Source organism: Osmia bicornis, chromosome 2 (assembly GCF_907164935.1).
Source record: "Osmia bicornis bicornis chromosome 2, iOsmBic2.1, whole genome shotgun sequence".
Lineage (NCBI taxonomy): Eukaryota > Metazoa > Arthropoda > Insecta > Hymenoptera > Megachilidae > Osmia > Osmia bicornis.
Genome location: NC_060217.1, coordinates 4,970,442 through 5,031,389, shown reverse-complemented (window position 1 = coordinate 5,031,389; position 60,948 = coordinate 4,970,442). Strand labels below are relative to the sequence as shown.

At 45.5% G+C, this 60,948-nt stretch overlaps 2 protein-coding genes across 5 annotated transcripts; both read right to left on the bottom strand.

Moving 5' to 3' along the window:
* Window positions 1-768: 768 nt before the first annotated feature.
* On the bottom strand, window positions 769-29,755 carry LOC114878849 (homeotic protein Sex combs reduced). Of its 3 annotated transcripts, XR_003789806.2 has the most exons (4): window positions 26,628-29,755; window positions 4,490-6,468; window positions 1,959-3,192; window positions 769-927 (listed from the first exon to the last, which is right to left on the bottom strand). XR_003789806.2 is itself a non-coding variant. In XM_029193114.2 (2 exons), exons 1-2 carry the CDS (start codon window positions 27,442-27,444, stop codon window positions 6,164-6,166), a joined length of 1,122 nt encoding a protein of 373 aa, XP_029048947.1. In that variant the 5' UTR covers window positions 27,445-29,755; the 3' UTR covers window positions 3,258-6,163. The 3 variants fall into 3 exon arrangements, 1 of the variants encoding a protein (XP_029048947.1); XR_003789805.2 differs by lacking the exon at window positions 769-927 and having other exon boundaries at window positions 1,890-3,192; XM_029193114.2 differs by lacking the exons at window positions 769-927; window positions 1,959-3,192 and having other exon boundaries at window positions 3,258-6,468.
* Window positions 29,756-33,307: 3,552 nt separating this feature from the next.
* Window positions 33,308-36,033, bottom strand: LOC114878843 (homeobox protein Hox-A5). Of its 2 annotated transcripts, XR_006830286.1 has the most exons (3): window positions 35,132-36,033; window positions 33,828-35,058; window positions 33,308-33,763 (listed from the first exon to the last, which is right to left on the bottom strand). XR_006830286.1 is itself a non-coding variant. In XM_029193103.2 (2 exons), the coding sequence occupies exons 1-2, from the start codon at window positions 35,766-35,768 to the stop codon at window positions 34,556-34,558; spliced, it is 1,140 nt and encodes a 379-aa protein (XP_029048936.1). In that variant the 5' UTR covers window positions 35,769-36,033; the 3' UTR covers window positions 33,308-34,555. The 2 variants fall into 2 exon arrangements, 1 of the variants encoding a protein (XP_029048936.1); XM_029193103.2 differs by having other exon boundaries at window positions 33,308-35,058.
* Window positions 36,034-60,948: the final 24,915 nt, after the last annotated feature.

Genomic DNA, 60,948 nt, shown 5'->3' with positions numbered 1-60,948 from the left:
ACCTTGCATATATGAATCCAAACAGCAAAGTGAAGTCGAACCTTCGCATACGATTCGATTCGATATCAGACATTCAGTTTCAAGGCTGCACGCGTGAAAGCTCGTTTTCACCTTAGCGATTTTTTCCACCGACGGAAGCGTACGATCGAGAGACAGCGATCGCGGGGCGTCAAGACAAGGATCTCGACGTTATGGCCGGACAGCCGGATCAAAAGGTGGCCGTTGGGCAAAACGCGCAAAACGATAGGGTCCGTCGTATCGGGTGTTCCCATAGCGTGATACACCATGGGTCGGAGCCGTTTCGTGGCCACGAATGCCGGGTGTTCGTCCGTCCCGTCCGTTCGTCGCCGACCGTTCGGCTTGCCTATACCCACGGATGGAATGGAATGGACTCCGGCGGAATGGGACGAGGACGGAGTCGGCATTAATAAAACATTAAGGTTTTGTAGACGATGTATCGATGTAGTGTTTATATTATCTTCTTTGATGTCGACATGTGAATTGGACAGATTTGTTATTCAGACTCCGTACATAAAAGTGGTGAAGTCTTGCTCCGCTCCGTTTGTGGACAGGACGGCCAGCCACGACCACGAGATATCCACGACGGTCATGGACAAACGGAACGAACAAACGCGACGTGGACGAACGGACAGACGGACGGACGGACGGGCAGCTTCCAAGTCTCTTCTGGTTCCTGCGTCGCCTGTCACTCACTCGATCGACCACTGATGGAAGGAGAAAGGACCGCGGACGGTAGCTTCCATCGCGCGGTGCCCTTTCTGACTCGGCCGCGGAAAAACTGACACCGACGATCGAGTTATAGAACTTTTCCAAACGCGGACCATTCCAACCTCTTAGCGACTGCCTGTTAATGCCTTTCCACGCGCGACCGTCCGTTCTTCGAGGAACCAGTCATGTTTTTCTTGTCTATGAAGTTATGAAAACACACAGGAATTAGAGTGTAAATTTTCTTCGACTATTATTTGAACTGTCCTCTCTGGTATTTTGCTGGTATCTTCTAATACGAGAGGATGTTTAGAGGGTTATGGTGAATTCGGGGTTAGAGAACTGGTTGAGGATTTTGAACGTGGAAGGCACAGTTTCCGTAGAGTCTATGCTTGTGTTGTGAGAAAATTGATTTTGGAAGCTGGTAGGGTTGTGTGAATTGAATAGCAGTCGCAGTGGTTCTCCGTGTAGTAGATAGTTATACAGAAGATTGCACAAAAATATTTAACCCTTTCGATACATGATGTTCAATAGAAAGATCAAACGATTAATTGAAACATCACCGATCGACCTTCTCTGAGGACAAACCTTAAATCCATCTCGATCCCTCATTTAATGGATCCTTCCTGAACCTCCTTCGTTCAGATTCGAACAAAAACTCTGCATCAAGAGATCCAACAGCGTGAACGCAAAAAGGAGACGCGTCTGTTTATATTCTCGTAAGAAGAAGAATTTTTATTCGATCAGCTAGCAATGATTTTCCTCTCGATTCGTTCGTCGGGAATCGTTGGAAAACTGGTGGTGGAAAGCGTGAAGAGCGTTTCGCGCTTATCCCGTAGGTATATAATACCTCTCGGTTGGCGTCAGTCACTCAGTCAGTCATTGATACCGCGTGGTGATTAATGAAGAGTCAAGGTTCAGGATCACGGTGCCGAGTTCAGAGGAGGGGACACGACGGGAGAGCTCTCGACGTCGAGAGACGAGTATTCGATACAGCGCGTTCCTCAGGAATGAAGCGGAGACGTCGCACGTGGAGGGACCATGTCACGAGGAACGTACAATGTTTACTCGATACAATTGATAAAACCGTGAAAAGATTTTGAGAAACTGTTAAGAATTTGTTGAATAATTAAAAAATAAAAACGGTGATTTAAAAATGAGACCCTGTAGTTTTTAATTTTCCCTCGATCGATGAATCCGAATTCAAGAATATTCGAATTTTGAAAGCTTACCAACGAGTTCGTCGTACGACTGGCAATCACCGATTCACCAGCAGTGAATCCAGCGAAACGGAAAGAATCGATAATTCGACGGCGCCGTAGTTGCTTCATCCTTGGTTCCGTGAGGTCTATCATGACGATCTACAAGGAAAGTCATGGTCGTTGAAGAGGAACCAAGCCGATGTTGATCGTGATCGAATCAGCGCCGTCATCGTCGGTAGCATGCTCGTACCTTAACACACGAGGAGAGTACACATAACTTGCTCGCACGAATCATGACTTGCGTTCGATCCTCTTGTCTTCTCTCGTCTCCTTGTTACACGACTCCTGTCCGTTTCGGTAGTTTTCGAGGGTGTGAGGCCTCTTTATCACGCGCGACCTCCCGCTGTTGTCACGCGATCTTATCGTCCCTCTCAAGGCGGATCTTCGACTCTGTTACTCACGGATCTCTCTGATCGTAGTCTTCCACTTTCGATCGACGTCGATTTTCTTTTAATTATAAGCAGGTAAGTATGTACATTCGAAAGAGAATACCACTTGATGACCATCGGATCGACAGAAAGGTTGAATGCAAATTTTAATTTATAAGACTAAAAAATAACTCGCCCTCAATAAATATCTCAAACACCACGCACAATTGGATGATTAAAGATACCTGAAGATGAAGTAGCTGATAATCAAGGAAATCTCCTGTTAACTCTCCTCTTAAGGGATGCAATCATTGCTCGTGGCCTTATCTTTCAATGAAGAATTATTATTTTCTTGCTTGGCAAATCGGCCATTCTGCTTATCGATAATTGCGGATAATTTGCGATTTTCGTTGGTTGGACAGCGAGATCGGCATACATAGAACGTGTCCAATTAAAGAGCGATCGAATCGAACGTATTACAGGCAAAGAAAACGACCCTGGCGTGCGACCAGATAACCTCCGGCTGGGCATCGTTCGATCTTTCGACTCGAATGTTATCGCGGCTTGGAATTTCAGCAACTACATAGCTCGTTATCGGTGCCATTGTAAACATAACAATTATTGTTTTACGAGCTGGCCATAATTAACACGATTTTTATGCGTTACCCGCTGATCGTTGGCTCCTGTTGTTCCACCGATTAACGAGCAATTCATAAACCCTTATCGTTCGATGAGCTGCTCGTCGTATCTTGTAATGCGCAACATTTATTGCACTTGAAGCGAAAGTTTTTTCTTGTTCGATGATATTCTGCTCGACGGCAACTCGTTCGCTGATTCTGGAATGATATGGTATATTAGGTGAAATTCAAGGTACGATTCGCGAGGGAATGACAGCCACGTGTTTCTGTACGTCATACCATTTAATAATTACAATTTAAATTATATAATTATACGACCTTACACGTACGGTGCTCTAGGTTACGTAGATGTAATAAGTAGGTATTTTAGTTAGACTATTACGTATATTACATGGAATGAAGTAACATTTCAGTTGACGCTACACGAACGTAATACTTGAGCTTAATTTAAAAGTTGAGAACGCATCCTTCGCACCTGACGAGTAAATAGGCTTCGTTTACGTTTTAAACCTCGTTTCCATCATCTTCGATTTTTTTCGATAACTACATGTGTGTACGGACGAACGATGCATTTGATACGAAAAAAAAAAAAAAAATTAATAATGAACGAGACAAGAAGTCTGTCCGTGAATATCTGAAAGATTGAGAAAGGACACGCGTATCGCGACTTTCCTTCCATCACGGATTATTTCTCCTTAAAGAGCGCGAAAAACCGAACTCTGCATTCATAGGTACGGAACGTGTTTGTACGACACGCGGCGTGAACAACAAAAAAAAAAAAAAAATAATAATAATAACGAAACAAATAAAATACAATATTAACACTGGACCAAGTCATTAGCAACAGGCTCACTCTCAATAGAATAATAGCGATAATATCAATAATTTCAATAATCATCGTAATAATATTAATAATAATAATAAACCTCACTATTCGTTTATTTAAATATCCCTATAAGGTACCAGGCGATAACGAAAGATACAATAACGTAGAGATTCGTTTAATTGCGTCTTATGTCAGATATCACAAGTAACCATTTTCCGCGAAGCTTGGATACCTTTTTCTTTTTCTTATCGACTGCAAAAAAGAATTCGAGGAATCGACTCGTTCGTTAACGCCTCGTACGATAATAACGTCGTTCAATATCGTGTTGCAATATATTCAATAGTTATGTACAATTCAACATTAGCCTATTCTTACATCTCTCTTTCCTTTCCTTGTTCGTTTGCACCTTATACATTTTAGTGACCTTTTGTTCTCGCTCTCTCACTCTGAATATCGTTAATATACTTTAGATCCCTGTATTCTTCCGAATTTGCCTCGCGTATACGCGTAATTCACGACAATCTTACTAAGCATAGAGCGACCGCTAGCTTTCATTTTTTTTTTTTTTTTTATTATTCTCTTACGTATCACAAGATAGACCAATTAACGCGCGCGCGCGCGTGCACGCGACTCGTCCGCGAACACACTATCTAAAATTCATTTACACACCTGCCGTTTCGTTCGATTAGGTCGCTGAGAGGTCTTCTATTCCTCCTCTTCCTCCTCCTCCTCGAAACAACTGCTCGTTTTTCTTTTATTTCTCGTTGGTACAGTATATCGACGCGCAGAGATCGTTCAATTCGCTCGTGTTGCGCGTGGTACTGCGTTAAGATGCGCAGTTGCGAATGCGCAGAGGTGAGAGGGCGCATGCGCGGTCGCAAACGCGTTTCTTCCATGGAGGATTGGGACCTGGCTAAACGTTCACGTTTCATAAGCAAAATAAGCTATGCATTCTTCAGTTTGAGCCCAATTTGGATCGAAATGGAAATCTTAGAATTAATGAACATTGACTAAAATTAAACGCGACGTAAAATTCATGTGAGTTTACAAAGCGATACTTTCCCGGCCAATTTGATTTAACGCGTCCACGGAGTAGCAAACGAGCTTCAAAATTGCGCGACGATTCGAATTCACAGTCATCGCCACTACTTTTTTCGCCTTATTTGCTAAAGAGTATTATGCGTATCGTCGGTTCGGTTTTCAAGGAGCGTCGTTCGAACGGACGTTTAATAGATTCAGCAGCCTCTATCGAAAAACGGCAGAGAATAGAGACTCGAGTATTAATAGGCACCTTACGTACTATGAAGTAGAGACTTTAACGTGCACATAGAAACTGCGCTTCGTCGGGGAGAGAGCGGATTGCTCGCGAGTTCCACCGTCTCTCCCTGGCGAACGCGCACGGACAGATAGATCGAACGAGCGAAAGAAGAGAAAGAGAAAGAGGAAGTGGAAGAAGAAACGAGAAGTAAGTACATCAGCGCATCTTGTCTGCTTTCTTTCGTTTTCGGGACATAGGGAAACGGCGTGTGGGCAGGATTAAGATGCTGAGGAAGTGGGTACAGGAGAGGTGGACAAAGGTAATTCAGAGATGCGGAACGGTGCGCAGCCAGACATGATAATTAATTAATTAGTCGCTCAATTAATTAATTATTTAGACCGCTAATTTCTACGCCTTAAACTACTGATTCGGTTTCATCTCACCCGCTGAGGTAGCCTCTCGTCCGCGTTCAAATATCCAATACTCTTGCAATCTAGTCGCGACGAGAGCCCCTCGGAGCGCGTCCAGTCCATTTGATCGGGCGCACGGCGTGTTTTGCAGAAAATTTTTTGGCTTCTCTTCAACTTCGAATAGTCCTATGTGACGGAGTATATTTGTGTACACAGGCCGATGCTGACAGGCTTGTGGGTCGTCGTTTCTATCTGATATAAAACCTTCGTAAACAAGTGCTATGACGTCAATGTGAAAATGAGTAGTTAGTTATTGACGCGAGGGTTAACCCTAACATCATACTTGCTGTGTGAAGCCCTACGATAAAAAGCTCTGAACAACATATTTCCCTGTCTGAGAATAAGAAGAAAAAGGAAGAGAAGGGAAGAAGAAATTCTGCTTGACGAGTGACAATCCGTCTAGGCATCGGTGGCCTGTGTCAGACCTCGTTGGGTCTCACCACGTGTCCTACTGGAAGTGAAGTGTGTCCCAGCCCGGCGCGGCGGGTCACGCGGGACGAGCCGGTGACGCGGCCAGGCTGAAAGCGGAGAAAAAGCCTTTTAGAAGTTCTGCTCGCCGTACATCCCGGGGAACCGGACAGCGTGTGCTCCGAGCTCGGCGGGCGAGAACTCGTCCTATGTGGCCAAGTGAGCGAACTGGCCTGGGTGGGGCGCGAACTGGTAAGGGTGTCCGTACGGCGACATGTGGTACGGTACAATGTTCATGCTCGCCATCTTGTGCTCCTTTTTCCACTTCATCCGCCGATTCTGGAACCAGATCTTTATCTGACGTTCCGTCAGACAGAGGGCATGGGCGATCTCGATGCGACGCCGCCTCGTCAGGTAGCGATTGAAATGAAACTCCTTTTCCAACTCCAGTGTTTGGTACCTGGTATACGACGTCCTCTGTCGTTTTGTTTCGCCATTCGCGTTCACCGTGCCTGCAAAGAAAAGTTCTCTATTAATTAAATGAGATACGCAGTATGGGTGTAAAAGTAAATTGCAAGCAATTCCATTGGCTATGAGTATGTTTCCTGCGTTCAGAAGCGGAACGACCGCGAGTGGGTCGGCAATAACCAAAGCATAGCTCGGTTTCAACAGTTTAGTCACCTTTTACGCAGGCACACCTAAGTATAATTCCACGTTCCTCGGCAAGTTTCCTAAAAGACTCGAGTTAGAATCAGCGTCCCTTTAAAACTCCAAATCGACCAACACGCAACCGGAAGTACATCGAATTAAGTTTCCTTCGAAGTGGATCCGAACCGATTGGATCTATTAGCAAATTGATTGGACGCGCATAGGAACGATCAACAAGGGGCTAGAAAAAAATGGGCAAGAGTATGAACCGTTGAACATGGCGGACGGTATCGGAGATACGTTAGGAAAGGAGGGTAGTTAAAGGGAGCGAGGGCGATCAAAGGCATACGGTCCATAATAGCAGGGGCTCAGCGTGTAACGCTTCACGAGTTCGTTAATTATTTCAACGAGTCCGTGTGGTTAAATGCATCGGCCGTTGCTACTGGATCGCGAAACTGTTCAGTTGGCAGCTGTTTTACCTATTTGCTCAGCACGCTCGAGCCATAAATAATTTTGCAACGCTGTTATTACGATACTCCGCCTGTTACACCTATCTCCTCCGCGTTGCAAAAGCCGTGACTATCTGGTAAATGAATAGCGTCGGCCAACGAGCATCGAGAGAAATCTCGAGGCCGCCTTTAAATACCAATAACCTGTTACTTATGCATTTCCAGCTGTGCGATAGCTACTCTGTACTAAAACACTCTGATTTACTCGTAACGCCTTAATATTCCAATTACCTCTCCACTGCGGTATACACTTTCGTTTTATTCCCAAATCGCGGATCAATTTTACAACCTGATATTATTAATTTAACAAATTACCGTCATTCAACCTGCGTGTATTTCCATGGCAACGATGATAATTCAAAAATTGCTACCTGACACTTCGACCATGTAACATTAATTACGGACAGATCACGAGTAAAATTGTAATTGATAAGATAAGAATTTTGCTTACAAGTTGTCAAGATATACAAACAGATAGTAATTCTTTTTTTTTTCCTTTGCGGGTAAGAAGTCGAACGTGGGGTATCGAACGTTTTCGATCGATTAATCGAGCAGGTGCGAGGTGAGCAGGGGTCGGGACTTCGGCGTGATCATAGATCCATGTCAATGCGGATATTAAAGAGTCCGGCTCATTTACAGCAATAATGAAGGTGCTATTAATAGCACTTGAAGAGGGAGAGTCGTGTGTGAATCGCTCAGGGACAGCATTGCGAGTGCAACAGTCATGTGTGCGAAAAATTTAGTTTAAAAAAAAAGGTTCTTTCGCACTTTTAGCATCAAAGAGGTCTGAAGGAAAGGGTTAAAAATGATCAAGTAGGAAGAAAAATGTCAGGTTCAGAGAGCAAAAGTTGGAGCTTTCGAGGTGTCCAAGCGAAGCTTAATGACCAGACAGTTGGAGGTACGCGTTATCACTTTCCTCCCGATGTAGCACGTCGTTGGTCTGACTTTTTAATAAATAGTGGCCCGGCTGTCTGGCTGGTCCAGGCCCGCATATCGTTTATCCGGCACACCTAGCCGTTTTGTAACGGCCGAACGGAATTCCTTTTTCTGGCTGGCTCATTATTATACGACAGTCGAACGCGCGAACTAAGCCGGCACGCGTACCGAACGTTGCCCAAGGGATCGAGCGTGCTCGATCGTCCTCCCGTATCCTCTTTGTGGATCCTTTCCGGTGATTAATTGCTATCCGTGTCCCGCTGACGTCGATACAACCTATGCCACGGCATGGGAACAATCCTGGATCGAGCTGCCTCCTTCGTGACGATGGACGTCTCGATCCTTTTTTTCTCAGATTTCTTACCAATTTTGTTGCGCAAAGTATTATATTTCGTCTGTGAATTTACGAAGAGGACGTACGAGAAATTGTCAGATGACACGATCATTCGCGATCATTGAAAGAGACGAGGACTTCGAACGAACGAGGAAAAGTTAAACGGAAGCATAATAAATATAACAGATAATTTCTGGATATGTTTTCAAGCTTTCATCGTTAATCTTAAACCTCGCACTGTTTGGAACGCGTTAAAAATGAAATTGGCAACGTTACAAATGTCATGTTACAATTGTACCTCCTAGACGTTTGATTTATTAATTTCACCGTGCGCCGTTAAACTAACAAAGATTTTAAAAAGGATCTCGCTACTGTCCACAAAAGTTCTTTGAAGATTGAAAGAATTTTGATATTTTGAAACCTCTTGCAATATTTCGTCTGATCAAAACAACCAAGTACCTACCCAAAAGATTCACAAATGGAGTGTCAATCGAAAAAGGAATCGCACTTCATCGTAGTCGAGCGTCGTGAACATGGATCAAACTATTAGTAGAAGACCATGCGGCCGCTATATACGGACTGTCATCGAAAAGGACGCAAATGCTTTTTCTAAATCCTCCAACCGATGATTAATGAGTATTCGCGGTGTTTCGTCGACGTCGCATCGGAGCAACGTTGAAAGAATGCCACGAGCATGGATTCGCAACAACAAAACCCGGTCCGTAGAACGCAACGGTGCCGGTGTGCGAGGGCTACCTTTTGAATAATCCGTGAATGCGTTCATGGATTCGCATTTTCGACCCGGTTTGTTCCAGCCCGCGAACAAAAGGACGGCTCGGATAATGATCCATTATCAGGCCGGTGATAAAGATACGCGGTCGAACTGGCGGCCACTCGTGACTCGAATACACGGGGTCCACAGCCGAAACTTTCTTTCTTTCCTGGCTGACGCGATGATTAATCGCTGTCCGTGTCTTGTCAACGTCGATGCACCACCGGGCTGCACGGCAAGAATGCTGTGCCCAGTGAAAGTCGAGGCGAGTTTCGTTGTTTCGGCCTCGCGATCGGCGTTCTTCCTTTTGGAACGCGGAAAACGGATGTCGTTCTCCTTTTTCTGCCGCATCGCTGCCACAGGAGAGCGTTGATCCTGAGGCAGACGGTTCCCTCGATCGTCAATTAAATTTTTTAAGTTTCAAATTTTAACTCACGCAAATTTCAAGTTCCCGTTGTCATCTCGAAACTCTTGCTCGTTTAAAATAGATACCACCCCTTTCCTCCTTCTATCGCGTCTCCATCAGGTCAACACGTAAAACATTTTATTCCACGAACATCGTCCAAAAACACTCGGGAGTAAGTTTTCCTCAGAAATAACCGAGAAGATTAAGTAGCCCGTTGGAATGGCAACGATAGTTGAACAGGTGCGAAGGAAACGTGTGACAACTAATCGACTCGAGGACAATCAGGATAATCAAACGTTTTGTACGTTCAGCAATTAGCAGCACGCGTTCCCTTATTTTACTTTTTTCCAGAGTGAAAAAGGGAAGTATTACGGTAATTAGAGAAAAGCTGGCCGGTGAAACAACGTTTTATTAACCGTTTGCTCCGAGCCACTGTGTTATTAACAGTCGAGCAAGATCTTACGATTAAAACGCAATAAAATTAACTGCAACAACGTGTAATTTGTTTTTTCCTGCAATTACTTCAATTCAGGAGGTTGCGTTAAAGTGTTTTGGTCGAGACTTTAGAATCCTTCGGAATTGCAACTGGTATTTGATCAAGTTTAACATATAACGAGTCTACATTTCTCAAAGCAATTGAAAGGAGAAGATGGTATCATTCTTGCAACAAAATATACGAACCGTCAACGGTGGGTTTCTTACGAGTAATAACAGCTGCGAACGTTCCTCTTATGTTTCGTTAGGTGTCCAGATAGTTTACCATAAAGAAAAGAGAAGGGGAGGAAACGATATCGATACGTTCACGAAATGATAATTTACACATTAATATTATCTAAAATTGCCTCCTCTAACACGTATCTACCAAATTTTGTCGCCGTTTCTAAAAACCACCATTACAGATCTTTGTGATCCTGAACCGAGGATGCCAAGGAATTCACTGAAGCAAAGATGATGACAGGCGGTTCTGGAAAGAAATCCGGTGCCTAATAATAATTTCCCATGCGGCATATCGAGGCTTTATTTTCCGTCGGCTAGCAGGGGATCGTGGTCGTGTAAAAAATGTTTGACATCCCTGGCACGGAGGCAGAAAGGAGGTGGAGGAAAGAGAAACGACAGGGTCAGCGAGTCGCATAGCTGTCGGTGCTGTTAAGACACCGAGGGCGAGCGTTGTAGAATGAAAGAGTGCGCTAAGCGCAGGCCCGTGTCGTGTCAGGCATCTCGGTGTCACCTCGTGTCGTCTAGCGTTTTCGTGGCTGGCTCTTAATAGAATGGCCCGTTTCTCGAAGCAACCGTGTGTGTATTCGCACCGTTCACAGCCTGTGTACCGAACGTGTCACCGACTGCCACTCTCCGAGGCTGTTTCTGACCCGGCTGACTGACAGACCGGCTGGCTCGGCCTGACTAACGCGTGACCGGGATAACCTCGAGCTACCCTGCGCTCTCGATCGTTCTTCGTGCTTTCTCTCTTGCTATCGTGATCCGAGTGGGATTCAACGGTTGATGGTTGATATTTACTTAAGGAATACAATTGATTGGCTGTTGCAGAGCTTGGTTCGCTCGAGCGATTCGGTGCGCTGAGAAAGCGGAACGGAGGTGGGTCGAAGGTGCATTTAAGTTACTTTTGGGGTTGATGACCTTTGATTACCGTTGATCCGGATGTCGAGATCCTTTAATTACTTTAACTACTAAGCCTGTCCAATTTTGACCCGACAACCGCTGCTACCTCGACTTAGGTACCTACTCTCAAAGGCGAAACAATGCGAATCCTCGTTCATCGCGACCGAGATGTTCGCACAAAGCACAGCGGAATTATCTCGACAGACGTGGAATTAATCGCTTTCGTGGCAGGGATATCGGCAAAGAGGCGAGCAACTGGTGAACGCGCGAACGGAATCGCTCGATTAAGCTAGCCAGACGGAGAATCGGAATCTGTCGCTCTGAAATGACTGCGTGTCGCGTTCCAACAGCTACAAAGAACACTGTGTGCGCGATTGCGTGGCCTATGTAGTTCCAGTCGACAGCGTATCCTACAAACGTATATTTAGAATCTCACAACCGCCAACCCCCGCCACGGATCCAAGTGTTTATCTGATAGTAGCACGAGGGGCTGGAGATATCAAACGTTTCCATCTGCCCGATCGATCGAGGAATTCCAAAGAAAATAATGCAACATCCGGTGATTCGCGACTTAATCGCAAGGAAAAATTAAACGTCTTTAGAGACGTCGGCAAACATTTTTTTTTTCCCCAACATTAATGTATGCTTGATTAATAAGTATTTAATGGTATAATAAAATTCGCGACACAACGATAAGCGAGAATTAAACGTCATTAAAGTCGCTGGAGTTCAAAGAGGTTGCGACTCAATATCATAAAGCGCGAGGTCAGAAGCCATTTTTCTGTTCGCGTTGAAGCTAAGACAAACCTTCTCTTTCTTATTTTCTTGAATCATGAACGGTTGAAAGCGGGACCATACCGAGAAATACTGCGCATTCCTAAAGCGTACACCAAAAAAAAAAAAAGATTCTGAACCTGCGAGATTGCGCGATGCAAGAGATGCTTTGCATTTCATTAAACGAAGACCTCCGCGTGGAATGTACGGAAAGAATGTCGTGGAACTCGGCCTTTAGTCGGAGAATCAGCTTTCAGCTTAAAAAAAAGTGCAATTGGGCAGAAGGTAGAGACGATAAGGTGAGAATACAGGTTCCATGGATCAGGATCGACCCATTATTATTATGTGACCGAATAGATGAAAATCGTCTTTTTCGACGAAATATGTAAAAATCCAAAACAAAGTTAAGTTAATGCCTCCCGTTAGGGTATAATAAATCGTTCATCGAATAGCCTACCGCTTGTTTATCAACGAAAATCAAGCCTCAACACGGCGATGCCAGGGCAACAAGTATTTATAACTCTGAACAGGAATCTCAGTCCGTAGAAATTATAAATCATCAATCCTCGCTGGGGAGATTAAGCAAAGAAGAAGAAGACGAGGACGAAGAAGAAGAGGAGTCTGAAGTACCGCGTGGCACGACGACAAAGACGATGTAAATCTAAAATCTACTCGCTCTCGACATCGTGGACCGATCCACTGAAACACATCCAGCACCGTTCAAATCCCAGCTCCCCATTGACACGGCCGACAAAAGAAGAAGAGGAGGTTCATAAATAACCCGGCCAGTTTATCGTGCCTATTATGCAATTACGATTGCATCTTTGAAGCCTAGGTGGTCCACGGCCTCAAGATCTTAGTCCAGGCCAACGAGATAATGCCTGTTAAAAAGTTGTCGTTGTTTCTTCGACTCTACGACGCTTGGCACGACGATTTCGCTCCAACTTTCACCATTTCTTTCTTTCTACTTTTCGGAAGATAAATTCTAATTTTATGTTTATCTTCGAAATGAAGCAACCCTTGGATACGGAAAACGTTTTAGTGAAAAAGATCCTATTCTGAATTTCGGTCCCCTGTTTTTTCTTTTCTTTTTTTTTTGTACGTTGTCTCTGGTTCCGCCATTACTTATTTAAGAGCAAAGAACGCTGTCGCGATGTAATCGTTCGCTGAACGAATATGTAGTCACGAATGCTTCGTTACGAAAGCGCGGGTTATTTCGTCCCCGATAAGGAAACGTTGCGTAATTGATAATTGGAAATCGTGGTTCAGAACTGTTCGGCCAGATGGTTCGCTATGGACGTGAATGTTATAGAAAAAAGGGAATCTGTGTTGGTAGATTGTCGTTTGGAATCTCTCCTTAGGAACAAGAAGGCTACTTAGATTAATATCTCTTATGATATTTTAAGAGTTATAAACTAACGGTGTCTGTTCCTGTAGAGAACGATAGGAATCTTGACCCTAATGAAGCTACCGATTCTGACACTAATCGTGTGTTAATACGAAAAACGTTAAACGTTCTGATTAAATAAAAGCACAAGTGGTCTGTCACGAAAATAACGAGACTGATTTTCTTTTAATGCTGGTCTCCTTTGAATAAGCTCCTTTCTAAACCAACACACTCGTTCCATTAGTGGAAGTTAGAAATTACTTTTGTGACAGGTCATTGCATTGTTTCTTAAAGCACTAAATGATAGCGTCAAATTTCCTAAATCATCGTCAACTTTTTAACAAGAAGAAAGTGGAGTGTAAATGACGTGGATCTACGTCAACAGCTGCGAATGTGTTAATTGATAATGATACTCTCTTCCAATCTTGAATATTGAATGATAACGTCAAAGTTCATAGATATCGCGTATCATCATTCTATGAGATCATCCATCAGGATATAAATATATTGCATAGTCCATGTATGTTTCAACATCATGTGAGTTCCCCTATCAATGAACTGGTGATGACAGGGATTCGGATCGACATTAAAATCAACTGTACACCTACCTGAAGGCAGTTCTGGAGAGAGCAGGGCGCAAAGAGGTTGGATCTGGTTTATATTTCCTCAAGAGGGTGGATATGATTCATTCTATTACGGATTTTTCAGGGTAAATGCATACGATTTCCTCGAGTCCTTCGTTCGATAACGTTCGATGAAAGAAGCAACGGTGAGGATGGGCATCGGAGCGGGACGGGTCGGCGACTGGCTGTTGGCCAGTGGCGCCCACGGTGTATCGCGAAAACGCGAGAAGATTCGAGCAGGTTAGTGGTTACTAGGACCGGGTCGGTGCGCAATTTAAATTTATCTAGGCATGTTTTGCGTCATTCAGCCACCATCCCGGCTGATTTGTGACCTTTCGGTGCTTTCGCAGCTGGCGGCCGATCGCGGGCCAAAGATCGCCAGTCGGCCGGCAAAATCAACGACCTGTCGACATTCCACGACGAAGACGACGCCGCGTCGCGCCGTGTCCCGCTCGACGATCGGCCTGGCCGATTCGCTCTGTCGCTACGCCGCGATCCACCTGTTACCGCACGTCCTAGCCGACTCGGACCTGTCCGCCGTTAAGCCCGTGCAGGAAAGCCGTCCACCGGGTTCTATTTTGACTGATAAACAGCTGACGCGTTCGACCCGCGGCGTGCTAACTCGTTCGTTATAAATTCCGACGGACTAATCATTTTCACGGGGACCTGCTATTTATGAGCCGTGACGAGCGGCTGAAACCGACTCGTCGCTTCAGGGAAACTCTGCAAGTTGGAAGAAGATTTAAGGGAGCCTCGATACTGTTTTAACTTTCCGATGGTGGAACCAGGTTAATCGAGGTCCTATTATTGTTACAAGCCTGCGTACTTGGTTCTTTCGAAAGAAAATGGCAAACTTGATGGGAAGGGTAGCGCGCAGGGAGCGCAGAGAGTTCAATACGTGGCGTTAGAGTCGAACTAGGGAGACTGCGTCCTGCAGCCTCATCCGATAGAAAATGAACGTCACTTGCCTTTCGCTCCTACTACCTAGGTACTTTATCTCTGAATTTATTTCTATGACGTTTCATGAATTAAAAAAGCGACGCTCCTTATTTTTTCCCCCGAGAACAATAAATTTTCTTAGCACAGCAGAACGCGGTTCGCGCTACCTGTCATAGCATCTCAGCCGAGGAATTTCTTTCATAGAAAGACCGCTATAGTCAAATCAGATCGCTGCCGTTGCCGGCGCTGGCCGCGTGGAACGGACAGTTATAAATAGATTCAAAAACTATTGCTTTTCAATCCGCGTACCGTGGCGAGAGGTTCGCCGAGAGGAGCGAGGCGGGTTAAAACGAACGAAAGAACGAGCGAGGGGTTGAAGAAGGAAACGAAGCGATCCCGTGTGAACAGCAAGAGAGAGAGAAACGACTATGGGTTCTCTCCGGTGAAGCTTTTATGCCGAAGTTTGCGAGCCGACCGCCTCGTGGATCATTTGTTATCTTCCACGAGAAAGCTCCCCGACGCAAATAGGTTTGTTTCTGGCCGCTTTAAACGCTTCACAATAATCCACACGAACCCAAATTCAATTAACGCCTCGTCGTTCCCGTTCTACCCCCGCCCCCCTTCAAACACCAACGTCCTCTACACCTCCCCCCGCCATTTCTGCACTTTGTACCCGTTGACAGGCAACGAAAGTAGCGTACTTCTTCTTTCGTCTCTGTTTTATGCGCGGCCATGGACCACGTTGGAATATTGACGTACGTGCTTGGAACACAGGATGACCTTGAACATTTGCATCTCCCTAGCGGTAGGATGCTTCAGGATCACCCTTCTTCCGTGTAAGTTTACGTAATTTGCAGGGTTCGAAACTACCTCGATAATTTTCTTATTACACTACGCGCCGCGTTTTTATAATAAAAGGGGAGTTCAACGGAATACAACACGTGACAGGAGTAAGATGACCACGGTTAGAGAGAGGAAAAGGGTATTGATACGTGGGGAGGGACGGAACAGGATTGAGGAAGAATGGGGAATAGTGGGTACGCGTCTCCATCCATCAGGCAACGGTCCGATCGGTCGACACACGCGACTCGAACCTACGGACAACCTCCGAATGCATTATCTCCCGTTGCCGGTACCCGGCCATCCTCCGAGTCGATGCCTTTTCGATAATCAGAGCGTTTAGGGCTGTTTATGCATTCGTCGGATAACGTATGGCTTGCCGCGAGACCGATACTGATGTCACTGTTCTTGCCTTTCAATGCTCCGTTCCCTGACCGTCTGACATTATACGCAGTGGACGCTTCGGATGTCCTCGGTGTTCCCGATGGATCATGAGTGAAAGTAAATAGTCTACGTCTACTCGTTGGACTATTTAACCGTGACGTTTCAAGAGAACTATCTCCTATGCGATTTATAATTATAATTAAATTAAATCTTAATCCATTGGTGAATCGCGTGGTACCCAGAAGAAACGGAACAATTTAAACGCCGTCAGAGGCGAAGCAACGGTACACGAGATCAATAACAAATTTTCAACAATTAATCGACAATAATCTCTCGAACGGTCAGATTGGTCGACTCCTCGAGAACGATACCGACATCCTATAAATGCACTGGTGCACTCGTGTGCGTGTACCCATACACGTGAACGCGTGCACACGATTTCAGACAGTGTTCCTGCCGCGAGAAAATTAATGACTTGCCTTCAACGGGAACAATACAGTCAGCTGCGACTCTTTACGTGTCTGGCGAGTACGCGGCGATGCTTAGGCCGTCTAAGGTCGAACAAAAACACACAAACGAACGGGCGACGCGTGTGCGTTGGATCGATTTATGTCCGACGGTCCTCTAGCTGGCTCTCAAGAATGCGAACGTATAATTTTCATACGGTTTTTCCCCCGACAAGCCGTTAGAACGCTTTAATCCGCTCGACGGTGTGTCCGTTTGCCGCGAACGGCGACCAAGCCGCTCGCAATTTGCCACAGTTTCGCTGGATTATCGTGCCTCGTGCGTCCTCCTCTTCGCTGTTACATTGTTGGCCGTTCGCGGCACGCTTCCGGCCTTCTGATTCACCGAAACCCGGCGACTGTATTTTCGGTTGCGTTTTGCACCTTAGCCGAAGCAAATCTCTCTTTTAACGATGATCGCGAATTGGAATCAAAAAGGTGAGACAGAGATTCCGAGGAAATTTCATTCCCTCCGCTTCGAATATCCGTGCGATACCGTTCGGTTCAGAACGAGCTCGGTGAAGCATTAATAACGAGGAAACTTTTATCGGAAATAACGTAGAGCAATCTCGGGAGCAATATTTCCGGGGCACTTGCCAGAATCCGTTAGGAGGCTTGGATCGCGAAATGCCATCTGCTTCTTATTCTCCGTGCCAGCCATACGCGTTGCAGATAAATATCATTGGAAACGCATCCCTCTTTCTAGCAGACCCCGTTGCGGTCCCGTCCTCTATGAATCATGTAGTACCTATGTTTTAGGTCAGCTTGTTCCTCTTAGGAGGCTGTCGGATTTGATCGGCCATGGCGTTCCTCCTGGTTACCCTGTTCTCGGGTGGTGGCTCGGGTAAGATCTCGTGGTGCTACGTAAGCCTCGCACCAGCATTTATTTATGGTCCAGGATCGCTAGGGTGTACGTGAAACCGCCTCTCTATACAACCATCCTGTTATTCGCACTGAGAGCCCATCGAATGAAGCTGTTTCCTGTTTAATTTCAATAATCTACGTTTTATATTGTAATTATTCCCTTTTTTTGTACCAAATATTCTAAATAAATAGCGAAGTTTTAACAAATTGAAAATGCTTGAAATTTTTAAATTATCCCAATTTCTCATAATGCTTTGAATACTCGATGATTTGTTACCTGAATGAATTCTATACAACCCTGCGAGTATCAAAAAGGAAAGAAATGTTTTCGAACCATTTCTCAGCTTAATCGCTGACGATTTCCCGAGGGCAACGTTTGGAAATCTTATCCGAATGGTAAGAGCCCTCGGAAGAATTCACAGTAGTATGTAAACCTCACGCAAGCATTTATTTATGGTCTCGGGTCACCGGCTGCGAGCGAGGGCCGCCTCTACAACACACTTTACAGAACATATTTTACACAGTCGGGGAATAAAGCTGTTTCCTACTTAATTCCGCCTTCTACTCTGTTACTCTATGTACGTGGCTGTTAATTGACGATGCACGCGATAATTGGCGAACATCAGCTATCTGACATCATTCATCCCCGTTTCCCGCGATCAACGATCTTCCCTATCTCTCTATCGTGTTTCTAATACAGAACATTTAAATTACGAGTATAATAACTCTTCTTGCTTATTACATTAACCCGTACCTATATTGAAGGGTCAAAAATTTGGTCTTTAATACCATTGTTTATTTACAATAATTATTTTAAGAGAAGATTCAGAACCATATTGGTTTAGTACTTCCCCCTTAGAGCAGTAGTGTCGATGGTACACGGTAACAGACGGGACGAAAATAGTCGGTAAGGGTGTAAAAAGGGGACGATGCAAGCTGAGCGTGATTCCGCGCGGATACATGGCGTGAAACTTACTCCTACCCTCGCAGATTGAAATATCCAACGGGGTAATTAACCCATTCGAACTATATTAAATTCGTATTTGAAAATTATTAACAATGGTCACTAAAAAATAATTTTCGTAAATCTAAGGCACGGTTGACTCACGCACGAGAAAAGAATGTCTTACCGACTTGCCTTTTCCACGAATCTAAAATGTAGATGTAGTTTATCCTGAGTAATTTTTTATGTAAATTGATCAACAATCTATATCCTGAGCGATGAGAAAAATTTTGCATTCCTCTAATAATATTACATCTAATGAAAACATTGCACGGTTTAAAAAACGATTGATCAAATGTATCGAGCACTGACAATCGTGCACGATCGAGCATCGAATAAATAAATAAAAAATTCTTTCAGACTGACACGTTGGATACGCGTTGAATTATGCCAAGTTTTTCCTTGACGGACGTTTCCTCGTTGAACCTGCCCGGCTGGCGATCCATCGATGAAAAATTTATGTGGCTGTTAAATCGTAACACGAAACGTAATGTGCCGTATCATAGAACGTGGGGTGTTAACGAAACGTATCGAACGAACTTCTTCCGCTTTTAATTAGCGACTTTGCTAATGGGACGATTTGCACCGTTCGTTGATTAACGCCACCTGACTGATGGCTTTAGAAATCTCGCAGATTGCCTTTAATAATTCCTTTGAATTAAATTGAAACTACAATCGCGTTTAATCGACGTACCATTTATGTAAATAATTTTCGTCGGTGCCTATACAATATTCGTCTATGCTGATTAATTGATCGATTCGCAAAGTACCTGAAGCCTCGATGATCGAGAGTTGAAAGCTGGCGATCATTGATTTTTCTGATCGATCGATCGCGACAGACGTCTGACGTTTTATGTTTCGAACACTTTGACCATCGATCCATCAAAATCCATTGGTAAAAATGATTATCATAAATGCCGTATGAAAAAAATAGAAATTTGTAAACTATTAGGGACATGGAAGCAGAATATAAATTATATTTTACGCAACACAGAGGCAACTAAATTCACGACCTGTCCGCGTAGTTTACTTTTAAAACCACTCGAACGTTCAACTGCCTATAACAAGAGGGGTGAGAACGGTATTTAATTCTCATAAATAACTCAAAGAGCGTGGCGTTTGCCAGGTAGAATATTGTGCAAGGATGTTACGCGTTAAATCGTTCACGATATTATTCTAGGGAATAGTTGGCGGTCGCGTTCGCAACAATCATTGCGGCCGGTTGTTCCGGTGCTCGTGTCGTATCAAAACCCCCAAGACGCACGAACAGACGCCATTCAAGAGCAGCCCATAAATTTCCCGGGCAGCGAAACACTGTTTTTTTACAATGATTCGTTCGGGCTGGGCCAGCGAACGGCCTGTTTCATACGAGCCACGGATTCCTCTCCATCTTTTTACCCTGCCTCCTTTAAACGGCTATTAATACCCGGGACAATTTGTCGAAGAGAAACTGAGACAGAGAGAAGGGTGGTTAATTAAACACACGATCGTCTAGGGAGATTGGTGGTACCGAGAGGGCATTTAACGTACGCCTCTTGCTAATTTTAGCTGAAATTTGCAAGAATTATAATACACATGGGTTTGTTACAATTTCCCCACATTTCCGATCCTAAAATCGTCGAAATTATGTTCCTTTTCACTCGATTCCACTCGTAACGAGTACATCTCTAGAGTTCCCATTGTCAACCAGGAAGAATGGAAGAATAGCAGTGAACCATATGAAGACATCCCGCAATAAGCAGAAAAAAAAGACATCGGTAGCATGGTGGGCTTCGGTTTTCCGGCCACTTTTGTCGCGGGAAAACCACGGAACGTGTGTAGCGTGGCGGCGGGTCTGGCCGAGCCATTCACCGGCAGCTCGTAAATTTTCAGGAGCGGGAATCCTCCTTCGGGAGGGGTTTGTCGAGCCGAAAGAGCGACTGCAGGAGCATAAGGATCAAGGATCCCCGTGGCGAGCGGGCCACGCAGCAACAGGCGGCCCACTTCGCTCCCGGCACACATCCATTTTACCCCATCGGCTCATCCCGTTTGCACTAGCTGCTCGCAATGAAAATTTATGTCCTAATAAGTGATTTGTACCGTTGCCTCGCTTCGATTTAACTCATTCTCTACGAACCACGAATTAGATCCACGGTTTAAACCAAAATTCAGTATCCATGAATTGTACGCTTGAAACGGTATCATAATTCCAACACTAATTATCAGAATTTTATCATGAGCAAGGAAATTTTCAAAATTTCAATGCAAGATATCGTGTAAAGGTTCTTCAAGTTCGATTGTTAAAATGCCGCCGGACTCGCATCAGTAGAAAAAATAAATACAACCCTGATGAAGTAGCAATCGAGAGAGTAAATTAGCTATTGTTAAGCAGTCACGTGCAAAAGTTCGATCCCTCAAGGAAAAATGGCATCGTGTGCGGGACGTGGTCCGTGTGTGCAACGTTAAATAAGGAACTAGCAATATATTTGACAGGGTATTGGTCATGCGCGTTGATTGATTAATGCATACTAATGAAAAGAATTTTTGTTGTTACTAAAATGAAATATGCGACGCGACTGGGAAAACCAGTTCCAGCATTGCGTTCCCGTGTTAGTTTCGCCTGTTACCCATGGTAATCGCTTACAAGCGTTTGCATACGCTCTCATCATCTTGCCAGCGGTCTTACAGCCCTCGAGGAGCGTTCGTTCTGAACTCTTTCACGATTATGAACCCATACGAAATGTACAATCTCAGTTGAAGACCCATATGTATACCCAAATGAAACATGTACCGATGTAAAATGATCCAATTCCTAATTTTATTAACGGCTCGAGTTTTTAATAGTGAACAACAATTATAAATGATGAATCACAAATTGTTTCAAGGTATACTGATACTCGTGCCTTGACCTAACTGCGACCACCCTCAACCGATCAATCCTAAATGCGCCTATTTATTGCAATCGATCAAACAAATATACCCCAGAGGTCTGCACTGAAACCTCTATAACCATATTACACGACTAGTACACTTTCTGTAGATCATTATAGTGACATTCAATAGCTCGGTAATCACGTAATATATTACAGGAGAAAATAGTTTTTTTCTTCAGTAAATCTGTTTCATCATTTTTATTGATCCTAGTATTGGTAATTTGAGAATGTTAGGATAATTTTCACAAAGGGACTACATAATCTGTGACCCTCTTATTTGGAGAATTAGCTGCCATTCTTGGTCCTCATAGGTCTGAAAAATGGTACCTTCTGTAGCCCTTATTACTAACGAAACGGTCAGCCTGACCTATGATTATGGGTTTCAGATTGCCAACCTCTGTTTAGAAATTGAAATAAAAGGATATTGCATCGCCTTAACTTTTGCAGAAGTAGGTAGTATGAACCTAGTCAAGTTTTCACACGAATGGAAAGAATCATTAAGAAAACCGCGTTTCCTCGATTAATCGTGGAAAAGAAACCAGAGAAAGTCGAGGTGGAATTAAAAAAACTAACGACACCAGATTCGCCAGGACTTTCATGAAACTGGTCAAACACGGATGCACCTCGTTTCAACTTATTCCCTATCGGTACTGTTTTATTGAAGAACTGGCTCCTTCTATAAGGATTCGATTGAGACTTTCTAAAAGCAACCTGCAGAAAATTTATGCAAACGAATCGGTGATTTTGTTCGTTGGGCTCTACTCGAGTTAATCAATCCGTCACTGTTTATTCGACACCTGTACACGGAATTGAGTATCTTTGCGTACCATTTGCGCATTGTGAAAAATTCGAATTGATTAAATATTGTACAGTTATTCAAATCTTCAGGAGCCAGATGTGTTCATTATTTTTTCTGTGAGAGACTGAAAATTATCTCGTTTTAATATGGGATATACAATTATCCAGTGAAACAAAAGAACATTTAATTCCATTTATCATTTTCTAAGAAATTACCCAGCAATTTACCAGATTTTATTAAAAGGAGATATAAATTGATTCTGAGAAAAACTTTATACTCTGGCTTATAAAGGTATGTATTTAAAGACCTATCAGGAGATGTCATTAATGTATCAGGAAATTAAATCAATGAAATTACCTACTGAATCGTAATTTAAGTCAATCTTACAAATGGGATGTTTCCGGATAGATCAAAGTATTTTTAAGTAATTTTCTTCATAGAAGATAACACATGTTATCTCATCTTCTAGTGTGCAATTTTGAATTAAAGAAAAAAAAAAATGATCAAACGTTCTACATGGCAGGGGACATATTAGACTTCTAATCTCATAATCCACCTTAGACTTGGATACAAATCCTCAAACAACTCATTTTCCTCTCGTGGCAACATTCTCACGGAAAATTCATAGGTGGTTATTATTAACAAGAACAACACACGAATCCATCGAGCAAGATATTTTTAGTTCGCGATGATAATCGGACACGGAAGCGGCGGATTCTTCGTTTATTTCTCCAAAACGTCGAAACGTTTTACGTATGCAGCTTAAGCTTCGCAGCGTCGCGACGCTTGGGCAAGCTCGTAAGCTGAACGGGATCCATGACGAATCAATTATTTCCCCCCTTGGACGCGAATACGAGTGTTGTCTATTTTCTTACGGCACACATTTAGCCGTTCTTTTCCGCTTTTGAGAGGCCTTGTTCGAGGCCTATTACACCGTGACGAAAAACAACGCCATCGCGACGCTGGCGTACACGGTTGGCTAACAGAAATTCGACCTGTTCCGGGTTTCCACGTCTCTGCCATTTGGTCACCTTCTTTGTGACCCATGCTAGCTTAAGAAATTCAAATCTCTGACTTCTTTCAGTCAGTTATTACTGAGACTTCGGAGATCATATTCAGGGGGTAAGTTTATAAAAGGGGTGGCGAATCTCTATGGAAAGCTCTTGTGTCACCCAAACTGGTCAAAGTTAAAGTATTAACAAGAAGTCTACTTTCAACAGAAACAGGGCAAGATTTAATGCCTATAATGCATGAAGGATTTAGTGAGAACGTATGTTGAATACAAAAGGTTAATTTGAGAACTGGGAACTGGTTTAACTACCCCTCGAAAGAAACGAAAAGGGTGCGATTTTATTGCTCGAGAAGTACCCTTTCATCTCTGTTTGCTTTTCAACGATGATTTGTGTCCTGAGTACAGTTTCTCAATACGAGTTAGAATTAAATTGTCTTCTTAATGACAACTAAGAAACTTGTAAATTTAGAGCCAAAATTTCCACAACCTCCTCCACGCTAAATCTATCAACGTGGAACCGTTTTCATGTAAATGGTTATTATTAAACGTCCCCGAAAGCTGTTGTATGAAACGAAAACGGAAACAGGGCGACCTTGATGCAAGATTTCAGTGAAAATGCAAAGCGAAACGGAGGAGGAACCCGGGGGGGCACAAAGGGTTCTTTGCTTTCGGGATCGTTTAGAGAAGACACGGCCAGGTCAGAAATTACCTAGCATAATTATCTCGAGCACAATCACCCCTTTGACGGTTCCGACGTTCGTGCAAATGTTCGTGATTTACGGTCACTACTTGCTGCACGATTCCGCGAAGAAGAAAGCAATTATCACAGCGCCGTCTTCTCCGTTGGAAACGTGCAATTAACCCTGTACTGCTGCTGGATTGCCCGAGACATCGTGCACAGTTGTACCCGAAAAATTTGGACCCCGTCTCCTTGCCATTCGTTGTGCACCACTTGAAAGGTGAATGAGAAACGTTAAAGGCTCGTTGTCCCGACGGTGAATGCTCGAGCTCTTTCCACACGATCAGGTTGTAGGATGGTTTTAAATATGATCGGTGGACAAGCTTGAATGTACGACTTCATGATTCAGAGTTGGATGAGTTTATGTTCCTCGTTATTCCTCGTCTAATCCTACAACCTAACTTCAAGTTACTCCACCGAATGTACCCTCAGCGAAGATACTCTGGTCGCAAGTGTTCGATGTGGCTGGTTGCTGTAACTTCAACCCCCTGCAGTGGATAGCACGCGAAGAAAGCGGAGAAACAGAGGGAACGAACGGAAAAAACGATAGAGCGCGGAGGAGGCGTGAGCTGAGAGCGAGAGGAAGTCGGGAGACGTATGGAAAGGAGCTTTGCTTTTCGTATCCCGTTTGGGAGGCCCGTCGAATGGGCTTCGGCCTTCGTTCCAGAGAGGCCGGACACGCTGAGAGAGCGAGCCGAAAGAACGAGGCAGGGTAAAGCGAGAGAAAGAGAGGAACGACGAAGGAAAGGGCCCCCCGCGCCTTACAATGCAGCCTGATTTATGGCCCGGGCGCACATACATAGAGTTACACACGATATCATAATACCATTAATTCTTCGTCAAATTCCCCGCTGACTGAATCATACTGGCCGCGCAGTAAATCACGCGGGGCGACTAATGTGAACGCGACCAGCGCTCGCTGTCTTATCTCCTTTGAACCACGGGGGCAGGTGGATGCCCGTCCTCTTGGACTCTGCTGAATTGCTGTGGGCCCTCTTTTCTCCCACTACGTTGCTCACCGCGTCTACCTCCTGTTCAATCTCGAACGCGACCCACTCTATTTGTCTCGTTGCCGCTTGTTTCCGTATTTTTATAGCCGGTTCGGTTATCCGTGGCGATTTCACGAGGGCTACCAAGCCGGCCACTTGTCGGGACCACCGTTTACGTAATCCCGCTTCACCGTGAAGCTCCGAGCTCTACGGGATGGTGACGTTACCTTACCGGGAGAAAGGGGATGTGGGCGTTCGTGGTTACAGCCATTCGATGCCGTGGACCCGTTCATCCTTTCTTTTTTTTGTCTTTTTCAGGCTGCGTTTTTTGCGTTTGTTTTTTCATCGCGTGGCTATGAGAAAGTTTTAATGAATTGTCGGGGGCCCTTTGGGGCGAGTTACTGCGGTATTTGGACTGGTCGTGGGACCGACTTTGGTGAACTTCGGAAGGTTAACTCGAGATTTAGCAAATGTCCCTTCAATTGTAACAATGTCGAGCTATTTTTCATTGAATAATTTACTTCTATTAACATCTAATTTGATTCTGCTCCTGTCAGTCCCGGGATACATTCACTGTTCACAAAATCTAGACGTAATCCATCAACTTCCATCAAATCTTTCTTGTTCCAACAACACTCGCGTAATTTTCAGCTACTTTCAAACAACCGCAGTCCCACTCTATCGATTATTTTCTACTATTCTTGTGCACCGCTTGTCCCGACACCTCGGCCACCCCGGATAACATGAAACATTTACAATGCGGACTCGACGAGCCGCAAATCGCTCTAAATCGTTCAACGATAAATTCGTCTTCGGCCTAGAATTTCTTTTGGAAAAATTCCCGAATGAATTTTCTCGATTTTCATCGACGAAAGACGTTTGAAGTGAATATGATTATGGTTCACCGTTGAGCATCACGGGGCCTATGATATATGAGCGAGGATCGTTATCGCGGCGAGTATCGAAATTTATAATCTCGCGGCTAATATTCTAGACGTGATTTAGCGGCTCAAAGGAGGCGGTCACCGTGAAATAATCGCGATTATTAAACACCCGTAAATTCCACATTCCTGTTACGACACACTGGCACAAATTTTCACCGCGACGATCTACAAATCACTGCCGCATATTTTTACATTTCTTTCCGGGATCTACGCTTATGACTTATCACCGATCGAGTCCCGTCCCGTCGCGCGATTTACGAGCTAACTTAACCGTTCGACGTACGTTCCTTTCCTCTGACCAGCCAGGAAACGCGAGAACGGACCAACTTTCAGGTAATCCGAACTTCCTTTCGACACGCAACATGTGCACACCGCGTTGAAAATGGAAGAAAAGACTACAGCTAGACATCTTGAAACGTTCTAGGACGAGGAAAATCAGGAAAATTTCTAGCGTCTAGATACAGAGAATTCGATAGAGAAGCTGTTGTGAACATCAAACTGATTAACCGAGAAACGAAATTGGACAAGGTACTCCTGCTATAATATCAGGGTTCATAAAACGTGCACGGGGACCCCAACCGAATCAAATTGCCCACTGTCGTTTAGAAGGTTCTCGTCGCAATTTGGCGCGAGGGTACGTGCGCGCGCGCACGATATCCGTGTACCGGGGCCAGGGTAGCCGGCAATTAAATGCAATCACGAGGATGAAAAGAAAAAGAGAAGATTCAAAGACTTACTCTGTCCGATGTGCACCCTCTTCATCCACGGGTAAATCTGCGGTGGATTGCTGCCGGTGGCGTTCGACTTGTTGGACGAGTTATTCCCGGTGCTGGAGGTGCTAGAGGTGGATGATGCAGGCGAGGACGCGGACGACGCGGTGGTCAAGGTGGAACTTCCTTCGCCCACGGGTCTAGAACTTCCGCTGGCTGGAGAGGAGGCCGATGCGGCCACGGACGACCTCGAGGAGCTTCCTGGCGGCGAGGTGAGACCTGACGCGGTTTTGCTGGTACCAGGTGCCACCAGAGGTGTGGGACTGTTCCTGGAGGTGGACGTGGACAGATCTTGAGGAGACGCGACGCTGGTGGAGGACGTTGAGTCGGCGTACTTGCAGCTCGACGTGGAGGCTGCCGATGGCGCGGATGCTGCCTGAAGCAGCGGCGTCGTCGGGTCCTGATGCAGCTGCTGCTGAGGATGATGTTGTTGCGGATGATGTTGGGATTGTTGCGCGTGCAGGCTGTGCTGCTGCGAGGTAGCGGTCGCGCTGAGTCTTGGTTGAGGTTGCAATTGCGTGTAGTCTATCATCCCTGTGGGCGCTGTGTGCTGCATTCCGGAGGCCGGTGTAGCGTACGGGTGCTGAGGATAGTGTTGCTGAGGCGAATAACAAGGTGCCGGGTAACTGGTCGCCGCGGCGTTTGGATTGTAATAGTCTCCACCTGCTGGTGACGCCGCTTGCATTGGTTCTCCGGGTGAATTTGCCGTGGCTCGGGGTTGCTGTTGCGCCTGTTGGCCCGCGTAGCATGACGCGAGCGAATTGACGAACTGATAGGAACTCATCGTTCACGCGACTTCACCCGTCGTCCTCGTCGTCACTCTGCCAATCGTTCCACACGTGTACTGCTCGACATTCACGAAAACAATAACACAGCACCGAACGCGCTTCGGTCCCCCAAAAGACGGCAGGCGGGAACTTGTTCGCGCACTGTCGTTAAATACAGGATCGTGTCATCGCGTCGTTGGTCTCACGACGACGACGGCACCCCGGTGGTATCTGTCACACTGGTAGCAACAACGAGCCGACCCAATGGTTTTATTATCACTGACCGGGTGGAAAAAACCAGCTCACCGTTTTGCTGTCCCGTTGGCCCAGGAGCCAGTTCACACCTATCGCGCGTTGTTACACGCGGATAAACACGTCCCTAAACGACTCGATAATGAACGAGGGGGATCGCGGCGAATAGACGGAGAGGCAGCAAGCCGTGTGCCGGCAGGCGGGCAGAGTCTGAACCGACCTGAGCCGAGTCGAGCTTACGAGGGCCACGTGGGCCTGGGCTATAAAACTGTCTTCTGCTTCTTTACGATCTCACGAGTCGCAATTACCTACAGAGGACTCGTGGAGGCAGCGTGCAGTAGCGCGTAACAGCGGGCTTATCGGGTCGCCCCATTGAAGACGAGTCTCTGTACACACTTTTTTCTTTTTACTTTTCTCTCTCTCTCTCTCTTTTTTCTCTCGATGATTTATTCGCACGAATCACCGCGCGTTCAAACGATATTTATATACCGTGAGATCCTTGACGTTGATTTCGCGAGAAGAATGGACCACGGGTAAAGTTCGAGCACGGTAACGTAACACGAGCCGATGTAATGTTTGAAAGAACGAAGTAATCGTCGTTCGTAGCCGGTATCCCGGTGTACCGATATCACCGCATTAGGGGGTGAAGCGTATTGCCGCGGCTCGCCGTTCACCGTTCCTGTTGCGTGCGCGGAGGGTGGTTGGTATCGTACTGAAGGCCTCGCCACGATCCAACGGAGGCCCGGTGTGTGCGGTAGCTTGTCACGTGCCCGCGCTCTCTGCGTGTCAGAGGAGCGCCTCGACCAATCCCCGTCGTTCGTCAAACCTTGATTGGTCTCTCCGCCGGCGTAGGATTCTTCAACCCCGTTCCTTGCGTCTCCGTCGGCTCTGTGATGGTGCTGGTGCTGGTGCTAGTGCTGCTGCTGCTGCTGCTGCTGTTGGCGCTGCTGCTGCTGCTTGCTCGTGTGGTAGTGTTGCCTGGCTGCTACCCGACGTGACAAGAGCCGACGAGAGGGGTGTGCGAGCAAGACAGGAAATCCGAGGGGTCACAGAGAGGGGATAGCACAGTCAGGGGGGCTAATGGAGAGATATTCGGGAGCCCCGAGGAACGATGGTGGGGCGAGGATCACTCTGCTTCTCTCTCCTTCTATCCTCTGCAACCTCCTGGCCGCAACGTCACCAAGAAGTAGTCTTCCGCTTGCCGTCTCTGCGAGGGGGCAACGCGCGCACGCGCCCCCTTCCGCGTACACCCTCGTGGCGTGGAAACAAGGAAGAAGAGGTGGTTCCCCGCGAGACCGCTACCGCGTTCTTCTCGATCACCGATCGTTCGATCGTCTCCTCGAACCTGTCTCGCACGATTCGTCGCGCGACACCACGCTGCCGTGTGATTATCCTCGGCAACACCTTTGACTTGCGGCTTATGATTCGAAGAAGGAACGGAGCACTACTGTCGGACCACTGTCAAGCGCATTAGGTGTTTCGGAGCCCGCGAAACGAACGGAATCCGAGGCGAGAAGCGGACGAGTCGGGAATCGCAGTCGGAAGAAGGGGCGCGCATAAGTCAGCCGGCCGGCCGCGGTTGACAGTTTTATGAGAGTTTGATAGTCTCCGGCACGCTGTTCTCCCGTTGACGGCGCGAGAGAATCCGGGACGTGTCCGTGGGAGAGACGAAAGGTTGGCCGTTGACGGGAAAGAGAGGAGAGGATTCGAGTGAGCGAGATGGTAACACGCGCGCACTACGCACCGCACTCTTTATTGTCCCATAAATTCAAACCTGTTGCCCATAGCCGAATGAGAGGGACGGGCCGGAAGAAGGAGCGACAGAGATGAAGAAGGGAACGGGAATCAGGGAATGAGATAGAAAGAGGGAGAGAGAGAGAGAGAGGAAAGCGTGCACGAGGTTAGGAATGCTCTCCCAATCGCGCAATCCGATTGACGCCCCCGTTATCGTACGTACGGCGAACCCGGACGCAACTCGTAACTCACTGAACCGACTGAGCCGGTCGCGAGGAGAGCCTTCCGAGTTGGCGGCTCCAAGCAAGCAGAAGCATGTGTGACGTAGTAGCCAGTTGGTCAAACGGGGGGCACCGCGGGGTGGCGACGTGCCGGTGGGGTTCCGTAGCGTAGGGGACGGCCGAGGAGGCGGAGCTCTTTGCTTCTCGCGGATAACGCTTGCTATGTTCGACTTCACCGTTTTTCCTTACACATTTTCCGCGTTTTTCGTGATTGCTCCTCTTTTCCTATTATCTGACCATTTTCCCCTGCTACCTATCACTTATATCCTGATCCAAACAGGTTCTCCCTAATTTCCTACCTTACAAAAGCCATTGATTTGTCTTATCTTATGCAGATTTAAAAAGAAAAAAAGAAAGCAACGTGGTTCAGAGATCGAGGTTGGATCGAATACACATATCGGAGAGGAGAAAATCGAGCGCAAAGCGTATAGTGTGCCACTCGCTCGCCAGATGTGGCAAGTGCGGTCGTTCCTGTTGAATTGTCGCGCGCGCCCGCCCCCGGTCGCCCCACCTCTTCCTTCGCTGACCCCCACCATCGCGGCAACGCGCCCCACCACCGTAAACCGAACTGGCTATCTCTTCCACTTTAAGTTCTCTCGCGGTTGTGTTCGTGTACTCGGGAACCCCCACCACCTCTTCGGTATTCGCCACTTCGGAGCACGGTATTTGTCCTACACCTACCATCCTTCCTAGGCCTCGCTTTTCTCGTCGCGACGCAGCGTGGCGAGGCGGCCTGCTCCGAAGGAGCGCGCGCGCGCCAACTCGAAGCGCTACGTAAGAGGGAGAAAGGTTGACAAGTGATCGCGGATCAGACAGGGGTTCATCCTTGCCGCAAAACACCGTCGAGTTGCTGGAAACGCGATGATCGCCGGACCGTTTACGGATTCGTCATCGCGACGGAGACGTCGCTTTGTTCTTGCACGCCGTGAGTTCGAAGGGGACGCGTTTTCGACCTGCCGAGGGCTGCTATCAAAGCGATACTCTCGGAGGGTAAACGAGATTGGACCGGACCTTTTTCATTTAGGGATCAGAATGGTTTGATAGGTATTAATTGTTGAGATTCATGGGTAGTATTTCGAGTTCTTATCAACTTGATTTGCATAAGAGGAGTGGTTTTTATTGTTGCTTTATTCCTGAAAATTGTTATGTAATTATTACATCGCAATATATAATACTGTTGCTATCAAAATAAAAAAAATATACCTCTGCTACATAATGTATGTAGTCCACGACCTACCCCCTTACCACTTCAATTCAAACTTCCCGCGCTCTCGTTCCAATCACCCTGGAAGGGTGCAATATTCAAATCCGCCAAACGCGATCGCACACCCATTCCACTCGATCGAACTAAAAAATTCCATTTCGATCAAAAGTAACACGGTGGTTTTAACGTACTCGGTAGAATATAAACAGTGCTCACGATTCAAAGTCCCGTGTACAGGGAGGACGGGTTTCGTCCGGGATAACGAAGTCATCACGTCAGGATGTCGATGTATTTCAGACTGACGTAATGAAAGCCTTTGGCTTTCGAAGGGATCCGCTGGAAGAACTCGGCCACGGTCGGAGTATTTCGGTCCGATTCGAGGCGCATTGCCTCGCGGCCGCGTGTCACTCTTTGCTCTTCACTTCTCTTTCTCTCTCTGACGCGCTCCCGGTCCCTGTTTCTTCGTCTCTCCTTCTCGCTTCTCCCTCGGCTCGCCCCATTAGAATTTCTAATAAAGCCGTCGCAGGTGTAAAAAACGTATCGGGACCCCCATGAATCACGTGTCGCAAAGCAGAGCCGCCAGGACACGTGTATCTGTTATGCCCTCCTCTCGACAACGCCACGCGGAAAAGGACGCTTTGCGCGACCTCCTCTTCCGCTCCCTCTTCCAGGCTTCACCACGTCGCTACCTCGTAATCTAGCGACTCGTTGGAATGGAACGAGTCCAGGGAAGTAATTATTGTCGTTGATAGCAGGCCTTAAGTGGCCACGAATTATCGTCAAGTTACATTTGCATTCGTCGAGTAGCAAAGGGAGTTCGAAGATCCTCTAAGTGGCTCGAAGACTGAGATTATTTCAGTAATAATTGCCTGTGTATGGAAATATTAAGTAATTAATGAAATTGATGACTGTAATGAATGCGCTAATGTCTAATCGGCATGAAGCCGAGGATGTTTCTTTGGCGATGACATTTTTAATCACAGTGAATTTTGTTATCAATGATACAATGAGCGAGAAAGTTTAACAGACAGGCAGATCTTATAATAGCAAACCCGTCAGGGCAGTCATATATTAACTTCTGCGTGGACGGTTTCAGGCGTTTGCATAAATAAGGGTTGCCAAGCTATGATGATTTTCTTTTTGCTGTTGATGGAATCGTAGGTTGTTGTTTCTTGTACGTTCGTTTAACAGATACGAATCGAATATACGTTCTTAATCTTCCTACGATGTTCGTAAAAACAAGCTAATTGTTTTCGACCTGCGTAGAATTAATAAAATTATGAACATAAGGAAAGAATATCTGCAACAGAGATTACCATACTACAGACACCTCTTGGAAAAAAAAGTTTATAAACTCTTTCAACAAGAGGAGGCGCGTTCTTGAGAGCTGATAAATTCCGCGCGGGTTACCCGGACAGGCTAGAGAGGAAAAAAAAAATATATTCAATTCGAGGTTCACAGCTAAGACGCGTTGCAGAAAATCCAATACGTATCCGTGTGCCGGCCATGATGGATTGCCGGAGCTATGGGAAACTATCTGTCAAGCACAATATCGACCCTCGCCCTCTTCGTCCAACCCCTACGAACCGAAGGTTCACTCTCGCCGCTGCTGTTCGTCTCAGGGTTGTGCTCTGCAACGTAGCTTTACCCAACACTACCATACAAACCTTTTCTCCCTCCTTTTTCCTTTCCCCACTTTTGGTCGAGCGGTTCGTGACCATTTCGCAAATGGCACATCTCCACCATAGATCCTGTTATTTGCATAAAAAGAAAAATAAAGCAGACCTCGTGGAATCTACGTTTAAAGTTGGCTGATGCTGATGCTGGCCACCAAGGTGACTGCTTTGATAAGGGTGAACCGTGATTCTCGTTAAAATGCTTTATCGTATGCCATTGATGGCTTCCGATCGGTAGATAACGAGTACACGATCCACAATTTAAGGGGGTCGTTCGTTGAATTGTTTTCGCTGGTCCATTTGGCGGGAAGGAACCTTCGCTGGCGGTCCAAATTAATTTAACTCTCCCTGTTTACGAAAACAAACGATTAAGTATCTTTAGAGGAATATACGCTTTTAGATTGCAAGTAATTTAATAATGTTAATTACGCTAATATCAATATAATGTCGATGAAGAAACAGTGGCCTTTATGAAATAATTTATTATCAGTCCCAAATATAGCGTTTATAAGATTATCTAATAAAACTTATATTAAATCGACTAGTATCTCTCTTAAAGTACAATTGTCCAAAAATATTCTCTAGTTTTCCTTAAACTTGTAATAAATAAATTTATATTACTAACAATAAGCTCTGTAATCCTACGATCATTGTACTTAAAAATATCATACCTCTTGTCCACACAAGAGTTCGTTTAATTTTTATTTGAACATTTTTTATCACTTTAGATATATAATAATATTTACACCGTTTTACTAACTAATAGGAACATTCAGCATCATTTGCAAAATTATTGCAACAGAATAGAAAATAAAGTTACCTTACAGATTAGTTAATTACCACCACGATTGAAGTGAAAATATACCTTAAACTAAGCACTAATTCGCACAAGTTTATAGACCTTGATGATCTTGTTTGGACGATCTATAAAATTCAACGATTACGCACTTATTGTTCTTCGAGCAACTCCAACTTGCAATTCGAGGGCGACACAAATTCGACGCTGCGAACTAATTATTACGATTGCAAGTTAAACTGGAAGGATCGTTAAAAGGAAAAAAAGAATTAAGACCGCTGTTGCACGCACGAGGAACGTTTTCAGCCATCTTGTTGCGTGTGAACAGCGCAGCTGCTGAGCGCCCCCCACTCTTCTTCATCCCTTAACTTTTCGACTCCCCAAGTTGTCGCCCTGTTCGCATCAAGATATCGGTAAGTTTCCACTCGATTATAAACATTGTTCTTTTCATTCTTACGTTTGACTTTGAATTTTATGCTAGTTCCAACGATAACTTCTTCCTCTCTTTCTTCAGGTTCTTTCAGCGTCCATCAGCTTCTCCCGTTTCGCGCAAATCTCTTCCAGAAAGCGACCGTGACGAAAGTGGAAACGCGACGATCGCCGAGTCATCGTCATTAATCAGCCGAGTATGAATTTTCAGCGGACGAGTCAAAATATTTTTGAAACTTCGTACGCGGTACTGGAAAGAGTGGCCGGGCGTGTTGTAGCGCGAACCGATTGAAGCGGACCGTGGCAAGCGAAATACGGCGTGAACGACCGCGCTTTCGGGATACCTGAGCCGCAGGATGCTCGGCTGTTTAGCTCGTTCAGCCATAAATCATAGTGGTTGCAGGGTCAGCTGGCCCGATCTTGTCCCGAACGGCATTCCCTGCTCACGATGCACCGTAAAGGTCGAACTTTGTCGTGCGATGCCTGTAATTTCCTTTCTTCTAGTTGTCTCTTATCTATTTGACGCTTGCACTCTGAATTGCCCGTGGAAATGTAGGTTCTTTAGCTGGCTAGTCCGTGTTTGAGGTATCTTCGACTAGTTTGAGTGTTTTTGTGATCAGAAAAGGGTTAACACGTTGATTGCCATGGAGGATCACTGATGGCTTTTAAAGTTAATCTCAAAATTAATTCCCAAGTAACCAATATACCTACAAAATTATATTAAGCAGTCTTATTTTCAATACTGATCCAACGTGTTCAGGATTCGGCATGATGCTGGAGCTTAGGCATTTGACTCCCATACGTTTGCTTCTGGAAGTAACCATGACCGTCATACATGTTATGTTGCTGATGGCGATACTGAAGATAAGCTTCGTGAAGATGATGCTCAGGCATCGCGGAAGTATGCTGAATGGACGTGGTAGCTTGTCCGATGGGCATCATGGTAGTCGTTGGAGTTGTCGTTGTCCCCGTGGCCAATAGACCTTCAATGGGCGATCCACTTTGACTGGTGGATACGATGTCCTCCATATTCGTTTCCAGCCCGTTGTAACTCAGTTTGCCATCTTTCTTCGCTTTCATGCGCCGATTCTGGAACCAGATTTTAATCTGGCGCTCGGTCAAGCACAGAGCCTGCGCTATTTCTATGCGACGTCTTCTGGTGAGGTACCGATTAAAGTGGAATTCCTTTTCCAACTCGAGGGTCTGGAAACGCGTGTAGGTCTGTCGTGTTCGTTTATGCCCACCGCCATTCGTGTCCCCTATAATGTTAAGTGAAAAGTCAGTGAATAAGAAGTTAGGAGTTATAAGTTTTTAAGTTAGGTTTTTACGTACCACTGGAGTAAGAAGACTTCATCCATGGATAGTCCACCTGTCGTTGCGCCTGATCTTCCGCGTACTCAGCCTCATTAGGGCTTTGCTTCCCATCATTATTATTATTCACATAGCTACCGTATCCCTGTTGAACGCTATAATCGGTCGGTGAACCTGGTGTCACTATCGAGGGTGTCACGCAGCTGCTGGAATGCGGCTGCGCGGGGTAGGCTTGATAGCCCTGCAAGTATCTATTTCGTGTTTCCGGCTGTTGAACACGATCCTGAGTATCCGCCAGGTACGCCGCGATAGGCGAGGTTCTATCCGTCGAGGACGTCGGTGTATACGGTGGAGTTTGGCAAGAAACGTAAGGAATACTCTGTGCAGGCGGCGACGTCACGGGTTTCCCGGTCGAATTAGCATAACCCTCTGCGATTGCCTCTTTCCCATGACGCAGAAGAGTCTCCAGGAGGCTGGAAGGGGGCGAGAGCTCCTGGTTCGCTCTCTGAGTGTAATTCGAGCTGGAGTGCAGCTGCTGATGCGTTGCGTGATACCCGCTATCAGGATACATAACCTGTTCGCCGGATCGATCACCGATTGACGATTGATAAGGCCAGTAGTCCGACTCGCTGCTGGCGAAGTACGCGGAGCTGGCCATCGCGATTGGAGGGGCAACTACGAAAGCACCAGAGACAACGCGATTATCTGTTACGATGAATCTCAAACAACACTGGTCCGTCCACTTCGAGGAGAGCACATTTCACGAGTAAAACTGGTCGGAGGACACGGTGACGTGTACACACTGCGTTTTCCTCACTTGACATGCAAAAGTCACTCGGTATTTAATATAAAACACACTGAAAACGACGAAGAAGTTCCTTCAGCACTGCCGACAAAGTCTGTGCACAGAGTATTCCAGGGAACGACAGCACAGAGAGAGGTGCTCGCCAGGCAGCGAGGCCGACTTACAATGAAATGAAACGAATCCTGTCCCCGTGACGATTTTCGACCGTCCACGGTACACAGGGGTTCCACGCGTGCCAAAAAGGGCACCCCGGCAAACTTTCACCGGGTTTATTACCGTACCACGCGGACAGTGGCTCCCCGGCGGAGGTGGAGGGGACGACGGGACTCTACCCTTGGGTCTACGGGGTTCCCCGTGTAGCGCCTCCCGTTTCAACTCGGGCTACCGCAGGGGTGCTCTCCGCTTCTATCAGCTGCCCTTTGATTCAGAGTTAAGGCCACCCCCGATACACGCAGACGATTTTCGATCTGTGCCGCAATCCCCTCCCACTATTCACGCTATTCACACAAAACCCATATTGGCTCCCCTTCGCACCCGACCTCGCACAATGCCTGCCATGTGTGCAACCCCCTTTGCCGGCTCGGCTGCGTACCGAGGGCAGCCTATCGGCGACGACCGACCCCCATGGATGGAAGCTGGCGAGCGAGCAAGCTCTGATAAAATCGGGGAAATTGATAAGTGGCTTTTAATGATGCTTCTTAAAAGGGAGGAGGCTGTTTTTTAACGGGCCCGGGAGCTGGTTGTTGATGATAGATTGCTGAGTTATTTATGGGTTGTTTCGGTTGTTCCTCAGGTGACAGAATTAGGGTTAAGATTTAATCGAGGTAAATGGTCGCTCAAATTTTTTAATTAAAACAGAGCTCTACGAGTGAAACTTGACAATGCACCAGCATGATTGATGGTCCGGTGGATGAAATATGTTTCCAATTTTGTTTTTGGAAAATTTTTCGAAGTTCCGAGTGTTTTTCCGCGTTTTTATCGAGAAACCGGAAAGACTGAAATAGATATTTCGAAGCGGGTAAACAAAGAGAGCTCGACGAAGCTAGACGCAGGCAGTCTTGCGAGTGACGTCTCTTTCTAGAAGCCTGACCGGCGACGATTAATCAACCCTGTTGAACCCTCTCTCCTCTTTCCCGTTATATACACGTGCATTTAGCACGTCTCTTCTGCCCCCGTTCACCTTCTGTATTTTCATTAATCCCACTTTCGTCTCGGCGCATTTGCGAGGAGGGGAAACGAGCCGAGAGGAAAGGCCGAAGAAAGCTGAAGAATTATGAAAGTAGGCTCGACCACTTCGGGAGGGAGAGCCCTTCCATTTCGGCTCATCATGGACAATCGAAATCTTTTTCTATACTGAACACGTTTCTATCATTTGAACGCTTCAATTATTTTTGTAGTAATTTTATCATGAATAAATTTATTTAAAAAAATGTCAAATGCCTACATTTATTTTCCGGAAACAATATTCTTCCAAACACATTAAGAAATCAGAGTCTTCGGTGAAACCTCAAAGAAGTAGGGAATGAAAATGTAACAAATGACTATCTTAATGTTCCCACACGGCCTCCGTTAAGTCTTTCATTTGTTAAAAATCTAATTAAGCAAGAAAAAAGGCGTGAACGTTGTCAACCAGGTAATTGGAGCACAAAAGGTTGAAGCGGGATTAAGTAAGACACAATCGTCAAAGCTAATGATCGGCTCGCGCTTAAACGGGCCCGCTTGGAAACAATTATCGTCCGGAGGAAGATAATAGACGGCTTTGCGGACAAACTATAAATAGTAAAGCAACCCCGAAAAAACGTGATTGATGATGCGTTCCTCGTGGTGACCAAACCTACGGGGACTCCGAACGACTGATCAGGATGGACACGCGTCCACACCACTACGTGCAACAGTCATCCACACGTATCTGAAACCTTCACCAACACCAGTACGCAAATGATGCTGAGAGAACAACGCAGGAGTCTGAGCTCGCGTGTGCAAGAGAGGAAAGACCACGATGATAATAAATAATAATCCGCAAAGGGCGATACTTGTGGGAAGCGACGAGGGTCCCGACAGGGACAACGTTTCGCGGACCGTAAATGATTTTACCTACTGACTTCATTTTCCCTAGTCCCGGGAATCTCTGCTGTACTAGTTTTTTTTAGTTTAGGACCGAAGAATATGTGGGATCCGATCATTTTAAATTGTAATTTTGATCACTTCTTCGATACTGATATTGAAAAATAAATATTCACAAGCACGATTAAAAATTTTAATTACACAATAAAATTCATGTTTCCTCTTGTTCATGGTCAAGCAACAGAAGCAACGAGTAGTACGGTAAAAGAAGGAGTGGGAGAAAAAAGGGATGGTTCTTATTTACAGCGGGACCAAAGCAGACACGTAGTATTAAGCAAACTACCTGAACGACACCTGGGATGACGTATTGCAGCCAAAGTGCGCCGTCTTTATACTTTATGAGTCCGCTTCATAAATAGCATCGTCCCTTAACAACCGAGCAGCTCGAAGACACGCGCCTCCCCACGCGTTATCCCCACGCCGTACTTGTACACCACGCTAGCCGTGGTGTCTTCATTTTTGCGTCGGCCGTGTCGCACGGTCACTTTGGAACACCATAAACAGAATTATTGCCAGCTGTTCCACGTTTTTGTCACGCAGGTATACAAGAAGGTGAACCGTCGACGAAAAATTCCCCGGCTACGTGCAATAAAACTTTCACTCCTGACCACCCTTACCTTCTGTTTTGTTTCTTTTTTTTTTCTCCTGAAAATCTGTCACGCACTCGTGTTCTTTGATTTTCAATGGTCAGGCTACCTTGATGATCTGCTGAAGTTTGGACACGTTGATTCTTCATGGAGGTAGGTCGAAGGTAGGCTCGAGGGAAGAATTCTGGGTTTCACTACCTTAAAACGGTGCGGAGTTTTGTAAATATAGCAATATAGTGCTCTAGTGTCTTGGAACTAATTTTCTTTAAGCGAAAGGAAAATTTTTAAGTTTGGTCACGTAGATTTTTCTTGATGGATTCTGGGCTCTATCGAACCAGTTACATTTCGAATTCGAATTCTTGGTTCGTAGGACAAATTAAATTGGGGCTTCGCGTTGCGTGAAATGGCGCGGCATCTCGGGGGCTAACATATGTGCCCCCATCCGCCCTGTGTACCTCGAAGGGAGAGAATGTTCACCGGTTTGTAGGGTGGCGTTTGCGACCATTTGGGAAAATTGGAAATATCGGGATCAAGCCAGGCGGCCTCTATTATTGTTCGATTGATTTATATTTTGTTTGCGTTACTCGACGATCAACTTTCTGGATCCATCCGAACCAAATCCAGTTCGTCGTTATAAGATCTCTATGTTTGTTGGACTGTCCATTCCTTTTTTTTTTAATATTAAAGGTATTAATTAATTAAATTAATTAAATTTAATATGGCATTAATCCATGTGTGGACTATCAGCTACCATTAGAATTAAAAATAGAATCCAAAAGAAGGGAAATTCAAAATGGATGACTGTAAGTAGAAAGCCACGGGTTTAATGGCAGCGTTATAGCGAACACGAGACGAACAGGCGTTTCGGGGCGGAGCGGTAAAACCGCTGAGCAATCGTTCGAAGGGTGGCCAATCTTTTGGATAGAGGTAACGAGAACTAGAGCAAAAAGTGCGATACCTTTTCTTACTTTAACGACCAGATCTTCGCAACAGGGTACGCAAAGTAGATGTGAATTTTTCTACTTAATAAATAATTATCTTCGAGATGAACGCCACGTGTGAATATCACTCATTTCGTCGTCGGCTTAGAAACTCTCAAAGTTTCAAAACTGACGCGTTTAATAAGCTTTCAACAAACCCCTCCTAATCCTAAGCAGGTACAAGAAGTGTTTACAACGTTGTCCTTCTTTTGAATTTGAAATCCCAATTGGCTCCTCGACAGATTAGGACCCAGAGGGTAAATATTGACACTTATTAGTCAATGGTTAATTCCTTGAACATCGGACACGCGCGTTGTTTAAACGCCCAAGGGATTTGCATTGTGTCGAAACAGTGAATAGTTTTCTTGCCGAAAGCCAAGTGATCGCTATGCGACGAACCGACAACCCTCCCTAAGGAATTTCGAAATTTAAACGCGGCCAACCCTGCCCTTTCGGTTCACGAACCGACGACATTGCGAAGGGGAGAAATTGTCTATGAAGAAAGCAGTTTTTAACCGTTAACTAACAATCAGTAATAGTAACTATATTGGTATTATAAAAGATGGAGATATGTTTTTTTCCACTCAAACCTTGTAGCAATAAATATTGACTGAAGCATTCTGTTAATTCAAAAGCAGAAACTAGTTTTGAGTGGAAGCCGCAACTTTCGACTGGAAAGAATATGAAAACAAGTTTGTTCGAAGAGAAACCTTGCTCTTTTTCAGGAAACCGACTGGTGGCTAACTGATTAATATTTAACAAGTGTTTATTACACCATCGTCAGCCAGAAAATTTCATCATTGCGTTTCGTTTCCTATAAACACGGTAAACGTTCTATTGATGCGAATCTATGAATTTATTAAGGCGTCTAATAATATTTGTCTGTTATATTTGTTCAAGTCAACTTACATGTTGAACCATAATCAACTCCCGATTATCTATACATTGATTTTACGATTACATATCTTTGCATTCGACTAATATTTATCTAACTGGAAAGTTATAACCAGTTTCCTTAGTTTCACTCCTTCAAAGCTATCCTAAAAATCATCGAGAACGAGAAATGAATTTCGAATGTGCCTTCATATTGTTGAATTAATTTTTAAACTACTCAAACCACTAAGTACACGTAAAAGATAAACCAATTCGATTATCAACCCTTCTAACCCCTAACGACCCTCGAACCTCCAATTAAATCCACTCTGAAGCAAATCATTTACTTCTGTAAATCCGTGAATTACTTTGCTAAGGTTATCGATCATGAAGGACATCGTGGACCCTCTAGACCTCTACAAAGCAATGGAAAGAGAAGAGACAAGTCCGTTGGAAAAAGCCTGACGAGAGGGGAAAAGAGGATGAGGAGGCAGTGAGAAAGTCTTCACGGGATCCCGAGCAACGTTATCGATCCCGTATTCGTTTGTATAACGTGTTTACTTCTCACCGCAGAGATATCTTCTCTCTCCGCTCATAGTCTCTCTTCGGATGTCTGTTCAGACTGCGAGCGGTCCGAGAACGAGGCACCCTCTTTCTCGATCGAGCTCAGCAGGGGTGGATCCACGGTGAACGCGAAACTCCAAGGGAGAGAGGGGTGCATGGGGCCGTACCGAGTATCATTTATCAAGTCCGGGTCTGTCAATCCGGGGAGCATTGATACGATGATGGTCCAGCGACGCCACGACGCTCCTCCGTCGCGATGCTGATGTTTTTTCTATTAACAGTCCCTGCGACTGTTTGCTATTCAACGTAAACTCTTCCGCCGAGACTGATAATTGTACATTAATGACTAAAAAAGAACAGATAAATAACATATTTTCTGCATGAAACGATGGTATATCGTTCTGTGTCGTTGGCAAAACGGGCCAGGGGTGGTTTTTGCCTCGGCCTCGTGGCACAGTTCGCTAATTGCTCCAAGTGTTTAAGGTGCGTGCCAAATTTGGGAGTGGTCCGAGCGAGAGGTTGTAAGTGCGGCCGTCTATGGCAAGCCGCTTGTTTCCGGGACACGCGAAACTCTCGTTAACTTCGACCGCGCGATATTGTATTGCGCTTTGAAGTCGTGCTTCGACGAAGACGCCGGCTGCGAGCGAGGACCTGAATGGGGAAAAAAGTTCCAGCATCGAGACTGGAGTTTAATGGAGGCTCCTGGAAAAGGATAACGTCGATAACGTCGTTAAACAAGAAGGGAAACAAGAGCGAACGATGGAAAATATTTGAGAGAATTATCTATAGCTGAATTAATGGAAAACATAAAAATTATTACAAGACCTTAGAGCAGCTTCGCTCACGCGAATTGCATTCATACATATTATACGCATTAATTTTATTCGCACTCACAACCGGTAAATTCTCTCACGAACGTGATTAATGCACATTAATTAAAGATGAGGTTGGAGTAACGCGTTGATACAGTCTATGGAGAGGAATCGAACCAAAAAACGAGCCTTTGTTCCATTACCTCTATAATAGGAGAAAAAAAGAAGAGATTGATTCAAATTGTGCAGGAAAGAGGTCGAAATTCCAGGGGAAGTTAGTCCGCAGAACACGAGGATGCCACGAAGCTCGACCAACAAGCCGGCAATGCATCGTTAGCCGGGATGGTTGGCAGATAAATGACGTGGTTGGCTCGCATCTGACGTGAATGAAGCCAGGATGGCTTACCTACGTGTCCGTCGGCGGTGCGTGTACCTACGGGACCCACGGTGATCGCAATGACTACCTAATGATACATTGAGCTGCGTTTTGCTAGCGAGCCATCAACGACTTTACGTGCTTTTCCTTCGAATTAACCTTTTCTCCGTGAAGATAGAAATGATGATGGTGTAACGTGTATTTCTTTCTGCGAAATAAAAAATCATTTAGTACCAGATCTTTTTTAATATTAACTAAGGTTAAGCCAGCAAAACAACGGCCTTGATAACACGTAGCATGGTTACCCAGTTTTACGTCACTCGGCGATTTTCCGCGGTGCGTCGTTTCTTTCCATCGGCTCTGCTATCACTGTTGAACAGAGAATATCAGTTGCTACGAGCGTAAGCATTTTCGTGGTCAATAACCGATTGGAGTATCGGCATACACGTGATACGCGCTAATCGCTGGTTTATTCCTTGAAACGACGATTGTGAACTTTCACAGTTGCAACCGCGAGATAAACGCGAGGGTCGTCGCAGAACATCAATAATATATTATTGGAATGTGTTTTAAATGATTCCGATAATTTTTTATAATATTGAATAAAAAGTGTAACGAAAACGTAACAAACTCAATTCTGAGCGGTCTACGTGACGTTCAGAGATAAGTTTCGAGGAAATTGTTTCTTTTTTCTTTTCGTAATAGTCATTACAACAAGCTTAATTACCAAAAAGTAACTACAATCGAGGCAACTATCGTTATCGAATAACCAATGAATCGGAGGAGGGCAGAGTGGATCACCGGCTACAATTATCGTGACATCGACGACTGCTGGAAAAAGAATTAGAGTTTCGAGCGGAAAGAAGGGTGGGATGGATAGTAGGATGGTGAACCGAGGTTAGCGGCAAACGGGTCTCGGTTACGTCGAAATAGAAATTCAATTGATCTTGTCCGGTAGTGTCAGGCAATCCATCTTGTTCCTTCCGCAGCGTCCAAAAGGCGCTTCTCTGCCTCGAATCCAGAGAAGCTTTCCGCGTTTTCTCGTTCTCCAGCTTTCGTTGCCGCGACGCGACGGCCAACGATTCCGTTCGCCGTAGAAAAAACACGGGACAGCTGTCCGGCCGACCGCCAAACTGCTCATTAATTACGTTCCTGGAGCCCACTCACACGTCCGCGAACGGTTGTTTGTCTTTTCGTCCAGTTTTGTCGTGCCATCGTCGTTCTGAATAAAAATCACCCTGCGAATCGTCACAGCGACTCGTCCTTCAGCCATTTTCGCTGTTTTATTCGCGATTCGAGTCACGAGGCCGGTATTTGCCGTTTTGTAACGGTGTTTGATAACGGGCAAGGATAATTCTATATGCCTAATTTCACTTTCAAAGGACCCTGGTTCACACGTATGCCATTCTTCCACTTCTAAGGAAAATTTTCAATCTTTTCGTAATTGCTCGATGCTGATCTACCGATCAATACACAACACCTCCCGTAAGATTCTGCTCTATAGTTAAGAGAAGTGGTTTTCTCAACCAGGAAACTACTCGTTTCCCGTCGATGCAACAATCGAACGCGATCGTAGACAGATAAATTGCTCGCCAGCTGCCGATCCGTACACCGTCGTAAGATAATAACGATTATTCTCGGATTACCGATTTTATCCTGAACGACCGAAACGAGATATCGCCGAGATAAAGGTGGCCGCGATACGCAAGGCCGGCTACCTGCATCGCGTTGATGCGCGTGCTTCCACGGCGTCGACTAATTGGTGGTACAACTTTATTACTCACCGTTAAGTAATGACGGGCCATGCTAAGTGCGCCTGTTTAAAGACCATGAAAGGGAACGCCGATACAGGCGGCTGATAAACATGGGACCGCGTCCGGGGATCAACGTGACGCAGACCACGAAGGGGTGCCTTCTTTAATAAGGCGATAAGGGTCACGATTCGAGCGATTTCCAATGGCCCCTGGCGATTCCTCCGTCATTCGAAACCGACGAACACGGTGAACGCCTACATCCGGTTGATCTGCGTGCTAGTTTAAAGAGCAAGCAAACTGTCCTTTGATAGATAGGAAGTTGCTAATGAAAGGCTTGTTCGATATATGAGTTTTTATATAATTTGTATGTGATTTTGGTGAAATAGATATTGAAAATGGACTTAGAAACTTTTTCCTCGGTCTTTTACATACCATGCTTCCCTCTTTGGAGTTTTTGAAATTTCATTTTGAAATTTTTCTAACTACAACAGAGGAGGCAGAGAAATTTCTAAGTCGCTGATATTTATAACAAGGTAGGATGCAAGCAATGATCCAACAATATACATCGGGTGCATCATCCAATCCAGTGATCGGATGCAAGAGCTCGAAATGACTGAATGGTTGAGTCACGGGTCAAAGTCACGGGGGTTCTCCAGGCTGGAAAGTCAATCTGGATTAGAAAAAGAAGTCCAGGCGTTAGCAGCTACTTGCGGATAATTAATAATGTCGGGATCAAAAGTGTGCCCATTGAATGTTCGCTCATTCACAAACGATCTTTCTCCGCCCAGATGAATGCCGGACCAGATCGTTACAAGGGTATTCTACGGGCGTGCCTCGTACGGGTGTCTTCAGGTCAATACCGGCGGTTCGTTGAATACAATTATTAATGCCGTCATTAAGAGCATTTACCATTTTTTAATGCGAACGATCGGAAAGAAATATAAATCATATCCCTCCCTCTTTCTCTCTTCTTCGCTGCGTCTTCACGCGATCCCAGCTTGCACTCCGTGACCCTTTTCAACTTTCTCTTTCTCTCTCTCTTTTTTGGTCACTTAATAAGGGGAGAAAAATTGGGCCAGGTATGATTTAGTCTATGAATTTTGGTACCCAGCGAGGGGTACACCCAAACCTCGATGTACCCTGTAAAACACACTATCGTGAGTTTAGCTTTTATAACCAAATACAGCAGCAAAATAACATTAATGATGAGAAATAATTATTTTGACAGAAGCAACGTTTGTTAATAATAATAAGAAAACATGGGACACAGATCCCTGCAAGCACGTGTAAAGACAACCTTTCTAAATTCCCATTAGAATCCGCGAGAGGTGGATTTAACGTTCTCCTAGTTGTCTGTGTCTTTAATGAAGCCGCATCGTCTTGCATGCAGTTATAAATTACGACGAAAGAGTTAACCGGTTCGCAAGAAACAGCGGGAAACAGGGTCCGTGGAAATTCGGTCGTTCTATCCTGGCGAATGTATTTTAATCGCGGTTAAAAGAGAGGCTCTACCACGGGGGAGAAACGCGTCTCTCTGTAAGAGACACGTGTCAACGCGATAAATCGTGCCGATGTCCGACATACGGTTTGCTTTGGACGGCAAATTCAGTAGCACGCATATATAACACGTACGCTTGTACAGTATAAACCTTGCACAGGCGTAGCCGTTTAACATTCATCACGTTTTACCTTATTTTCAATCTCAACACGAATTAATTGGACGAATTAACCCATAGACCGGCACATTCGTCGAAAATGTTCAACCGCCGGTCTGACGAATTTATTATTCTTCCCATTAGAAGGAGGACACATTCTAAGACGGTGATTTGTTTCTCTCAAGTCAAAATTATTGATTTCTTTATGAAGAGACTTTTCAAGATAGATTTGCTTCCAATGGGCTCGAGATTCACGACAATGGAACAACCGAAGATGTTGCAAGCGAATGTACAATGACGCGAGCAGGCGATGATTCTTCAACGCGGTTCAGGGATGATTTCCAAGGCGGACAGAAGAAGGCTCGAGAAGCATCGTAAAGATTATATGGGGCGCGTCCATTCTAAACGTGTTACTCTATTTTCTCTCCCCTGTGTCTCTTTCTCTCTTCCTTTCTTTCCCTTTCATGCTCCTTTCGATCTACTTCTGTCATCCTACTCTTCTTTCTTTCCCGCTTCTGCACGACCGAGAACCGCGTTACGCGTGGTTTCCGCCTGCACCTCGGCCGATTATTTGTTGCTTCCGCTCTTTGAAAACTATTTTCAAACCGCAAAGTCTTTGCAAGATCAACTCGAATATCAGATTGAGCGATTAAGTGCCATCGAAACACGCTAAAGCGAAACCCTTTTCAACTATCCCGCCAATTATTCCCTAGTAACTAATTGCAAAAATTCTCGCGGAACAATTTCCTAAATGACAAACGATCTTCATTAAATGGATTGATGATTCACGCGTTTAAAATGATGATTTCTTCTGTGAATCTTGTATCGTTAAAAGTTTCCACTTTTAGCGACGCGGTCTCAATCCGATCGTGCAATTAATTATCAATACGATTCAGGGTAAGCAGAGAATCGTTCGGATTCGCGGAATCGATAAGAGTTTCGTGTCCGTCCAAATGTCCCTATGATTCACAGGGACTGGAGCGTCTGTCTGTATTTCGAATAAAGTGTCCAGCGGTGAAAAATCGAGACCGATGATCCAGGTAGGCGGTCGTAGGTTCTTCAGAAACCGCGACTCGTCCCTAGGGAGTTATGGCGCCGACTGGTGGCACGCCTGTGAACCGCTCGCCTGAAGAGGGCGTTATCGGGCGGCTTAATCGAACGATTAATGCACGGTACGCGTAAAAGTATCCGAGAACGAAAGCGGGCCGAAAGGGAAACAAGCTGAGAATTAGCCGGCATGAATGAACTAACTGGACAGACGCTCGTTAAGAGTTGGATCTCGGTTCGAATTCAATTTCAATAAAACAAACACTGACCGATTGACTAATTATCGACTCTGACCAGTTTGGACCAGACTGTCCAGATCAATACGACTGCCAACCGCGAGTACCTTCTCCTTCTGCAGATCTTGGGAGATAATTTCGACACGAGGAATCCGGATTTTTATCGTTCATCCGATGGAACCTTAATAATGACCTCTCGGTTAATTAACGATAATTAACATATTTCAAAAATGGATCAACATTTTTGACTGAAATTTTTACCGAACCTGAGTAACATTTTTTACCACAAGGTAGAAGTTGCTGGAGATCGCATAATTTCTACCCGAGCAAATATTTTGATGATTCGGTGGCCCAGTGGGGGACGCGGAGGCAAAGCCGAAGAGCAACTCGCATCCCCCATTAATCGAGGATCCAACAACTCGGCCGATGGTACCGCCTCGAATTTCCCTGGACACTGATTAAGCAACGCGAGTGTCAGCTTAATATCCAGATGCCCCGATAAAGACCTTACGGCGAAGTTCCGGGCGATCGTGGAGCGAGATAGATGGACCGTCCACCGGACGCGCGCGTCCACATCGAAAAGGCAGCAAAATATTCGAAACGAATGGCTCGTGTCGGCTTGGACACGGCTACCGTGCATTTGTCCGCTCGTTCCCTTCGAACGGATCGTATTAATCTGTCGCTAATGAGCAGAACCCGATCGTTGGGCGGAAAGGTAAGGGGAGGTGTATCATCCGCGAGATACGAAGGACAGGCTCATTACGGGCCAACCAGCGTGTGCTTCGTGACCGGTTCAATATTTAACGCGTCTCGAGGCGTTCCATCACCTTTCGATATCTCGACACCTGGCCACGGGATTAGGGGACGCTGCCAACCTCGCTCGTGTGCGTACTCGAATCGATTACTCCTGCCTATCGATTCACTTATCCCTGATCGTTGCGCGCTCATTCCTGGAGGGGATCGTTGATGTTGAAGAAGCGTTTGCTGAACATCCAGCGATGCAAATGAACTAAATAAATTTATGTAATGCAAGCGTCTTATTTGCTGCTTTTTAAATTATAATATTTATCCGAACCGTGTAAATAGGTTGAAATAATATTTCTCGCTCAAGTTTTTAATTTTTCACTTGATGGATGACGAGGGGACCTAACGAAAATCAAAACTACGCTCGATTTTTCCGCATCAGACGATCGTTGAATAGCTCCGCGCGTTCGAACGCGAACGTCTTGCGTAGAAGAGTAGATACGATTGACCAGGGTCGCTGTCAGCCCCGAAGTCAGGTTTGACGCCAGCCGGAACGATTTATCAGAATAATGCACACGCCATTACCCCGGTGTCCCCGCCTTAAAACCAAGATCTTGATTTCGCGCTAGGTCCTGTGCTAGCTAGCAAGCATTCGACTTTTCTTCTTCGTTCCCTTATAACATCCGATCCTAGCTGTTAACATCATTGCGGTTGCAATCCAGACAGAAGTAAGAAAAAAAAAATGTTGTTCCCTTTGCGGAACTGGGGTGAATGTCTTCTTCGTATCATTGCGGTTGATCTGCAACAAAAAGGGAAAGATCTTTGAAACAAAGTTCCATGAGATTTGTGACTGTCAGAAAAATGACTGATGAAGTTTTTCAAGTGACCTCTTTAAGCAAAGTGTTTTTTCATTCGTAATTTTCGCTTCATCGAGTATCGACCGAACGAGAATGGAAACAATAGTAACCATTTGTTGGAAGAACGAGGGTTTGCCCTGTGAATTCCATTGAAAGCGTGTCCCCGTGGAATTTCACGTGCATGCCTGTCCTCGTTCCGACAACATAAAACGCGGTAATCCGAGATCAATTCGCGCGAACGGAACAGGAGGAGCTCGCGTTTTAGTTCCAATTAAAAGCGGTCGAAGCGTCGGGCAAATTTACGACGAGTTGATTAATGGGCTGGCCAGGTATTTGTCACGTTGTTTACGAACAGCCGAAAGAATAAGTTGACTGGTATAACTGACCGTGGATAGCCGGCCAGATTTATCGCGTTATTATCGACCCGTCGTTCGTCCACGGTCACGGCGGAAAACTGTAATTGAAAGACACGAAAACTATTCGACAAGGATGGAAATCAATACCCGTGAAACTAATTAGAACCGATCAAGTTTGGATCGCGCAACGATCGGATACGAAAGACTGAATCCATTTATAAATTATTTTTAGCAGAAAGCTAAAATCCAAGAGTGCAAAATATGGTACTGAGATGTTGATTAGAAGAAATCAAGATGAAGGTAGATTCAAGAGACTCTTGCACCCCTTGACATACTTAAATGCTTTTGGCAACGAAGGTATCGATAAGCAGAAGAAGCTGGTCTGACCCGTGTGTGTCGCGAGCTGAAAAGGTTCTACTACCATGACTGCCGAGATTTATCGTTTAAACGCGCACTTACGGTCTCGGCAGAGGGTATTGCATCACACACAAGCGACGATAAATCATCAAAATACGAGCCGATGACGGGGCGCAAAGAAACAGCATTTAACACAGCGCGACAACTTAGAAGAGATCCATGATCCGAGAAATCATTCACACAGGGAAAAAGATCAGATTTATCTGCATGCGCAGGCTAATTATTGCGAAGAGACATCGTGCAGCACGTGCATCGAAACGTTGAACCCTCTCACGTTTTATCTTTTCACAATGGTAAAAATGAGTATCGTTAAAGTGATACTATGCTCGTCATTCATACCATGTGGTAATTAATGACTTGTGCAGCCTGGAATTTTCTTTATTTGCGCCTTTATGTTTTCTATTAATTCGATTGTAGTCTCTGTAAGTTTTAACACGGTGTACACGAAGGGATAACTCACGTATCCCCATGATGATAGGTTTCGCTATCGTAAAAGTACGAAATAAACAGTTCCAGCGTAACGCCCAGATTATTAGACGTTACATCTGGCAAAACGGTTTCCAATTTAAGCGCTACCGTGCCTGTAATCGCGATGATTCATGAAATGGCAATTATCAAAGCACGAAAAGCCAGTGGTATTAAAGTGAACGAAACGGTGCCGCGAGTCGCGAGTCGCGATACAATCGTAACGTGTAATTTAGCCATTAAGGCTGACCGTGGAAACCTAGTTCACGGCAGTCATCATCATTTCTATCATCCGATCCCAGGCTGTACGGTTGGCGAGAGAGCCGGCCCGCGACGACGCCAAGGCATTAGCTCTATTTAATGCGAGCCTCTTTAGCCTTGGCTAATTGATGGCTGGATATTAGCGTAATTGTAATGAGGCGAAATTACGGCAATCACGCGGTCTACCGTCTTGCTACGGGCTCGAAGGAGTTCCACGCTTTCGGGAGATCTTCAAAGAAACCCGCCGATGTTTTCTACAATCCCCCACCCTATCGCTCTATCGTTAATCTAGCGTCTGGTATCCATGGTACGCGGACGAATCGTTTTTGACAGATAACGGTACGGATTTAAAGCGATTCTATGTTCCACGAATAGTTGTCCTACCAGTTTGTCATTTTTCTGGTTAGACGAGATTAAGGATCTATGGAAATATAGAGAATTTGCCTTTCCGAGATGAAGAGGTTGGATCGTGATTTGAATTATGAAATGAAGAAATACTTGGGCGACAATTTTATTCAAAAAATGTTCGACAAGTTTCAAAGCAGTCTCTAATAAGATTTTGTAAAAAAGTAAAAACCCTTAATCTTCCATCGATCACCTATGAATAAACGCATCGAAGCAACTATCATTTTCTACGTGCATCGTGTCAAAAACGAAGCTGGCAATCTTCGAGATCGATCCGTGGAACGTGTTATTTAAAGAGAAGAAGATCGAAGTGCCGTCAGACAAATATAAACACGTCTCTCGGTAGCCACGAGGGTGCACGAAGTCGTAGCCACTTATTTAGACGAGCAGCCATAAAGCTGATCCTCTCGTTTTGACGTCGGGTCGGTAATTCATCTACCGTCTAGCTGGGACGCACCACCCGCAGGATAGACCAACAACAGACACCCGGCTTACGGGACCAGGCTTAGGGGGTTGAAAACGACGCTTAAAACGACAGCCATCTGTCGGCCAGACCGCGAAACTCCTGTCAACGGGAGTTCACCGTGTGTCCCGTGGCCGGTAAAGGACACGTCGACCGTCCACCGTTTATGTATCGGTGGGTGGTTAACGATAACCCCGCAACGAATACGTGGATTATGATAACTATCAGCAAACAAGTGCACAAACGTTGCGCGAGATACGATTATTCGATAATTGATTCGTGACTTAAATAAGGAGCAAGATATCGTTCTTTTCTCGAGGTGACGTTTTGCGTGACACTCGCGATCCGCCATAATGGATCGTTAACCTCTTGATTAAATATTTTAATTAACTGTCAATGTAGATACGTTAATTTTCATTGTGACATTGATTAGAGTTATGATTTATATTTTTTCGATAGTTTTCTTGTTAAAGAGGTTTATGTATTTAGGGAAAGATTTGTAGGAGAAGCGATATCTGCTGGAGGATTATGGGTAACTCGATGATGTACAATGGCCGTTCGATAATTTCTCGCCCTCCAGACCCTAGGTATGCATTTTCAACGTTATATTAATAGAACAGTTTTTATGTTAGGAGATCAATTTTTCCAAAGATTAAAGAACACCTCTTTTATCGTTTAATGACGCGCAACGTTTAGTATCACGGAAGGAAATCGTCCATGGAACAGGTCGGTGTCGAGTTTCGATTCAAAATGACGCTTTTATAATCGACAGCCGTTCTGACGAGTACACTGGTTAGAGAACCACGAAACGACGGATTTATTATAACGTCAGACAGCAGACGGCGCTACCGAGCCGGCACCGATTTTTCATCCCGTAAACACGGCCTGATTATTTATGAATGTGCAAACGCACGCGGTACAATCGATTTCACGGAGGCAAATTAGCCTGAACCTGCAAGCAGATAGGGGGTATTAAAATAATAACGCTCATCGCATTAATGGGTTATAATAATTAGGGAAATTCCTGTTTGCCAGAGTATCATCGGTCCTCGTTGCGCAAACGTTCCTTCTCTTCTCTTCTTTCGCTGATATCTCTTTGCTTTCCCGCCACGGGAACGACTTCCTATCGTCTGCAAGCCTTACCCCTTCCCTCGTGAAACTTCTCCAGACTTATGATCGAATCGCGATACTTTCTACCCTACTGGCTGCGCCACTAATGAAAGCCATGCTGGAATTAATTAAAAGAGATCATGCAATCAAAATGACCGAACATCAGCTACTGGATATCAGTCAAGCGTTTCGCAAGTTGATTGTTGCAACCTTAAATACTTTTAGAAGCAAAGTAAAAAAGTGCTTTTACAACCGCCATCAAAAGATTCAGCGCGTAATTATCGAAGCGTCGGAGGAAGCCGAAGAATTTGGAAAGCGTTGATAGAACAACGATTCCGCTCGTCTGCCACTCGATATCACGAGTTAAGAAGTACTTCCTGGCTAGTGTTGGAGGTTTAGAAAGTTCGAGCATTACCAGGAAGATTAGGGTAAGAAAATTTGCGGAGCGAGGTTGGCTCGCGATTCAGGAACGCGACCGGAAGGGTGTTTTAATGGCGGCGATTAGCGAAGCTAGGCGCCAGGGAGTCGTAGATCGTGCTGCGGAGTGCCACTTTTCGCGCATCGCTCTCTCGCCTTCCTGTTTCTTCGTCGAACCGATGCCAATACTCCCGAGACCAGGAAAAGCTACTTTCCAGGAGTAGTTAAGGAGTTCTAATCTTTTTACGCGCGTCCTCGAGCGTACTCTGCCGGGAGAACGCGGGGGAAAGTCTCAAGGAAAGAAAACGAGATGAATATGTACTTCTTTCGGAGGATTTTTACGTTGCACGAGGATAAAATGTATCGTCGAAAGGAACTGCTAATTCATAAAAAGGTTACTCTCAATGCTCGCAACGATATTTCAATTGATGTCACGTTTTTAAATAGCTTTAACATGGTGCCATCATTATAGTCAGCTCCATCAAGAGTTTTATGTTGGAATAACAGAGGGACTTGGCAACATTAGCAAAAACTCTGACCACCAACGGAGAGCATTGCCTAGAATACTCTTCGCCAGTTGTATAAGCGCTACTGTTATGAAAAAGAAGAATGACACGGTAATACCAGCAGCGTTTTGCAACTGGAAAATCAGACGCAATCCTCGCGAAACGCACATTTGAAGTACCGGTAACTTTGAACTTAATGCCTTAGCGATTCGCTGACGATCTCGTGAGTCATCCTAGTTTTTGCTCGCTAGTCCATGAACTAAATATTACACGATCAGGGCTCGAGTGTCCATCAGGTGTCAACTTTCACTCGGGAACCAATGATTCATCGCTATTTTTTCTTCTTCCTCTTTCTTCTAAAACCTATGCTCAACAATTACCCTGTTACTCATTCAACGTTTAGCAACACTATTCCGTGGTAAATGGTAAAGTATACGTAATAGCAGAATATAAACTGATACTTATTTCTAAAATTAAAATTCGTTTTCACCTTCGCGCCAAATTCACCCTTCTCGTTACGAAAACGAATCCCTTGTCGATGAATCCTCTTCGCGGAGTCGATGAAAGCAACGTTTCCCGAGCGATTATTCCTCGGTAGGAGAAGGAAGCTGTTCGCAATCCGATCAGACCCAAGCGTGTCGTGGCCGTTCGCCGAGGGTTCGCTTGGAAATCGCGGTGAAATTCTGGCACGGTGATCAGGCAGGTGGGAAACGAGGTGGGTCCGCGTGCGAGAAACGGCTGAAACGGCTGAAACGGCGCGCTCGCGGATTCTCGCGCGTATTATTTCGCGGGACCCGGGGAAATGTGTAATTCAAATGAGTTACGAGCGGTATCGCACTCCTGGGAAGTAGGTGCTAAGCGGTCGGATATGCTGATAGAGCGGCAGTGATACGTACGACTGGAGGTGGAATCGCGATGGGGTTGAAAAGCGGGCGACGAGAGGGCTGGCCAGACAGAGAGAGATATATAGGCGATTAGAGGGGAGGGATAGGGAGCGACGAGAGCACTGTTTGTAATAGTCTGCGATGGTACGCGGCGATGAGATGCGATCGCTTGGCGATGAGCTGTGGGCGACCTGATGGTCCCGCAGCGCTGCAATGCCCGCCTCAACTCCGCTCCGCTCCGTTCGACCGCGTTTATACAGGATCCAGTTACCGCCTACGTTTGTCCGGTGTAATCTCTTTTTTCCACTGAATCTCCATGCGGACAGAGATCCGACACGATTTCAACCAGGCGCCGGGGAAAAGTTTGAAAATTGGAGACGTAACCGCATCTGATCGAATACGCTTCGGGGAGACGTACGAATTTGATGGATGTTTCGAGCTTTTTAATCGGCCACCAGAGTATCGGGAATTTGTTACTAAATTTTTGTTTAAGTTCATATCATTGAGATTGTTACCGAAGTTCAATGGATTACACCGGGACATTAATCAGAGTTCGTCTGAAATTCAAGATTTCCGCGTTTATGCGAGGGAAGCAAGATCGATCGAGGTTTCCTAAACGAATCGCCGTTCCGCTGACCCCGCGTTCGAATTACTAGAGCATCTTGGCAAGCGGAGCGTTCCGGCGGGGCGGCCGTTCACCGCCACGCTGGATCTTCAGGCTCGTGATAAACGGTAGTTCCAGGCAGCGCGGCAAAGGAACGGGCGATGCAAAGTGATAACATAATCAGGTGATAATGTGGCAGTCATATCTCATCGCGAGAACCCGAGCGAGAAGGTAAAGACGAGGGAGAGATGAGGGAGAGCCGAGGGGCGGCGGCAGTATGCGGGAGAGACAGTGAAAGGAGAGAAGGTTGGAGGAGCAACGAAGAAGAGGAAGATGGAAGAGCAGGTCGAGGGTCTCTCTTATTGGCTAGCTCGCACGCCGTCTAGACCCTTCACGATGCCTCGAGAGGGTAGGAGGAACGCGACGAATGACAACACCATTCAAGGAGAGTTTTAGCGAACAGCCGTCGTTATCTTCTAAATAAGGGGGATGCCGCGTCCCGATCCGACGACGATAACGCTTGTCGAAATGCATTCTCATTATTCTGTTAGATACTCATCGAGACCGAATTAATTGAATTTCAAGACGAACGCCTATCGCGAACTCGGCAGACAGCTACTTAACAGGCGGTTTCCTTTCATGGTAATTAACCCTTTCAAACCTGTTTTCCATCTTTTCAACATTATTTTACATTTACCCTATTGAAAATGTCCTGAACATTGAGAGTGAAAAGTGTTTCATCTTTGAACGACTGTCCAATTACCATCAATTCAACCCTGTGATGCTTTATTTCAAGCAACACGACTTCTCTTTGAAGAAGATCCCTGCATTTCTAAAGGTGTCAGACAGCAACTTGAGGAGAATCTAGAGAACCCGTTCAAAGTCTCTTTCCAGAGATTTCCTCCGGAGAAAACTCGATCAAGCTGACCCGGTTGCTGAACGATCCAAGCGTAATCGCGTTAGGAGGTAGTAGGGGAGGCAAGACGGCAGCAGCAGCAATACTCCTCAAGATGGGAATGTATCAAATCCGAGTTAGGGCCCTGGCTAGCAGGCTGTGCCTCGCAATCCTACCTCACTCTCTCCCTTCTCTCCTCATCCTCGCTCTCTCGCACTCTCTTCTTCTCTCGACTTATTATTTGTAGCCACAGCGTGGTGGTTTGCCGGCGCGCACCAGCATCCATTTAATCTCTCTCAGTGAGGAGCGTTTCTTTGATCAGCGCGCGACCGCATCTGCCTGGTAATATCTCAAGCTGGTCCTGCAACCGGCGTCCCGGGCGCGAGCTCCCCGTCTTGCCTGCACCGAGGCATTTGTTGCTGTCAACCGGCACCTCGGATAGTCTCTGTACCCGTTGACTGTGCGCACTCTTCCCTTCCCTTCCCTTTCCATCCCAACCCTTCCTTTCTTCTTCTTCTTTCACCTTCTCATCCTCATCTTCTTCGTCGTCTTCTTCTTCTACCCGTTCGTTTCTTCGTTCCGTGCCTCGCGTTCGCGTGAACCACCAGCGATCGTTCCTACCACGGCTACGTGCTTCGAAGAGAAAAATATCTTTTCCAATTTTTTATAACGTCATTTTTTATCCCTTAGCTAAGGTGGGTCGATAGTTGATGTCTTCGATGTGGCCGTACAATGAATAGAATTTTTTAGAAATTTTATGTCGTACGGTTATATAAATTTGTCTAAAGTAGACAGTTTGTCTTGAACGAATGTTCGAATTACCATGTTTTTTCCACGCTTTAATAATTGCTTACGTTGCGTATCATTAAACAGAAATAAATGTTAGCGTTGCGTGAACAAATGTACTCGGCATCGTTGGCGTGAAATTTTTTCGGCTTCCAGTGTTTCGAAAGAGTTTCGTTAATTAATATTCCCAAGAAGAATGATTACACCTGCCTTGGGCAATTTTTTCTTCATTCTTCACGTTTGGGAATCGTAACGGTACGTCTCGCGGTCCACGATCTTATCGTGTGAATTTACCTTTTTTAATTCAATTTTCAACAATGCCGAATTTATTATCGCAACTTCCGTCTTTTTACCAAAATTTTTTTACAACTTCAAACTTACACAAAATGATAAGCTTGTTCGATCGGTAGGAAAGATAAAAGAAACCCTTTTTACCTACACAAATTCAACAATTGCCCTTAATAATACAACACCGTGGTGGTTGATCGGGAATTATTACCCCCGTTTTGTCCGGCATGCCTCGATGTAATTTGTTTTACATCGCCGCGATCGTAATCCGGCGTTCCCTCTTAAATAATACCCAGCCTCAGAGTATTTGTCATTTAATTAACAAGTAGTGTATTTTACGATTCGCGATCGTTAAAGGCGAGCTCGGCTTCCTCGCGACGTATGTACGGCTGCGAAGAAAACAGGAAACGGAATGGAATGGAATGGAATGGAATGGAATGGAATGTTGGGACAACTCGCTGGAAGAATATATTACGCGCGTGTATGCATGTACAGGTACGTGGACGTGTGTGTACGCGTATATATATGGTAGTAATATGTAACGCACTTTGGAGTAATGCTACGTCAAAGCCAGCGCCACCGAAAATATGAGCCGGCTGCCGAGCGCCTCGCTAATGCTCGACCATTTATTATGCTTACATTATTTCGAGATTATTAGTCTTCTCCTCCTCTTCTAAAAACCTTACGTAATGTTTTGACTCGCGACCCGTTGCCGCCGCTAATGTTACTGCAAATAAGCCTCACGGCTGACCGAAATCTTGCTGGCCCGCTCTTGTCGAGCATCGTTTCGCGATCGTTTGCTCGTTTCCCCTTGTCCCGAATTTCGTTCGCCTGTCGTTTCTCTTTTCGACAATTAACAAGTACGACACCGGTGTCATGTATGATATATGCAACATACTCGTTTCTTGACTGTCGATTTTATTCAAGTTTTACGTATTGCCAATACCCCGTTTATGTTTCCTCCATTTATCGAGAAATACCAACCCTATCGGTTTTTAACTGAAACCCTTGTCTGGATGACTCGGTTGAACGTTTGTCTATCGAACAAAGCAGGAGAAAATCCACGTACACAGGTGAACGAGGGCGCAACGTGAATTAGACAGCTGTCAAAGTGCCGCGGAGGAGAAGATCGAGTGGCCATATATGTGGTGCGCGAAAGGGCATCGAGAGGGAGGGAGAGAAAGAGGTTAGAGAAGAGGGTTGCCAGGGGGTGAGAGAGGGTTTGGCAGGCGAGCGAATGGATTTGGATGTAGAATGGAAGCAAGGTAATAGTAGGAGCGTTAGACAAAGACGAAAGGATGCCGGGTGATGCTGGAAAGGGGACAAAAGAGGAAGAGGGGGTGAGCACTGATAAATACCACGCCATTTCTCTTTGTGCTCCCCGGCGAGAGCACAAACACAGGGCGGCTCCCTTCGTTTCAACCTGAGCGAGAGTAGCTACCTAAAACCTTCTCTCTTCTTATTTCGTCTCTACTCTTCCTTATCCTTTCTCATCTCTTTTGTACTCGACTTCGACCCTCATCCCTCTCCTTCTTTCTCTCTTTTTCAATGCTTTCTTCTCCTCTACTCTGTTTGTCTTTCGATATTTCCCCGCTTACGACCTTATCGCTACCCCATGGGGATGGTCAGCTTACCGGGCAGGGGTTAACAGTGCTCGATGGATCTTGAACAAACGGATTGAACTACTCTCGATTGATTCAATGTTCAAAGAGAAATTTGGATACTATCGTGATGATTAATTTTTCTTTATTTCTCTTCTTGATCCGAACGAATGTAATCTGTAATTATGTAGCTAGGGATTAAAATTAGGACATCAAATAACCATCAGGTTATCTAAGAAATTCTTCTACCTTTGTAAGTAATGTTTGCTAAGATAAAGAGGTATACGTCTAGCAATCGAAATCACGAGATCCTCCACGCGAACGGATGATCGATGATCGACAAGATCCTTTGAAGGACAGCACGGACACGCACGAGCCTGAAGGCGAAGCAGCTCGCGTGTTTCCGATCCTTCGAGGTGGGGTGAAGGGATCGAGCAATTAAGCCGGCTTTTTTTCGAAAGATTTTCTCCACGGCATGGAGCAACTCGCACGAATGGCGGCCAATGCCCGATTTCTCCTCCGGGATTGGTTTTAAAATTAATGTTGTGTTTCTCCGTTTCGGCTCTTAATGGATTCTGGGAGGAGCTCAGCGAGAACCAATCGCCTGCTGCAGTGAACCTGAACCGAAGTGAAAGCATGACACCCACGAAACGATGTCGGCCCCGTGAGATTAGGTCGTATTCGCTCCTTTTTTCCCTTTTCACCATACCTTCGCCCCCACCATACCGCCCTGTTTGGTTACCTGGTCATCGGCTACCTGGACCGATCCTCGCGACGATCTTAATGGAAATGTAGCTGAGAAACTTAATTAGAATTTTTCTTATTTAATGTTTGCAGTGTAGAAACTTAATAAAAAAGGAGTACTGGCTTCTGTTTTTCCAGCTTTCGCACAAAATTAGCCACTTTCTTATCGCATCCTGCGTCTGTTCTCTATCAATTATCAGGATATAACCCAGGTTTGGCCATGAGTTAACTCCATTGTAGCCATTCTCCGTTCACATCCTTTGATGCAGCGGTGCTTGCGTGTCCATCGAAGGAAGCCTCTTCACCCGCGGTTTCACCCGCGGCGTCTGCCGGGGAACGTAACTGTTCTCCGCTTCCCGTGCGATGAATAACGCACTAGCAGCGTTTCCATAGCCCACGAATATCGATATCGTCGAAGCGATCGAGCGGTCGGACTCGGTACCGTTAGATCGGCCCCGCGAAAACCGGCAAGCACACCGATCTCTCATGACAATGGCGTTAGGGCTCGCGCACAAAGGCCGCGATCTCTGACGTAGCCTGGCCGTTTAGTAGGTACATAGAGACGTGGGCGTAGAACGGACGATGCGTAGGCCAGCGAGGATTAAGACGTCAAGCGCCCGCGGCGCTTGATTAATGCATCGCATTCACGGGAACGAAAAGATCCTGCGCCCTTTGCGGGAACTCGCGCAAGCCTCCTTCTCCCTCTTCGTCGTGCAACTACGCCCGTCGTTTTTCTAGCGGACACGTAACGAATAGAAACCACCGGCTCGGCTTGTATTCCACACCTGGATCGTTGCCACGATGGACGTTGGATTCGTTGCGTTCACAATGCAACACGTTGGACCGGGTAATTGTTTATCGAGATGCAATCTTAGAAATTTTATAACAGTTCGGCGACTAAGCATCTTCTTACCATCTCAGGAATATTAGCGATGAAGTTAGCCTAGTTGGCTTATGAAGCAATTATTTATCAATATTATTATCATTACTTTGAAAATAGATTATTTGATGAAGTGGTAAGAGACGAGGTCGTTGTTGACAGGGCCAGAGAAAATGGGTTTGTTCGTACATACTTGGGATAACGAGCTCATTAACGAAGGATCAGCCTGCCCCCATCGAGAGCGGATCACTTGTCAGTATGGCGTCGATAGCCGTCCGCACCTGCGAGAGCCTGATCGAGGCTAATATAGAAGCACTCTTTCGCCTCGATTAATGGCGCACGAGAAAATGACTTCCTTCACGATACGAAACCGATTCAGGGACGTCGTTCATTAACCACAGTGAAATATTGCAATTTATTCATTACGGTGTCTTGAAGGGGAATGAAGAGCAGCATGCTGGTTAAATGGACGTTCGATAACTTCACGAGATAGAAAATTGCAGGTGAACTTCATCGATAATCACGATATTTTCAGTACAGAGGACCAACAATACGTGTAAATTAAAATGCGATTGTTTCACTGCGGTGAACTGGTTCCTCTTCTTTTAGAAATCTTTGTTCCTCCAGAATATACTGCGTTGGTTAATAAACAGGTTCGTCGTTAAATGGTTTAGGTAGGTTCGACCATTCGTCTGCGAGATCGTGACGATCTTTGGAGCAGGAAAAAATTTCGAAGGTACGGTCAATCAACTTCCGTCTTCGGTCGAAGGAACAGGTTGAAGATCGCCTCACAATTGAAACGTCACGAGAACGAATGGCTTCGCGTCAATTCCGACGGAAAAGCTATTAACGAGCTGAGCCTTCGAAACAGGACGCCAATATCGAAGGGTGTTGGAATTCTCATTATCTTTCAAGTTGCTTCTTCTTCTTGCACTTGGTGCATAATTATCTTTGGATTGGATTTTGCAGCTAATTTTACTAAAAATTATTCCAATATCTTTGCAATATACAGCATGAAACAATTTATCTTTCTTCCCAAGAAGAGAATAAGAAGGACCTGAAGAAAAATAATCAGACATCTAAGTGGAAGGGTACAAGATTCCACTATTTCAGAACAGTGGATGAATACCAGAGGATCCAGAAGGAAGGACACCGAATTGAAACGTGCTGAGACGAAAGGATTGATGGCTGTCACTATCGTGAGGGAGGTCTGACCACGGTTGCCATTTTGAATTCCCCTCGATGCTTGGGCCGAGTTTGAGGGATCGTAGGCGGAGATGAAGCTTTTACACCGTGGAACGAAGACGAGAGATGGAAGGCTGGTCGTCGTAGCTCAGGATGG

Coding starts and splice junctions, on each gene's coding strand:
- LOC114878849 (XM_029193114.2), bottom strand. CDS start 27,444: ATGAGTTCCTATCAGTTCGTCAATTCGCTCGCGTCATGCTACGCGGGC. Junction 6,469..26,627: donor GAGGGTGCACATCGGACAGA/GTAAGTCTTTGA, acceptor TTTTCTTTGCAG/GCACGGTGAACGCGAATGGC.
- LOC114878843 (XM_029193103.2), bottom strand. CDS start 35,768: ATGGCCAGCTCCGCGTACTTCGCCAGCAGCGAGTCGGACTACTGGCCT. Junction 35,059..35,131: donor GAAGTCTTCTTACTCCAGTG/GTACGTAAAAAC, acceptor TTAACATTATAG/GGGACACGAATGGCGGTGGG.